Here is a 71707-nt window from a genome sequence, read left to right on the forward strand (position 1 = left end):
ATCGGATCATCAAGAACTTATGATGAAAAAAATAATAATAAGGTATGCACTCTGGATAAGAGCGTCTGCTAAATGACTAAAAAAAAAAAAGGAAAAAGAAAAACTTCAAGGAGAGAGGTTCAATTGTTGTGAAGAATGCTTCAGGGCGCCCAAGAAAGTCCAGCAAGCGCCAGGACTGTCTCCTAAAGTTGATTCAGCGGGATAAGGGCACCACCAGTGCAGAGCTTGCTCAGGAATGGCAGCAGGCAGGTGTGAGTGCATCTGCACGCACAGTGAGGCGAAGCCTTTTGGAGGATGGCCTGGTGTCAAGAAGGGCAGCAAAGAAGCCACTTCTCTCCAGGAAAAACATCAGGGACAGACTGATATTCTGCAAAAGGTACAGGGATTGGACTGCTGAGGACTGGGGTAAAGTAATTTTCTCTGATGAATCCCCTTTCCGATTGTTTGGGGCATCCGGAAAAAAGCTTGTCCGGAGAAGACAAGGTGAGCGCTACCATCAGTCCTGTGTCATGCCAACAGTAAAGCTTTCTGAGACCATTCATGTGTGGGGTTGCTTCTCAGCCAAGGGAGTGGGCTCACTCACAATTTTGCCTAAGAACACAGCCATGAATAAAGAATGGTACCAACACATCCTCTGAGAGCAACTTCTCCCAACCATACAAGAACAGTTTGGTGATGAACAATGCCTTTTCCAGCATGATGGAGCACCTTGCCATAAGGCAAAAGTGATAACTAAGTGGCTCGGGGAACAAAACATCGACATTTTGGGTCCATGGCCAGGAAACTCCCCAGACCTTAATCCCATTGAGAACTTGTGGTCGATCCTCAAGAGGCGGGTGGACAAACAAAAACCCACAAATTCTGACAAGCTCCAAGCATTGATTATGCAAGAATGGGCTGCCATCAGTCAGGATGTGGCCCAGAAGATAATTAACAGCATGCAAGGGCGAATTGCAGAGGTCTTGAAAAAGAAGGGTCAACACTGCAAATATTGACTCTTTGCATAAACTTCATGTAATTATCAATAAAAGCCTTTGACACTTATGGAATGCTTGTAATTATACTTCAGTATACCATAGTAACATCTGACAAAAATATCTAAAAACACTGAAGCAGCAAACTTTGTGAAGACCAATACTTGTGTCATTCTCAAAACTTTTGACCACGACTGTACATGTAGGTAGGGGTAAAGTGACTATGCATAGATAATAGATAATAAACAGCAAGTAGTAGCAGTGTAAAAAAAAAAAAGGGGGGGGGGGTCAATGCAAATAGTCTGGGTAGCCATTTGATTAGCCGTTCAGCAGTCTTATGGCTTGGGGGTAGAAGGTGTTAAGAAGCCTTTTGGACGTTGACTTGGCGCTCCGCTCAGATGTGTTGTTACTTACCCTTACCACCGGGGAGCTGCCCATCAGGAAGTCCAGGATCCAGTTGCAGAGGGAGGTGTTTAGTCCCAGGGTCCCAGGGACTAAACTCTCTCTTTCTCGGATCTCTCCCTTCATCTGAAAACAGCTCACCCTGGCCAGATAGATCCTCGAACAAACCAGTGAGTTGGTGCGTCATCTCTAATATTAAGGAAGTCTCAAGGTTTTGCTCGCCTGAGTTAGAGTACCTCATGATAAGCTGTAGATCACACTATTTTTCATCTTTCTTAGCTGTCTATTTACCACCAAAAACCGATGCTGGCACTAAGACCGCACTCAACGAGCTATATAAGGTCATAAGCAAACAAGAACATTCTCATCCAGAGGTGCGCTCCTAGTGGCCGGGGACTTTAATGCAGGAAAACTGAAATCCGTTTTTACCTCATTTCTACCAGCATGTCACATGTGCAACTAGAGGGAAAAAACTCTATATCACCTTTACTCCAATGAGACGCGTACAAAGCTCTCACTCGCCCTCCATTTGGCTAATCTGACCATAACTCTATCCTTGTGATTTCTGCTTACAAGCAAAAACTCAAACAAGAAGTACCAATGACGCGCTCAATACAGAAGTGGTCCGATGCTACGCTACAGGAGTGATTCGCTAGCACAGACTGGAATATGTTCCAGGATTCATCCGATGGCATTGAGTAGTATACCACATCATTCACCGGCTTCATTAATAATTGCATCGACGACGTTGTCCCCACGGTGACCGTACGTACATATCCCAACCAGAAGCCATGGATTACAGGCAACATCTGCACTGAGCTAAAGGCTAGAGCTGCCGCTTTCAAGGAGCGGGACAGTAATCCGGACGCTTATAAGAAATCCCGCTGCGCCCTCAGACGAACCATCAAATAGGCAAAGTGTCAATACAGGACTAAGATCGAATCCTACTCCACCGGCTATGACGCTCGTCGGATGTGGCAGGGCTTGCAAACTATCACGGCTTACAAAGGGAAACCCAGCCGCAAATTGCCCAGTGATGCGAGCCTACCAGATGAGCTAACTGCCTTCTATGCTCGCTTCGAGGCAAGCAACACTGAACCATGCATGAGAGCACCAGCTGTTCCAGACGACTGTGTGATCACGCTCTCCGTAGCCGATGTGGGTAAGACCTTTAAACAGGTTAACATTCACAAGACCGAAGGGCAAGACAGATTACCAAGACGCGTAATCAGAGCATGCGCTCACCAGCTGGCAAGTGTCTTCACTGACATTTTCAACCCCTCCCTGACCCAGTCTGTACTACCTACATGTTTCAAGCAGACCACCATAGTCCCTGTGCCCAAGAATGCCAAGGTAACCTGGCTTAATGACTACCGCCCTGTAGCACTCACATCTGTAGCCATGAAATTCTTGGAAAGGCTGGTCATGGCTCACATCAACGCCATCATCCCAGAAACCCTGGACCCACTCCAATTCGCATACTGCCCCAACAGATCCACAGATGACGCAATCTCTATTGCACTCCACACTGCCCTTTCCCACCTGGACAAAAAGAACACTTACGTGAGAATGCTGTTCATTGACTACAGCTCAGTGTTCAACACCATAGTGCTCTCCAAGCTCCCAGGTGGTGAGGGTAGGCAACAACACATCCGCCACACTGACCCTCAACACGGGGGCCCTTCATAGGTGCGTGCTTAGTCCCCTTCTGTACTCCCTGTTCACCCACGATTGACTCCAACACCATCATTAAGTTTGCCGACGACACGACGGTGGTTGACCTGATCACCAACGACAATGAGACAGCCCATAGGGAGGAGGTCAGAGACCTGGCAGTGTGGTGCCAGGACAACAACCTCTCCCTCAACGTGAGCAAGACAAAGAGCTGATCGTGGACTACAGGAAAAGGAGGGCCAAGCACGCCCCCATTCACATCGACAGGGCTATAGTGGAGCGGGGTCGAGAGCTTCAACTTCCTTAGTGTCCACATCACTAAGGACCTATCATGTTCCAAACACACCAAGACAGTCGTGAAGGGGGCACGACAATGCCTATTCCCTTTCAGGAGGCTGAAAATATTTCAGGATCCTCAAAAGGTTCTACAGCTGCACCATCGAGAGCATACTGACTGGTTGCATCACCGCTTGGTATGGCAACTGCTCGGCATCCGACCGCAAGGTGGTACAGAGGGTAGTGCGTATGGCCCAGTACATCACTGGGGCCGAGCTTCCTGACATCCAGGACGTCTATACCAGGCGGTGTCAGAGGAAGGCTCTAAAAATTGTCAAAGACTCCAGCCACCCTAGTCATAGACTGTTCTCTCTGCTACCGCACAGCAAGCGGTACCGAAGCGCCAAGTCTGGGACCAAAAAGCTCCTTAACAGCTTCTACCCCCAAGGCATAAGATAGCTGAACAGTTAATCAAATGGCTACCAGGACTAATTGCATGTTAAGATTGACTGACCTTCATGTCTTAAAGTAATGATGGACTGTCGTTTCTCTTTGCTTATTTGAGCTGTTCTTGCCATAATATGGACTTGGTCTTTTACCAAATAGGGCTATCTTCTGTATACCACCCCTACCTTGTCACAACACAACTGATTGGCTCAAACGCATTAAGAAGGAAAGAAATTCCACAAATGAACTTTTAACAAGGCACACATGAAGCTGGTTGAGAGAATGCCAAGAGTGTGCAAAGCTGTCATCAAGGCAAAGGCTGGGTACTTTGAAGAATATAAAATATAAAATGAGTAGGTGTGTCCAAACTTTTGACTGGTACTGTATGTCTGAAGGTGACTTAACTGTACAACTCTACAAATATTACATACATATAACGACTGTCCCATAGAATTAGAATGAGTAGAACAGATATTCTCATCCGAAACAGTGTTAGTTTGATTAAACAGGAAGTAGCCTCTTTTCACAGGCGATGTATCTCAGACATGTTGATTCTGCGTTGGAGACCCCCCCAAAAAGTGATCCAAAGTGATTGGATCTTCTTCGAATTTGGAGACTAAATTCTATTGAGCCTGAGAAAGCTACTCCCTCACCCCGAAGGCTGAGAAAGCTACTCCCTCACTCCCAAGGCCGAGCCCCTCCTAGCCATGATCTCAACAAAAGGAGCTGCTCTTCCTCCCGGGGAAGGCCTGCCCACTCCAAGCTCCAAGATCTCTCCATCACGGTTGACAACTCCGCTGTGGGTGAATTTCGATCTGCAAAACATAAATAATTAACTCAGATGCTGTAAAAGACTAGAAAGTACTGTAAGTACAGTAACAATACATCCTCTGTATTTAAAATAGTCATATTAGCTAATACATTGACTTGTATTGAAAAATATACCTTCTCATTATGTATCTAAACCTCAGATGATATAAAAGTTGACAATCATGTACTATGTTATAAAAGTTAACAATCATGTATTATGTTTCAATAAAAAGGAATACGCATATAAAGAAGCCTGTTTTACCTTTTACTAGCTAAATTATCCATAAACCACCTAACGGTAACGCCTCAATCACACCAACAGTGTTATTGTGCAAAATGGTACGCAGCATCATCTGGATATGTGTGCAACAAAAGTTAATCATTCACCTTCTGCTACCATTTCTGTCAAGCCGTCTATGCATACAGTTTGACACATACGTTCAATAAATCCAACGTATGCACCACGCAGAACGCATTGCAACTGCCTCTGCAATGCAATGCCGCAAGGCAAACACAGCGTTCCATTGGAAATGAATGTACTTCTGGTGTACCAAAATGCAATGACGTTGTCGGTGTGATCGAGGCGTAAGCCAGCTAATGGTAGCTGCTAAGCTAATAGCAACCCTATAGGCTTGACAGGCTAGCGTTAGCGCAGTTAGCTTAGCGTTAGCATATACAACTCTGTAACATATAACACTTGGGTGGGGAGATGTCAGGGCCTAGAACATGTAAACAGAGTAGATAATAAACCACAATATTACCTCAGAGGTGCTATAAATCAATAAGTTCAACCCAGAATATTATCTGGTGCCATTTTTTCTTATTTTATTCCATGGGCTAGCCTTGTATAGCCGCAAACCCAGTCATCTCTATGTCGCTAACAGTTTTCACTCAATCAATTTACACATTTAAATGTTACAATTTCAACATAAAAGGTAAGCATGACTCAGATAACCATTTCAACTCTAAAATTTTCTATAGATAATGTGCTTGTGTACACCACATCCCTGTTTATGAGAACAGAGAGACAAGAGAATAAACAGTTATAGTTGTTGGCGTGTGTTGCTGAGGGGAGGGGAGATGCAAAACGATGTGCAAAACGAGGTTTCAGCCTAAAATAATAGTGGATTATATACCATATACAGTCATTGATTACAACAACAATATCTAAACCATGTTTTATAAATACAATGTGATTCCATAACCTTATGGGCAGCCACAACTATAGTGTATGCAAATAAACATTCATAATTAGATAGGTTTCTGTGCGTTTTCAACATTTGTACATCACAAATTATAAACCTAAAATAGTCTACACCATCTCATCTACAGTAGATACAAGAAACAACAAAGTATATATATGGCCATATATTACTTTTCCTCTTTAGGAATCTCTCACCATCTTTGCCACCCTTCACCACACTCTTTAGCATGTAAATCTTGGTGGGGAAAAACGAAAAAACAAGTGGGATGCATGCCAGCAAAGCCACTGCACAAAACAACACAAAACAATACATTAATTGCACTATAACGGTGACAAACGGTGCCCACAAACTGTTAGGGTCGACATAAAGCTGTCCCAACAGCAGTCCCAACATCTTACCACTGCTGATCAGTCCAATCAAAGCTACTGTACATATAACGTGATTTGACGTCATTTTATCTGTGGCCAATGACCTTGAGCCTTCTTGGATGAGCACTTCTAATGTAACTCTATGGCAGCACCCATGGGGCTTGAATTCTCGAGGTCTCCCCTTAGACTTGAGGTGACATAGTGTCCCCATGAGTGACAGAACACTGAGCCAATCACGGGGCCATGCTATGTATGTTCTGTTGGCTTGCCCTACCACCACAGAAAGCACTGAGCTAGGCTGAAACACCTGCATTTTGGAGCTGCCTTCCTCAAGAAAACAAAAAAAGAGACCATGTTTGTATGCAGCTTTATTAACTCAATTATACAGTGGGGAAAAAAAGTATTTAGTCAGCCACCAATTGTGCAAGTTCTCCTACTTAAAAAGATGAGAGAGGCCTGTAATTTTCATCATAGGTACACATCAACTATGACAGACAAATTGAGAAAAGAAAATCCAGAAAATCACATTGTAGGATTTTTAATGAATTTATTTGCAAATTATGGTGGAAAATAAGTATTTGGTCACCTACAAACAAGCAAGATTTCTGGCTCTCACAGACCTGTAACTTCTTCTTTAAGAGGATCCTCTGTCCTCCACTCATTACCTGTATTAATGGCACCTGTTTGAACTTGTTATCAGTATAAAAGACACCTGTCCACAACCTCAAACAGTCACACTCCAAACTCCACTATGGCCAAGACCAAAGAGCTGTCAAAGGACACCAGAAACAAAATTGTAGACCTGCACCAGGCTGGGAAGACTGAATCTGCAATAGGTAAGCAGCTTGGTTTGAAGAAATCAACTGTGGGAGCAATTATTAGGAAATGGAAGACATACAAGACCACTGATAATCTCCCTCGATCTGGGGCTCCATGCAAGATCTCACCCCGTGGGGTCAAAATGATCACAAGAACGGTGAGCAAAAATCCCAGAACCTCACGGGGGGACCTAGTGAATGACCTGCAGAGAGCTGGGACCAAAGTAACAAAGCCTACCATCAGTAACACACTACGCCACCAGGGACTCAAATCCTTCAGTGCAAGACGTGTACCCCTGCTTAAGCCAGTACAAGTCCAGGCCCGTCTGAAGTTTGCTAGAGTGCATTTGGATGATCCAGAAGAGGATTGGGAGAATGTCATATGGTCAGATGAAACCAAAATAGAACTTTTTGGTAAAAACTCAACTCGTCGTGTTTGGAGGACAAAGAATGCTGAGTTGCATCCAAAGAACACCATACCTACTGTGAAGCATGGGGGTGGAAACATCATGCTTTGGGGCTGTTTTTCTGCAAAGGGACCAGGACGACTGATCCGTGTAAAGAAAATAATGAATGGGGCCATGTATCGTGAGATTTTGAGTGAAAACCTCCTTCCATCAGCAAGGGCATTGAAGATGAAACGTGGCTGGGTCTTTCAGCATGACAATGATCCCAAACACACCGCCCGGGCAACGAAGGAGTGGCTTCGTAAGAAGCATTTCAAGGTCCTGGAGTGGCCTAGCCAGTCTCCAGATCTCAACCCCATAGAAAATCTTTGGAGGGAGTTGAAAGTCCGTGTTGCCCAGCGACAGCCCCAAAACATCACTGCTCTAGAGGAGATCTGCATGGAGGAATGGGCCAAAATACCAGCAACAGTGTGTGAAAACCTTGTGAAGACTTACAGAAAAAGTTTGACCTGTGTCATTGCCAACAAAGGGTATGTAACAAAGTATTGAGAAACTTTTGTTATTGACCAAATACTTATTTTCCACCATAATTTGCAAATAAATTCATTAAAAATCCTACAATGTGATTTTCTGGAAAAGAAATTCTCATTTTGTCTGTCATAGTTGACGTGTACCTATGATGAAAATTACAGGCCTCTCTCATCTTTTTAAGTGGGAGAACTTGCACAATTGGTGGCTGACTAAATACTTTTTATCCCCACTGTATATATATATTTTTTACATTGTTTACAAACTGATATGTGACATGTATTAATGCCCAAATATTTATTTTTAGCAAAAAATGTGGGGCTCAAAACGAGCAAAAAATGAATTACCAGTAGGCATGACTCCCGAGTGGCGCAGTGGTCTAGCTGTGCCACTAGAGATCCTGGTTCGAATCCAGGCTCTGTCGTAGCCGACCGCGACCGGGAGCACAATTGGCCCAGCGTTGTCGAGGGAATGGCCGGCAGGGATGTAGCTCAGTTGCAACGCCAGGGTTGTGGGTTCGATTCACACGGGGGGCCAGTATGAAAAAATAATGTATGCACTAAGTCCAGAGCGTCTGCTAAATGACTAACATGTAAATGTCTGAGCCATGGTCACCCCCAGAGCACTTACACCTATGAAGGTTCCAAAGCATAGCCATTTCTCTCTATTTTCATTTTCAGCATTTCAGTGTTCCACCAATTGTATTTACTTGATTGTGCCAATCTTCTGATTGACGCTGTCACACATCTGGGAGAGACTGGGCAGGAGCTTAGGGTCCTCTCCAGCTTCCTGCTGGTCAGCTGATCAGAGAGAGCAGGAAGGATTGGAAGAGCATCACTGTAGCAACCATCAGCTGAAAAAAAAAATGCATTGATTTATTTTAGAAAGCGAAACAGAACATTGTGATCCTGTATTGATGAACAAAGCTTGTTTGGTCGTGGGCGTCTGTGTCAAGAGTGGATTCAACGAAAACAGCAGGTATCGTTAGCATTAGCTTGCTGGCTAGCTAACATTACAGCTGTGTGTTTTCTGTGTGGCTATGATATGAACGTCGTCGCCAGCGGCCTGTCGGCATATTCATCTTAATGAATGGTAGACATAACCGAATATTTTAGATTGGATTGAAAGCTAAATTATGTAAACATCGTATTTGTTTAATTCAAATAGTCCTGATAGTGTTAGCTTGCTAGTTAGCCAATTAACCAACTGGCTAGCTAAACCAGCTCAGCTGGCTGTCATTTCTGATAGCTGACATACATTTACCATTCACAGAAGACAATGTCGGTCTGGCTTTCTCGATATTTCAGATTTAGTTAGCTAGGTGGCATGACTGTAAGATGATATGGCTCACTCTAGTATTCTTGATGACTAATTGCTGAGGATAGCTGCTGTAACTAGCTAACGTTAGCTGGCTGGCTGGTGTTACACAATCAGTGTTGTTGATGTCAAAGGATTAATGTTACTGGTTCTGTCATCTAATCAGAGATGTGTCAGTGTGTCAACTGGATTTTATTTAGAGTGCTAGCTAGATAGATGTAATCCATTGAAGACTGTGAGCATCAAATACCATGGTAAACTGCAGCACAGCTGTGCAGCAGGGCCTAGCATTGCCTAATACATCACTGCCATACCAGCTTTCTGGTATACAGACTGAAATAAAGCACTTCAAAAACTTGTATGTGACTATGTTGTCCAAGGGACAGCATATAGGAACTTCTGGGCTAGGCCTTGCATGTCTTAATGCTAGTCTGTTACTGCTTTAGGCAACTCCTGTATCATACACTATGCATACGCTATGTGAAGTGTGAACTATGCTCTCAGATAAACAGAATATCAGAGTTTCACTTCCTTCAGATAAACCTTTGATCATGGCTGCCTAAACCGGTTGTTTACTTTCTTACCAGATATGAGGCTGTCTGTCATTTCATCGTTCCCCTTGTAGCTGATGACCATCCGCCATTTAGATACTAGGCATAGGCTACATCTTCTCAGCTGATTCCTGCTTTTTCCTCATTTGATTTTTAAAGGCACAATCTGTAGTGTCACTGTCCCCTGTGGCATTGGGACAAAGTCCATACACTCAAGGGTGAAACTAAACACACAAAAACACTCCCCTCTCCATCTCCCTCTTCCATCCATCCCTCTTTTCTACATAGATTTTTGGATAACCAAAACAGCTTACCACAACATGATGTTACAGATTGTGCCTTTAAAGTGCTTTTTTCAAAGCTGCATACTTACATATCTGCAACCCAGATCTGATAGACTTGGCTTTTCTCTTCTTTCTGTGCATCTCTCTCTCTTCTCTGTAGTTGCGTGAGATAGAGCCCTGTCCCCTGCCACTATCTCCTCCTCTGTTTACCAGAACGTTCCACTCTGCTCCTGGCCACGGAACGGCCCTTTTCCAACTGCACTGCCAGAAGGAGACGCTGAGAAAAGCAGAGTCTGAGCTGGATTCAATGGTACCAGAGGGACTGGATGAACTTGGATGGAGAGGCTGGGGCAGGAGAGATAGTCTTGGGGTGGAAGCTGTGAGGACAGGAGAGGCGGGATGTGTTTAGACATATAGTTCAATTCAATAAATCTTTATTGTCCCCAATTCATGTGCAGCATAAAAGTATGAAAAGGCGATGGGTTTTGGATGGGAAAAGGAAGTATATCCTCTTCCATGAGGCGGGCCCCCCTGCCTCGCGCTGTCTCTCCTGGCCTAAATGCATTTGACTTCAGTTTCAGTGGGACAATTTGATGTTTGGTTGTACAACTCAGGGGCTGCACAGGAGGCCTTTGTTCCACTGAGCAGCAGGGGTTGGGTTTTATGTTCCTGGGGCTGGGTTTGATGCACTCCCAGGTACTCAACTGATCTGGGAACAGGGATGGTTGAGGCTAGCTGGAGGAACAGCATGTTTTCTACTCCGTGGTTCAGAGAAAGAGACAGGGCTGAGGGAGGAGAGCAGAGAGAGGAGGAACCAGGGAGGAGACGGAGGGAGGAGAGAAAGACACTCCATTAAGAGGTACAGTACAGGCAGCAGAGAATGGACACAGGAGCCCTCCCCTGAGGGAGCTTGTTTCCACAGCATAGCCAGCCAGAAGTGTTAAATCAAACCCTGCTCCCCAATAAAACTGCTCCCACGTACCACCCCTTAACGGGGAACAGGCAGGAGAGAGGAGCACCTCAGAATAACAATTAAGGCCACTCTGCTGAAATGGAACATAGTGTTTAAAAGCCTGTCCAACAGCACCACCCACACATAAGTAGGCCTAACTCTCCCACATCACATCCTGGCAAGCCTGACAGAATCCCTCTAGGTTAGGGGTTAGGGGAAATGGTATAACACTGGAATGGTTCTGTTACTGAATATGCTTGTTTAAAAACTCTAAATGAGTTCTATATGTTTTGAAGATTTAGGTAAAGTGTTCAGTTCTTCTCTGCTCTCATACTCAACACCTGTTATTGTTACCAGCCTGCAGCCCTCACACACACAAACCCCACTCCTCTCTTGACTGCTCTGTCTGCTGTTACACTTAAATATTTGTTTGACATAACATGACCAGTGTTCCCATATACACTGAGTGTACAAAACATTAGGAACATCTGCTCTTTCCATGATATAGACTGACCGAGTGAATCCAGGTGAAAGCTATGATCATGTATTGATGTCACCTGTTAAATCCACTTCAGTCAGTGTAGATGAAGGAGAGGAGACTGGTTAAAGAAGGATTTTAAAGCCTAGAGACAATCGAGACATGGATTGTGTATGTGTGCCATTCAGAGGGTGAATGGGCAAGACAAAAAATGTAAGTGCCTTTGAACGGGGTATGGTAGTAGGTGCCAGGCGCACCGGTTTGTTTCAAGAACTGCAACGCTGCTGGGTTTTTCACACTCAACAGTTCCCTGTGTGTATCAATAATGGTCCCCCACGACTACAGACACTGGGGACACGCCTGACACAGCTCTGAGAGGCTACACCGAACACAAACACTCAGCCGGGCCGGTGCGTAGAAAGGAACAGCCGGCGACCTGCTACTGATAACCGACCAGACATCACCCGCCCCCCTGCGCTTCTCTCTCGCTCTCACGTTCAACGAGAGACAGACAACAACGCAGTTGTGCGGGGTGCTGGTGGGGGCGTCCGCGGCCATGGAGGGAAATGTTTTATCCTTTGGACTGTCCGCGTGCAGCAGTGAAAACTCATTTGAATCTGCTGGGGACTCGCAAGCTATTCAATGTATAATATGCGACATGTTCGTTGTTGTCACGGGGAAAGGTCCGATGGATACCTTCATTTGTGAAAAATGTATTGAACTTGATGCAGCTAAAGAAAGGATTATTACTCTTCATGAAAAAATAAAACATTTGACCAAGCGCCTTGAACTGAATAAGGATTCTATGAGAATATCGGCATCTTTAAATGCTTCCTATCAAAACATCCAAGAGGATCATAATGGGACCTTCCTGGACTATGATCAATTTCTGCCACTGCAGCCCTCTACTAGCTTGAACCAGAAAATGGCTGCTCACTGTTCGACTCCAGGTGAGCGTAAATGGATGCGTGTCGGAACCAGAAAGAAGGAGAATAATTGTTCTCGGCGTGCCTGCCTTCTTCCCCTGCGTCTGGGCTTAAGACCTTTCAAATCTCTTTGAGCCCCTGTACCAGCTGTCCTCTGTCGGGGGCTTGGGTGTTCCCTCCATGGCTGCGGATGACCCTCCAGCTACCTCTCCCTGTCCTAGTCAATCAACTGCCTGGGCACAGCCTGGACCACCGCGGCCCCCCTCCGCTGGGCCGTACTCTCTGTATCAGAGCTCTGTCCCTTTGGTGGTTGTGGCCTGCATGCAGCCGGCGTCTCAGCAGCCCTCTTGTCAGGTGAGTTCTGTGGCTCCGGCCTCGCAATCTGCTTCGAGACACGGCAGAGGCCGGATCATTCCGGCGATTGTGATAGGGAGTTCGATGGTGAGGCATATATCTGTACCTGGGGCAAATACTTTGTGTTTTCCTTGGGCAAAAGTTCAGGATATCACCAGGTTGCTTCCCGAGGCTGTGAGTCAGTCACCGGGGGCTGATACTGTCATGGTTCATGTGGGGTCAAATGACATTATGAAGGGCAGCTCAGAACAGCTGAAGATGGATTTTAAAGAACTGATTGGGTCTCTGCTTGACACCAACAAATGCCTCATAATATCTGGCCCTCTGCCCTCCCTAAATCGTGGCATTGAACAGTTCAGCAGACTTTTAGCCCTCCAAACTGGCTACGAGACTATTGCAGCTCTGTGGGTGTAACATTTATTGACAATTTTCATACCTTCTGGAAACAAAGCTCGTATTATAAGGAGGATGGGATCCACCCAAATCATTTGGGTTCCTGGATCCTTTCACAGCATTATAAGGCTGCATTGAGACAATGACTTATCAATGACCCAAGTCCAGCTCATTTAATCCCTACCATTGTGTCGCTGAGTTGTCATAATGATTCAGCAAATGTACATTATCCTAGGGGCGTTGGAAGACACAATCTAAATAACCTAATTTATGTCCCTCTTACTGCCCGGAATGCCTCTGCTGATCCTACAGCTATTGTATGCAGTAATCATATGCCTATGAACCAGAGTAAAACTGTTAGCACTGAGGTGGTGTTCCCTAGTAGGAAGTCCACCGTGTGCAGCTAACCCTGCACTAATAAAAATAATCTGAGTATGTCTACCTCTGCTAAACTTCCCAGTAAAGCAAGAAAAATAATCAAGTATCCCAGAAAAGTGTTAAAAATAGCCCACGTTAACATATGTAGCTTAAGAAACAAGGTTCATGAAATCAATAATTTGCTAGTAACAGATGACATTCATATTCTGACAATCTATGAAACTCACTTAGATAATACCTTTGATGATACAGTGGTAGCAATACAAGGTTATAACATTTACAGAAAATACGGAAAAATGGGGGCGGTGTTGCGCTCTATATTCAGAAACACATTCCTGTAAAGCTTAGAGAGGATCTCATGTTAAATACTGTTGAAGTAATATGGCTACAGGTTCACCTGCCTCACCTAAAGCCCATTCTGGTGGGAAGCTGCTATAGACCACCAAGTGCTAACAGTCAGTATCTGGATAACGTGTAAAATGCTTGATAATATATGTGATATCAATGGAAAGGTATACTTTCTGGGTGATGTAAATATTGACTGGTTTTCATCAGGCTGGCCACTCAAGAGAAAGCTTCAGACTGTAACTAGTTCCTGCAACCTGGTTCAGGTTATCAATCAACGGGTACAGGAATGAAATCATCAACATGTAATGATCATATCTTTACTAATGCTGCAGACATTTGTTTGAAAGCAGTATCCAAATCCATCGGATGTAGTGATCACAATATAGTAGCCATGTCTAGGAAAACCAAAGTTCCAAGAGAGTTTATAAGAGGTCATACAAGAGGTTCTATAGTGATTCCTATGTTGTTGATGTGAATAATATTTGTTGGTCAGTGGTGTGTAATGATGAGCAACCAGACGCTGCCCTTGACACATTTATGAAATTGCTTATCCCAGTTACTAATAAGCATGCACCCATTAAGAAAATGACTGTAAAAACTGTTAAATCCCTGTGGATTGATGATGAATTGAAAAATGGTATGGTTGAGAGGGATGAGGCAAAAGAGATGGCAAATAGGTCTGGCTGTACAAACGATTGGCAAACATACTGCAAATTGAGAAATCATGTGACTAAACTGAATAGAAAGAAGAAGAAACTACACTATGAAACAAAGATAAATTACATAAAGAATGATAGGAAAAAGCTTTGGCGCACCTTAAATGAAATATTGGGCAAAAAGGCAAACTCCGCTCCATCATTCATTGAATCAGATAGCTCATTCATCACAAAACCCACTGATATTGCCAACTACTTTAATGATTTTTTCATTGGCAAGATTAGTAAACGTAGGCATGACATGCCAGCAACAAACGCTGACACTACACATCCAAGTATATCTGACCAAATTATGAAAGATAAGCATTGTAATTTTGAAATCCGTAAAGTAAGTGTGGAAGAGGTGAAAAAGTATTATTGTCGATCAAAAATGACAAGCCACCGGGGTCTGACAACTTGGATGGAAAATTACTGAGGATAATAGCGGACGATATTGGCACTACTATTTGCCATATCTTCAATTTAAGCCTACTAGAAAGTGTGTGCTCTCAGGCCTGGAGGGAAGGAAAAGTTATTCCCCTACCTAAGAACAGTAAAGCCCCCTTAACTGGCTCAAATAGCCGACCAATCAGCCTGTTACCGACCCTTAGTAAAGTTTAGGAAAAAATGGTGTTCGACCAGATAAAATGCTATTTCACAGTAAACAAATTGACAACAGACTTTCAGCACGCTTTTAGGGAAGGACATTCAACAAGCACAGCACTTACACAATGACTGATGATTTGCTGAGAGAAATTAATGCGGCAGGTAGCTTAGTGGTTAAGAGCGTTGTGCCAGTAACCGAATTGTCGCTGGTTCTAATCCCCGAGCCGACTAGGTGAAAAATCTGTCGGTGCCCTTGAGCAAGGCACTTAACCCTAATTGCTCCTGTAAGTCGCTCTGAATAAGAGTGTCTGCTAAATGACTAAAAAATAAAAATAATTTAAAATATTGTGGAGGCTGTTTTGTTAGACTTCAGTGCGGCTTTTGACATTATCGATCATAGTCTGTTGCTGGAAAAACGTATGTGTTCCCCAGGGCAGCTGTCTAGGCACCTTACTTTTTTCAATCTTTACTAACGACATGCCACTGGCTTTGAGTAAAGTATGTCTATGTATGCGGATGACTCAACACTATACACGTCAGCTACCACAGCGACTGAAATGACAGCAACACTTAACAAAGAGCTGCAGTTAGTTTCAGAATGGGTGGCAAGGAATAAGTTAGTCCTAAATATTTCAAAAACTAAAAGCATTGTATTTGGGACAAATCATTTACTATACTGTTCAGTCGTGTGGTCAGGTGCTACAAAGAGGAACTTAGAAAAATTGCAATTGACTCAGAACAGGGCAGCACGGCTGGCCCTTGGATGTACCAGAGAGCTAACATTAATAATGGCTCAAAGTGGAGGAGAGATTGACTCAATATTAGGAAGGTGTTCCTAATGTTTGGCATACTCAGTTTGTGGATTTAGCAGTGGCGTAAAGACTCAGGGAACCTTGAGAGGAACCAGACTCAATCGTTACTCTGAACATAAGAGGTTGTGTTGGACTTAGAAGTGTGTAAAGACTCAAGCAGGCATGCCAACTGTGTCACACTATATATGTGATGTGATAACCATCTGGACAGAACCATCTGGACAGTAAGCTGGTGTTGAGTATGTGCTGGGCATATTTGGTATTTGTCTGGCGCTGGTATGATGACTGTAGCAGCAGTGGTCACCTGGAGGACTCTCTACACTTTGCAGGCTTTTGTTTCCAGCCCAGCACTTGCACACCTGATTCTACTTATCAAGAATGATCTATGATTGGTTGATTATTGGAAACAGATGTGTTAGTGCTGGCTGGAGCAAAAGCCTGCTCCCCCAGTACGACCAGTGTTGCTACTGTACTGTAGCAGACAGTATTGTGTGTGTGTGTGTGAGTTCTCTGACGGGTGTGTTTCTCCTCCTGTCCTACAGAGGGAACCAGAGCGGGAGGAGCAGCCTGAAGACGCCAACATGCCTCCCAAGTTTAAACGACACCTCAACGATGAAGAGGTCACCGGATCCATACGCAGCGAGAGGGTGAGACCCAGGTGGAGGGAGTCAGGTTCAATGGTTTCTATTAGTCACGTTTACAAAAACATTTGTTTCCCCAGTGCATTTAAGACCTGAAATGAAAAACAAGGGGAGAGAGATGTTAACATTTTACATTTACATTTTAGTCATTTAGCAGATGCTCTTATCCAGAGCGACTTACAGGAGCAATTAGGGTTAAGTGCCTTGCTCAAGAGCACATCGACAGATTTTTCACCTAGTCAGCTCGGAGATTAGAACCAGCAACCTTTCGGTTACTGGCACAACGCTCTTAACCACTAAGCTACCTGCCGCCCCGTTAAGAGAGGGACATTGCAGGGAGACGGGAACCCTTCCCTGAGGTTCAGAGAGGACACCTTCCTCCTCTGTCTCAGCATTGTGTTATTGTGTTCAGCTGAGATCAAAGAGAAACACACACACACACACACCCCTCTCCATCCTCCTTTCTCCATCCCCTCTTCTCTGATAATAGCTCCCAGTCCTCTCCTGGCTCCTGGGCCCAAACATCCAGGAGTTGGACAGAGCAGAGCAGTGACATGCAGTCAGATGGCTAGGATGGAACATGGGTAGTGGAGAGGCAGAAAGGGCATTTGAACCACTCCTCAGATAAAGGCTTAAGTCATTATTATCATATGGATTACATTCCTCCAGTTACCTGAGATATATTTATATGCAGTAAGAAATATATTTATATAATTAAATAAATGCAGCCGTTTTTATCTCGATATCAAATCATTTCTGGGTAACAATTAAGTGCTTTACTGTGATCATTTTCAATTAAAATGGTCAAAAGAAACAAAAATAGCTTCTTAGCTAAATGCAATTTCTCTTAACAAGAATTTAGCTAGGACTGTTTGAGGAGTGGTCTGAGAGAGGGGCTAAATTGGAGGAGCCTAATGGGAGGGATGTGTCTGATTCTTAACCTCTGACCTCTCACAGAGGAACCTGTTGGAGGAAGACTCTGATGAAGAGGAGGACTTCTTCCTGTGAGTAATAATCCCATATACATTGTTTGTGTCTGAAATGACTACCTATTTCTGCCTTCGAACAGAGCCCACATTGGGATGTAAGGCTGTGTATGTGGAGCCAACAGATTATCTGTATGCTTGTCTTTCAGGAGGGGACCAACTGGACCCAGATTTGGAGCCGGAAATGACAAAATCAGACAGTAAGTTTGTGTGTGTGTGCGTGAGTGTGTGTGTGTGTGTGTTTGGTGTGTGTCTGTGTGTGTGTGTGTGTGTGTGTGTGTGTTTGGGAGGGGTGCTTGAGTCATATTAGAAATTATAAACAAAATACGTAATTCCCTTGTTTCTTAATATTGAATTTCCTGCACCATTAACAAATATGACTGAAAATATTTTTTTATGAGTTCTTTGGATTAATTATACACTGCTCAAAAAAATAAAGGGAACACTAAAATAACACATCCTAGATCTGAATGAATGAAATAATCTTATTAAATACTTTTTTCTTTACATAGTTGAATGTGCTGACAACAAAATCACACAAAAATTATCAATGGAAATCAAATTTATCAACCCATGGAGGTCTGGAGTTGGAGTCACCCTCAAAATTAATGTGGATAACCACAATACAGGCTGATCCAACTTTGATGTAATGTCCTTAAAACAAGTCAAAATGAGGCTCAGTAGTGTGTGTGGCCTCCACGTGCCTGTATGACCTCCCTACAACGCCTGGGCATGCTCCTGATGAGGTGGCGGATGGTCTCCTGAGGGATCTCCTCCCAGACCTGGACTAAAGCATCCGCCAACTCCTGGACAGTCTGTGGTGCAACGTGGCGTTGGTGGATGGAGCGAGACATGATGCCCCAGATGTGCTCAATTGGATTCAGGTCTGGGGAACGGGCGGGCCAGTCCATAGCATCAATGCCTTCCTCTTGCAGGAACTGCTGACACACTCCAGCCACATGAGGTCTAGCATTGTCTTGCATTAGGAGGAACCCAGGGCCAACCGCACCAGCATATGGTCTCACAAGGGGTCTGAGGATCTCATCTCGGTACCTAATGGCAGTCAGGCTACCTCTGGCGAGCACATGGAGGGCTGTGCGGGCCCCCAAAGAAATGCCACCCCACACCATGACTGACCCACCGCCAAACTGGTCATGCTGGAGGATGTTGCAGGCAGCAGAACGTTCTCCACGGCGTCTCCAGACTCTGTCACGTCTGTCACATGTGCTCAGTGTGAACCTGCTTTCATCTGTGAAGAGCACAGGGCGCCAGTGGCGAACTTGCCAATCTTGGTGTTCTCTGGCAAATGCCAAACGTCCTGCACGGTGTTGGGCTGTAAGCACAACCCCCACCTGTGGACGTCGGGCCCTCATACCACCCTCATGGAGTCTGTTTCTGACCGTTTGAGCAGACACATGCACATTTGTGGCCTGCTGGAGGTCATTTTGCAGGGCTCTGGCAGTGCTCCTCCTGCTCCTCCTTGCACAAAGGCGGAGGTAGCAGTCCTGCTGCTGGGTTGTTGCCCTCCTACGGCCCCCTCCACGTCTCCTGATGTACTGGCCTGTCTCCTGGTAGCGCCTCCATGCTCTGGACACTATGCTGACAGACACAGCAAACCTTCTTGCCACAGCTCGCATTGATGTGCCATCCTGGATGAGCTTGGATAACTTGGCTATATACACGGTGTACCAGTACTGAGTCGATGTGCAGGGGTACGAGGTAATTGAGGTAGATATGTACATATAGGTAGGTGTAAAGTGACTAGGCAACAGGATAGATAAACAGTAGCAGCAGCCTATGTGATGAGTCAAAAGAGTTAGTGCAAAAAGGGTCAATGCAGATAGTCCGGTTAGCTATTTGGTTAACTATTTAGCAGTCTAATGGCTTGGGGGTAGAAGCTGTTCAGGGTCCTGTTGGTTCCAGACTTGGTGCATCGGTACCGCTTGCCGTGCGGTAGCAGAGAGAACAGTCTGTGACTTGGGTGGCTGGAGTCTTTGACAATTTTTAGGGCCTTCCTCTGACACCGCCTCGTATAGAGGTCCTGGATGGCAGGGAGCTCGACCCCAGTGATGCACTGGGCCGTACGCACTACACTCTGTAGCGCCTTTCAGTTGGATGCCAAGCAGTTGGCAAACCAGTCAAGATGCTCTCAGTGGTGCAGCTGTATAACTCTTTAAGGTCTGTGGCCCTTGCTAAATCTTTTCAGCCTCCTGAGGGGGAAGAGGCATTGTCGTGCCTTCTTCACGACTGTGTTGGTGTGTGTGGACCATGTTCATTCTTTAGTGATGTGGACACCGAGGAACTTGAAGCTCTTGACCCGCTCCACTACAGCCCTGTCGATTTGGATGGGGGCGTGCTTGGCCTTTCGTTTTCTGTAGTCCACGATCAGCTCCTTTGTCTTGCTGACATTGAGGGAGAGATTGTTGTCCTGGCACCACACATGCCAGGTCACTGACCTCCTCCCTATAGGCTGTCTCTTTGTCGTCGGCGATTAGGCCTACCAACGTTGTGTCGTCAGCAAACTTAATGATGGTATTGGAGTCGTGCGAGGCCACACGGTCGTGGGTGAACAGGGAGTACAGGAGGGGACTAAGCATGCATGTGTTGAGGGTCAGCGTGGCAGATGTGTTGTTTCCTACCCTCACCATCAGGGTTTGGCTGTCAGGAAATCCAGGATCCAGTTGCAGAGGGAGCTGTTCAGTCCCAGGATCCTGAGCTTAGTGATGAGTGATGACTCTCAGCTGTGGGAGGGGCTACTCCTACAATTTAGCGCTAATTTTCTTAATTTTAGGCTCAAAAGAAGCGTGTCGTCCTCTTAAATGCCACTAGCCGGTCTGGGGACACGCACCACAGGTCTGGTGCGAGGAGCAGGAACGGGCCGGGCCGGACTGGGGACAAGCACCACAGGTCTGGTGCGAGGAGCAGGAACGGGCCGGGCCGGACTGGGGACACGCACCACTGGTCTGGTGCGAGGAGCAGGAACAGGCCGGGCCGGACTGGGAACACGCACCACTGGCCTGGTGCGGGGAGCAGGTACGGGGCGTACCGGGCTGGCAACACGCACCACTGGTTTGGTGCAGTGAGCAGGCACGAGCCGTGCCGGACTGGAGACATGCACCACTGGTTTGGTGCGGGGAGCCGGTACGGGCCGTACCGGACTGGGAACACGCACCACTGGCTTGGTGCGAGGAGCAGGCACGGACCTTACCGGACTGGGAGCACGCACCACTGCCTTGGTGCGAGGAGCAGGCACGGATCTTACCGGACTAGGAGCACGCACCACTGGCTTGGTGCGAGAAGCAGGCACGAGGCTACACGGTCTGGGAACTGGCGCTGGAGGTCTACAACTGTACCAGTCCTTTACTCTCTGCGCCCAATCCTCCTCCAGTGAGGACTCCTCCAGGGAGCCCCCACGAGTTAGGGAACAGAAACTCGTCGTCATCCTCTGACTCCTCAATGTAAAACTGTTCCCATTCCTGTTCCCATGGTCGTAGGGACTCAAACTGGAACCCCACCGGGTGCAGTGGTCGGGGCTCTTCTCTCTCGATCCCCGACCACTCCTTTAGCCCGCCATTTTTTTCTTTTCTTGGGGCTGCCTCTCGGGCTTCCTCCTCGGCCGGCGCCATCGGTGTCGCCGTTGCTCCTCTCTAACCCGGGCTTCCTCTGTCTGTTCCCAAGGACGGCGATCCATCCCAGCCTGGATCTCCTCCCATGTCCAAGATCCCTTACCATCCAGGATCTCCTCCCATGTCCAGGATGTCTGCTCCTGGCCACGCTGCTTGGTCCTCGTTTGGTGGGATCTTCTGTCACGATCGTTAAGAGACGGGTCGGACCAAGGTGCAGCGTGAAAAGCGTACATGTTTATTATATAGAATAAACATACAAAACAATGTGACATGAAAGTCCTATGGGCTATACAACAACCAGCCTACACGGAACAAGATCCCACAAACAAGGACTGCAACCAGGCTACTTAAGTATGATCCCCAATCAGAGACAACGAGTGACAGCTGCCTCTGATTGGGAATCATACCCGGCCAAACATAGAAGTATAACAACTAGAATCTAAACATAGATATACAACAACATAGAACTAAACATGCACACCCTGACCAAACTAACTAGAGTTCTAGAGGTCAGGGCGTGACAGTAAGCGTTTGTAGGCCAATTTTGAATCTGTAAATTGACTACATTAGCCATAATGAACATTGACTGGACATTTCAAATTACCATGGCTATTATCCATCACAATAGTAATATTAATTAATGGAACATGCAGCAATCCACGGTATAGAAGGGATAGTATCAACTGCACTGCTGTACTTATACTATATGATGGCCGTGTGTATTTTTTTTTGGCAGATCTCATGACCCGCTGCTCTTTTTTCCCTAACTCAAACTAACCCTCAAATCCTTTCAAATAATGCTGTCAAATAAAGCAATGTATATAATGAGTCAAATAGGCACTAGGCCTAAAACATAGGCAACAAACGTGAGCTGGTAGATTAGTCAGCCCACACTGCAGAGGTTAAAATGACACTCCCAGTTTGGATGTTTGAGGTGCGCAGCAGACATTCAGGACTAGGGTTGAATATTTTCCAGGTATTTTACAAATGTCCCATCCCAAGAATAAATCACGTTTCTCCTGGGTAACCCGGTATTTCCCGCCAAAACCGGAAGTGTCATTCAAAAGCATTATAAAGCATATAAATATGTCTGGATTTGATTAGAGCTTTGATCAGCATGAAAATTCTAACTTGATGCTACCTGAGCCTGATGAGCCCTACATTAATGACATTTAAACAGCCCAAATGATTGTGCCGTTATCCAATACATATATGATATAAGCTACTGCACATTACGCGACAGAAAAACATAAAAGCCCATAGATGTACAGTTGAAGTCGGAAGTTTACATACACTTAGGTTGGAGTCATTAAAACTCATTTTTCAACCACTCCACAAATTTCTTGTTAACAAACTATAGTTTTGGCAAGTTGGTTAGGACATCTACTTTGTCCATGACACAAGTAATTTTTCCAACAATTGTTTACAGACAGATTATTTCACTTATAATTCACTGTATCACAATTACAGTGGGTCAGAAGTTTACATACACTAAGTTGACTGTGCCTTTAAACAGCTTGGAAAATTCCAGAAAATGATGTCATGGCTTTAGAAGCTTCGGATAGGCTAATTGACATCATTTGAGTCAATTGGAGGTGTACCTGTGGATGTATTTCAAGGCCTACCTTCAAACTCAGTGCCTCTTTCCTTGACATCATGGGAAAATCAAAAGATATCATCCAAGACCTCAGAAAAATATTTGTAGACCTCCACAAGTCTGGTTCATCCTTGGGAGAAATTTCCAAACGCCTGAAGGTACCACGTTCATCTGTACAAACAATAGTACGCAAGTATAAACACCATGGGACCACGCAGCCGTCATACCGCTCAGGAAGGAGACACGTTCTGTCTGCTAGAGATGAACATACTTTGGTGCGAAAAGTGCAAATCAATCCCAGAACAACAGCAAAGGACCTTGTGAAGATGCTGGAGGAAACAGGTACAAGAGTATCTATATCCACAGTAAAACGAGTCCTATATCGACATAACCTGAATGGCCGCTCAGCAAGGAAAAAGCCACTGCTCCAAAACCGCCATAAAAAAGCTAGACTACGGTTTGCAACTGCACATGGGGACAAAGATCACACTTTTTGGAGAAATGTCCTCTGGTCTGATGAAACAAAAATAGAACTGTTTGGCTATAATGACCATCGTTATGTTTGGAGGAAAAAGGGGGTTGCTTGCAAGCCGAGGAACACCATCCCAACCGTGAAGCACGGGGGTGGCAGCATCATGCTGTGGGGGTGCTTTGCTGCACGAGGGACTGGTGCACTTCACAAAATAGATGGCATCATGAGGAAGGAAAATGATGTGGATATATTAAAGCAACAACTCAAGACATCAGTCAGGAAGTTAAAGCTTGGTCGCAAATGGGTCTTCCAAATGGACAATGACCCCAAGCATACTTCCAAAGTTGTGGCAAAATGGCTTAAGGACAACAAAGTCAAGGTATTGGAGTGGCCATCACAAAGCCCTGACCTCAATCCTATAGAAAATGTGTGGGCAGAACTGAAAAAGCGTGTGCGAGCAAGGAGGCCTACAAACCTCACTCAGTTACACCAGCTCTGTCAGGAGGAATGGGCCAAAATTCACTCAACTTATTGTGGGAAGCTTGTGGAAGGCTACCCGAAATGTTTGACCCAAGTTAAACAATTTAAAGGCAATGCTACCAAATACTAATTGAGTGTATGTAAACTTCTGACCCACTGGGAATGTGATGAAAGAAGTAAAAGCTGAAATAAATCATTCTCTCTGCTATTATTCTGACATTTCACATTCTTAAAATAAAGTGGTGATCCTAACTGACCTAAGACAGGGAATTGTTACAACGATTAAATGTGAGGAATTGTGAAAAACTGAGTTTAAATGTATTTGGCTAAGGTGTATGTAAACTTCCGACTTCAACTGTACCTGTGTTGAACTGCTTTCCCTCATCTCATATTTAAACAGTACGTTTCCTTGAGAGGAAACGTATTACTCTACCCAATGAAATCATATAACACATCACTTGTGCGTGTGTGTGTGTGTGTGTGTGCTCCCCATACACCCCAGAGTTCCGAAAAAGAGCCCAGCCCACAGACTGTCTTGGTATTATGTAACAGTCTAATATGTAATGTGAGGATCATACATAATCATCAACCTGGTTTTTGATTTTCACTTTTTTCCAAAAGAGAGCAGAGAATGGTTTTTATATAAATGGAGGTTTTATTAGAGTAGACAGATGTTTTCAGAGCCATTGTTTGACTTGGTTCCAATCGCTGGCAGAGAAGAATACATGACTGCATTCCTCTGCACAGCAACACAGACCCTCTTTCTCTCTCCCCCACTCTCTCTCTCTCTCCTCCCTCTCTTCTTTCTCCTTCTGTCTGTGCCAGTTGTCTGTGTGAGGTGTGTGTCAGGGCATGCCATGCCAGGCTCAGTTGGGCCCAGATGAGGGGTGTGGTCCAGTACAGGTGTGGTCCAGAACCAGGTGTGTGTGGGAGAAAAGACAGGTGTTGGCAGCCAGGTGAGGGCTACAGCCAGGTGTGATGGAGAGATTACCTGGGCAGGTCACTCTCAGGACAAACAAAACATCTGATTAGTCCTTGCCTGCTCTGCTGGATACCATGTATCAGTCCAGAGAATAGGGGGTGTGTGTACTAAGTTGAAAAAAGCTGTGTGTGTTTGTGGGCTTGTGAATGTACACCAGTACCAGCCAACGAACTGCCCCACCTTCAACAGTGTTCACATTCTGTTTGTGTGTTGACCTTCACTTGTTTTTTTTCCCCTCTTCCCTCCCTCAGAGTTCAGTCGCAGGTTGATGAGGTCATTGATGTGATGCAGGAGAACATCTCCAAGGTGATCGACAGGGGAGAGAGACTGGAGGACCTGCAGGACAAGTCAGGTGAGACTCAAGTCCTTTTCAGATCTATATATTAATATCTACAGAACTAAGTGGCCTTGTGGTTAGTGTCTGCCCTGAGATTGGAAGGTTGGGAGTAAAAATGGGACCTTTGCTTGACACTCAGCATTAAGGAGATAGTTTGGGGTTAAAGCCCTGCGATAGACATCCTCTACAGGCGCTCAAATCCCGCTGGTAATTCCACTCAGTAACTCTGGAATGGGAATAGGGGAGATAAGACAAGGCTAACTCTCATTCCTGACTGCTCTTCTCTGGTTATCATGGATCGGAGCCAAATGTGGCGATGACATGCAGAACACACACACCAAATGCAGGGTTCAGATGGGCAGGTGTGGCAACTATAAAGGAAGTAAATGGAGTCTAGTCTGTACTGTAGTAATAGTGATTATGATTAGAGCTGTATTTAGTAAGGATGTTTTTCATCTGGGGCATTAAGGAGGTGTTAGATGATGTGCCCTGGCAAGATCGCTCAAGAGTGACTTCGAAATTGGATGTCTATCCATGTCCTGAGTAGGGCTGTGGCAGTCACGAAATTTAGTCAGCCGGTGATTGTCAAGCAAATAACTGTCGGTCTCACGGTAATTTACATTAATTAACATAAACACAATCCATGTAATATAGCCTACACCTTCACAATAAATCCATTATTTATTTTAGACAGGTCTAAAGAAGCATGATATGAAGAAAATGTAGTCTATTTCAGAAGAACAGAATAGCATACCATTTGGCTATGCCAAATGGCTGTGGGCTACACTAGTTCATTTAGCAGACAAGATTTGCTTAGAATTCCATGGCATTATTTTATATTATTTTATAGTATAAATAATACAATTGAACAAAGCTGAATAAAATAGAAAGGATATTTTCTCCAAACGATTTGGGGAAGTACGCGGCTATTCTGTGTTGAGCGGTTAACAAAGAAATATATATTCCTACAGTGCCTTGCAAAAGTATTCATCCCCCTTGGCGTTTTTTCTATTTTGTTGCATTACAACCTGTAATTTAAATGGATTTTTATTTGGATTTCATGTAATGGACATACACAAAATAGTACAAATTGGTGAAGTGAAATGAAAAAAATTATTTGTTTCAAAAAATTCTAAAAAATAAATAATGGAAAAGTGGTGCATGCATATGTATTCCCCCCTTTGCTATGAAGCCCCTAAATAAGATATGGTGCAACCAATTACCTTCAGAAGTCACATAATTAGTTAATAACGTCCACCTGTGTGCAATCTAAGTGTCATATGATCTCAGTACATATACACCTGTTCTGAAAGGCCCCAGAGTTTGCAACACCACTAAGCAAGCGGCGCTCTCCAAACAGGTCAGGGACACAGTTGTGGAGAAGTACAGATCAGGGTTGGGTTATAAAAAAATATCAGAAACTTTGAACATCCCACGGAGCACCATTAAATCCATTCTAAAACAAATTGAAAGAATATGGCGCCAAACCTGCCAAGAGAGGGCCGCCCACCAAAACTCACGGACCAGGCAAGAAGGGCATTAATCAGAGGCAACAAAGAGACCAAAGATAACCCTGAAGGAGCTGCAAAGCTCCACAGCAGAGATTGGAGTATCTGTCCATAGGACCACTTTAAGCTGTACACTCCACAGAGCTGGGCTTTACGGAAGAGTGGCCAGAAAAAAGCCATTGCTTAAAAAAAAAAATAAGCAAACACGTTTGGTGTTCGCCCAAAGCCATGTGGGAGACTCCCCAAATATATGGAAGAAGGTACTCTGGTCAGTTAAGACTAAAATTGAGCTTTTTGGCCATCAAGGAAAACACTATATCTGGCGCAAACCCAACACCTCTCATCACCCCGAGAACACCATCCCCACAGTGAAGCATGGTGGTGGCAGCATCATGCTGTGGGGATGTTTTTCATCGGCAGGGACTGGGAAACTGGTCAGATTTGAAGGAATGATGAATGGCGCTAAATACAGGGAAATCTGTTTCAGTCTTCCAGAGATTTGAGACTGGGACGGAGGTTCACCTTCCAGCAGGACAATGACCCTAAGCATATTGCTAAAGCAACACTCAAGTGGTTTAAGGGGAAACATTTAAATGTCTTGGAATGGCCTAGTCAAAGCCCAGACCTCAATCCAATTGAGAATATGTGGTATGACTTACATTTACATTACATTTTAGTCATTTAGCAGACGCTCTTATCCAGAGCGACTTACATGAGCAATTAGGGTTAAGTGCCTTGCTTAAGGGCACATCGACAGATTTTTCACCTAGTCGGCTCGGGGATTAGAACCAGCGACCTTTCGGTTACTGGCACAACGCTCTTACCCACTAAGCTACCTGCCGCCCTGTTTGCTGTACACCAGCAGAACCCATCCAACTTGAAGGAGCTGGAGCAGTTTTGCCTTGAAGAATGGGCAAAAATCCCAGTAGCTAGATGTGCCAAGCTTATAGAGACATACCCCAAGAGACTTGCAGCTGTAATTGCTGCAAAAGGTTTCTGTTTTTTTGTCTTATTTCTTGTTTGTTTCACAATAACAAATATTTTGCATCTTCAAAGTGGTAGGCATGTTGTGTAAATGAAATGATACAAACCCCCAAAATTCCATTTTAATTCCAGGATGTAAGGCAACAAAATAGGAAAAATGCTAGGGGGGTGAATACTTTCGCAAGCTACTGTATATGCGTAATTTAGAGTTATTCATGTAACTTTAGTTGTTCTACAAACGTTAGGCTATATGTTTAGATGTTTAATACATTGTAAGGCTGCATGATGCGACTAATGATGATTTGAAAAAAGTTGCTTGAAAGGCATGAGCTCTGCTTAGTTTTTTTGCGCAGGCTGTACACACCACATCAGTCCCTCATTCACAATTTGTCAAGCACTTTGATAATGCCTTGATTTTCACAGTGGCATACCCTTTGTGTGGCCGTAATGCACCCTAAAAAAATCCATGCCTTTTGTGGCCGTTGTGCCCTACTCCCTGAGTGCTGCGCGCTCCATCACGTGATCGGGTCTTTCTCACAGGCTACAAGTGAAGACAGACACATCGGAGACGCAACTGCGCGCATCCTTATCCAATTCTGAGGTGCATATTGAAGATATTGGAAGAACTCCACATTTACTTTTCATCAGCCAACAAGATGAGTAGGCATAACGAACAGCAAAAGCACTAGCCTATGTCAATCTACTATCCCCCATAGTACAAAAGTCGACCTATTCTATTCTGTGTGAGAAATAAATATTCCAAACATAGTCTGGGCCAGTTGTGGGATGCGATAGATCCCAAATTAATACAACCACTAGCATCAAAAAAATGTTTTTACGCAATGTGGCTGACGCAACAGATCAGAACGTTTAGCTTTAAAATGTTGATAAACTATTAGGCTATTTCTTCACATTATAAGCGCAGCAATGCACACATGGTAGTACAATATAATCGCGAATGTTCCATTAGCAGGAAAACACGTTATCAAAAGTGAATGCAAATGTGATTATGCATGTAATGCTTTTTATTATAAAGGTGCATTTTTATGGTGAAAATTATCTTCCCCAAACGTGAAACTCATGCGCTGTTTATGTATGCCAGTTAGGCTCTACACCCCTTGTAAAGCGGATTAATTTACTTAATTTTAAGAAGTTATTTGGCCACTTTAGTTGTGATACAAACCTTATTAAAACATATAGGGCCATGGGCTAGTCTACATGAGGTGTGTGACTATGATTCGAAAGTCGCTAAAAAAAGGCATTGTTTCTTATGCTGGGCATCCTTCTCAAGTGATAATATATAATTCACAAGTGATAGGCTAATATTGTCACCCATCAGACTATTCTTGATTTCATCTTGTCTTTACATACAGTGGGGGAAAAAAGTATTTAGTCAGCCACCAATTGCGCAAGTTCTCCCACTTAAAAAGATGAGAGAGGCCTGTAATTTTCATCATAGGTACACGTCAACTATGACAGACAAATTTAGAAAACAAAATCCAGAAAATCACATTGTAGGATTTTTTATGAATTTATTTGCAAATTATGGTGGAAAATAAGTATTTGGTCACCTACAAACAAGCAAGATTTCTGGCTCTCACAGACCTGTAACTTCTTCTTTAAGAGGCTCCTCTGTCCTCCACTCGTTACCTGTATTAATGGCACCTGTTTGAACTTGTTATCAGTATAAAAGACACCTGTCCACAACCTCAAACAGTCACACTCCAAACTCCACTATGGCCAAGACCAAAGAGCTGTCAAAGGACACCAGAAACAAAATTGTAGACCTGCAACAGGCTGGGAAGACTGAATCTGCAATAGGTAAGCAGCTTGGTTTGAAGAAATAAACTGTGGGAGCAATTATTAGGAAATGGAAGACATACAAGTCCACTGATAATCTCCCTCGATCTGAGGCTCCACGCAAGATCTCACCCCGTGGGGTCAAAATGATCACAAGAACGGTGAGCAAAAATCCCAGAACCACACGGGGGACCTAGTGAATGACCTGCAGAGAGCTGGGACCAAAGTAACAAAGCCTACCATCAGTAACACACTACGCCGCCAGGGACTCAAATCCTGCTGCGCCAGACGTGTCCCCCTGCTTAAGCCAGTACATGTCCAGGCCCGTCTGAAGTGTGCTAGAGTGCATTTGGATGATCCAGAAGAGGATTGGGAGAATGTCATATGGTCAGATGAAACCAAAATAGAACTTTTTGGTAAAAACTCAACTCGTCGTGTTTGGAGGACAAAGAATGCTGAGTTGCATCCAAAGAACACCATACCTACTGTGAAGCATGGGGGTGGAAACATCATGCTTTGGGGCTGTTTTTCTGCAAAGGGACCAGGGCGACTGATCCGTGTAAAGGAAAGAATGAATGGGGCCATGTATCGTGAATTTTTAAGTGAAAACCTCCTTCCATCAGCAAGGGCATTGAAGATGAAACGTGGCTGGGTCTTTCAGCATGACAATGATCCCAAACACACCGCCCGGGCAACGAAGGAGTGGCTTCGTAAGAAGCATTTCAAGGTCCTGGAGTGGCCTAGCCAGTCTCCAGATCTCAACCCCATAGAAAATCTTTGGAGGGAGTTGAAAGTCTGTGTTGCCCAGCGACAGCCCCAAAACATCACTGCTCTAGAGGAGATCTGCATGGAGGAATGGGCCAAAATTGGGCCAGCAACAGTGTGTGAAAACCTTGTGAAGACTTACAGAAAACGTTTGACCTGTGTCATTGCCAACAAAGGGTATATAACAAAGTATTGAGAAACTTTTGTTATTGACCAAATACTTATTTTCCACCATAATTTGCAAATAAATTCATTAAAAATCCTACTATGTGATTTACTGGATTATTTTTTCTCATTTTGTCTGTCATAGTTGACGTGTACCTATGATGAAAATTACAGGCCTCTCTCATCTTTTTAAGTGGGAGAACTTGCACAATTGGTGGCTGACTAAATACTTTTTTCCCCCACTGTATACAAAATAATTTTAGAATGGACCATTATCATGCACCTGTATCGAAACAGGGGCAGCGGGAATAAATACATGTAATCTATGCACTTAAATAGCAAATGGAGGACGCTTTTCACCGTGGTTTATTTTCATGCCAGCCAGGTAGGCTATACTCCTGTTGTAAATATAAGCAATGTGCTTAATATTAGGAAAGTTGAGAAATAAATATAGTAGGCCTAGCCTATAGAAAGCTGATGGGATCCTCCTCTTTTTAGTAGAGGCCATCACTCTATCACTCTGTTTTCTCACACAATTGCATAGCCTATTGAAATGTTGTGCAACGAGTTCATGGGCTCTCATTAAGTGTTTGATTAGATTTTCGAATACATTTGCATTGATGTCAGAGTGATTAGAGGGACAATAGAATGCTGAGTACCAGGCAATTAGCAAGTTTGGTAGGCTACTAATGACCATCAGAGCTTGGAGAAGCCTAATTACTGTGACTATTAATTAATTAATTAATTTTTTTAATTAATTGGTCATTTAGCAGACGCTCTTATCCAGAGCGACTTACAGGAGCAATTAGGGTTAAGTGCCTTGCTCAAGGGCACATCGACAGATTTTTCACCTAGTCGGCTTGGGGATTAGAACCAGCGACCTTTCGGTTACTGGCACAACGCTCTTAACCACTAAGCTACCTGCCGCCCGACTAAACGGTCATGTGGAATTTGCCTGCCTTCATGACTCGTGACCGCCGGTGTGGCGGTAATACGGTCACCGTAACAGCCCTAACCGGTACCCCCTGTATATAGCCTCATTATTGTTATTTTAATGTGTTACTTTTTTTAAACTTTAGTTTATTTACTTAACATTTGATTTGATTATAATAAGAGCCTCTACTCTTCTGGGAAGTCATTCCACTAGATGTTGGAACATTGCTGCGGGGACTTGCTTCCATTCAGCCACAAGAGCGTTAGTGAGGTCGGGCACTGATGTTGGGTGATTAGGCCTGGCTCGCAGTCTGTGTTCCAATTCATCCCAAAGGTGTTCGTTGGGGTTGAGGTCAGGGCTCTGTGCAGGCCAGTCAAGTTCATCCACACCGATCTCGACAAACCATTTCTGTATGGACCTCGCTTTTTGCACACGGGCATTGTCATGCTGAAACAGGAAAGGGCCTTCCCCAAACTGTTGCCACAAAGTTGGAAGCACAGAATCGTCTAGAATGTAATTATATGCTGTAGCGTTAATATTTCCATTCACTGGAACTAAGGGTCCTAGTCAGAACCATGAAAAACAGCCCAAGACCATTATTCCTCCTCCACCAAACTTTACAGTTGGCATTATGCATTGGGGCCGTTAGCGTTCTCCTGGCATCCACCAAACCCAGATTTGTTTGTCAGACTGCCAGATGGTGAAGCGTGATTCATCACTCCAGAGAACGCGTTTCCACTGGCGGCGAGCTTTACACCACTCCAGCCGACGCTTGGCGTTGCACATTGGTGATCATAGGCTTGTGTGCGGCTGCTCGGCCATGGAAACCCATTTCATGAAGCTCCCGACGAACAGTTCTTGTGCTGACGTTGCTTCCAGAGGCAGTTTGGAACTCGGTAGTGAGTGTTGCAACCGAGGACAGGCGATTTTTACATCAATCAATCAATCAATTTTATTTTATATAGCCCTTCTTACATCAGCTAATATCTCGAAGTGCTGTACAGAAACCCAGCCTAAAACCCCAAACAGCTAGTAATGCAGGTGTAGAAGCACGGTGGCTAGGAAAAACTCCCTAGAAAGGCGAAAACCTAGGAAGAAACCTAGAGAGGAACCAGGCTATGAGGGGTGGCCAGTCCTCTTCTGGCTGTGCCGGGTGGAGATTATAACAGAACCATGCCAAGATGTTCAAAAATTTTCATAAGTGACAAGCATGGTCAAATAATAATCAGGAATAAATCTCAGTTGGCTTTTCATAGCCGATCATTAAGAGTTGAAAACAGCAGGTCTGGGACAGGTAGGGGTTCCATAACCGCAGGCAGAACAGTTGAAACTGGAATAGCAGCAAGGCCAGGCGGACTGGGGACAGCAAGGAGTCACCACGGCCGGTAGTCCCGACGTATGGTCCTAGGGCTCAGGTCTCTCAGTTGGCTTTTCATAGCCGATCATTAAGAGTTGAAAACAGCAGGTCTGGGACAGGTAGGGGTTTCGTAGCCGCAGGCAGAACAGTTGAAACTGGAATAGCAGCAAGGCCAGGCGGACTGGGGACAGCAAGGTGTCATCATGCCCGGTAGTCCTGACGTATGGTCCTAGGGCTCAGGTTCTCAGAGAGAAAGAGAGAACGAGAGAATTAGAGAGAGCATACTTAAATTCACACAGGACACTGGATAAGACAGGAGAAGTACTCCAGGTATAACCAACTAACCCCAGCCCCCCGACACATAAACTACTGCAGCATAAATACTGGAGGCTGAGACAGGAGCGGTCCGGAGACACTGTGGCCCCATCCGAAGAAACCCCCGGACAGGGCCAAACAGGAAGGATATAACCCCACCCACTCCGCCAAAGCACAGCCCCCGCACCACTAGAGGGATATCCCCAACCACCAACTTACAATCCTGAGACAAGGCCGAGTATAGCCCACAGAGGTCTCCACCACAGCACAAACCAAGGGGGGGGCGCCAACCCAGACAGGAAGATCACGTCAGTAACTCAACCCACTCAAGTGACGCACCCCTCCCAGGGACGGCATGAAAGAGCACCAGCAAGCCAGTGACTCAGCCCCTGCAACAGGGTTAGAGGCAGAGAACCCCAGTGGAGAGGGGAACCGGCCCGGCAGAGACAGCAAGGGCTGTTCGTTGCTCCAGCCTTTCCGTTCACCTTCACACTCCTGGGCCAGACTACACTCAATCATATGACCTACTGAAGAGATAAGTCTTCAGTAAAGACTTAAAGGTTGAGACCGAGTCTGCGTCTCTCACATGGGTAGGCAGACTGTTCCATAAAAATGGAGATCTATAGGAGAAAGCCCTGCCTCCCGCTGTTTGCTTAGAAATTCTAGGGACAATTAGGAGGCCTGCGTCTTGTGACCGTAGCGTACGTATTGGTATGTACGGCAGGACCAACTCGGAAAGATAGGTAGGAGCAAGCCCATGTAACGCTTTATAGGTTAACAGTAAAACCTTGAAATCAGCCCTTGCCTTAACAGGAAGCCAGTGTAGGGAAGCTAGCACTGGAGTAATATGATCAAATTTCTTGGTTCTAGTCAGGATTCTAGCAGCCGTATTTAGCACTAACTGAAGTTTATTTAGTGCTTTATCCGGGTAGCCGGAAAATAGAGCATTGCAGTAGTCTAACCTAGAAGTAACAAATGCATGGATTAATTTTTCTGCATCATTTTTGGACAGAAAATTTCTGATTTTTGCAATGTTACGTAGATGGAAAAAAGCTGTCCTTGAAACAGTCTTGATATGTTCGTCAAAAGAGAGATCAGGGTCAAGAGTAACGCCGAGGTCCTTCACAGTTTTATTTGAGACGACTTTACAACCATCAAGATGAATTGTCAGATTTAACAGAAGATCTCTTTGTTTCTTGGGACCTAGAACAAGCATCTCTGTTTTGTCCGAGTTTAAAAGTAAAAAGTTTTCAGCCATCCACTTCCTTATGTCTGAAACACAGGCTTCTAGCGAGGGCAATTTTGGGGCTTCACCATGTTTCATTGAAATGTACAGCTGTGTGTCATCCGCATAGCAGTGAAAGTTAACATTATGTTTTCGAATAACATCCCCAAGAGGTAAAATATATAGTGAAAACAATAGTGGTCCTAAAACGGAACCTTGAGGAACACCGAAATGTACAGTTGATTTGTCGGAGGACAGACCATTCACAGAGACAAACTGATATCTTTCCGACAGGTAGGATCTAAACCAGGCCAGAACTTGTCCGTGTAGACCAATTTGGGTTTCCAGTCTCTCCAAAAGAATGTGGTGATCGATGGTGTCAAAGGCAGCACTAAGGTCTAGTAGCACGAGGACAGATGCAGAGCCTCGGTCTGACGCCATTAAAAGGTCATTTACCACCTTCACAAGTGCAGTCTCAGTGCTATGATGGGGTCTAAAACCAGACTGAAGCATTTCGTATACATTGTTTGTCTTCAGAAAGGCAGTGAGTTGCTGCGCAACAGCTTTTTCTAAAATTTTTGAGAGGAATGGAAGATTCGATATAGGCCGATAGTTTTTTATATTTTCCGGGTCAAGGTTTGGCTTTTTCAAGAGAGGCTTTATCACTGCCACTTTTAGTGAGTTTGGTACACATCCGGTGGATAGAGAGCTGTTTATTATGTTCAACATAGGAGGGCCAAGCACAGGAAGCAGCTCCTTCAGCAGTTTAGTAGGAATAGGATCCAGTATGCAGCTTGAAGGTTTAGAGGCCATTATTATTTTCATCATTGTGTCAAGAGATATAGTACTAAAACACTTAAGTGTCTCTCCCGATCCCAGGCCCTCGCAGAGCTGTGCAGATCCAGGACAGCTAAGCCCTGGAGGAATACGCAGATTCAAAGAGGAGTCCGTAATTTGCTTTCTAATGGTCATGATCTTTTCCTCCAGGGAGGAAAAGGCATCCTATACATGCTACACACTTCAGCACTCGGAGGTCCGGTTCTGTGAACTTGTGTGGCCTACCACTTTGTGGCTGAGCCGTTGTTGCTCCTAGACGTTTCCACTTCACAATAACAGCAGGGCATAATTTTTTTTAACGAACTGATTTGTTGGAAAGGTGGCATCCTATGACGGTGCCACTTTGAAAGTCACTGTGCTCTTCAGTAAGGCCATTCTACCGCCAATGTTTGTCTATGGAGATTGCATGGCTGTGTGCTCGATTTTATACACTTGTCAGCAACGGGTGTGGCTGAAATAGCCTAATCCACAAATTTGAAGGGGTGTCCACATACTTTTGTATATATAGTGTATATCCAAATAAGTGTTAAATTAGTTCTATATGTAATTATATGGCCACATGTAGGTAGCCTTTGCCTTGTGGTGTAGGACTAGCTGGTACAGGATTACAATGTTCTTATTAGCCGTCTATACGTAGTTAGCTAGTTATTGGCTGGAGCAGGTTCAGGTTCATTAACAACCACATAACAACAAGTTTCAAGCTTTTATTGTCACCTGCACAAGTACAGTGAAATGCCTTTCTTGCATTAGAGGAGAGGGGTTCGCCACGAGAAAAGGAGCTCTCTGCACGCTCAGCTCAGCAACTTTCATGTCCCTGCCAACACACAGAATGTCAAACAACTGTCTGACTCCAAACAGAAAGAGAGAGATTAAATAAAACTTCATTTATATATATATATAGACATGGAGAGGCAGAAGGAACGAGTTTGTGTTTAGTGTTTTGCTTTGGCAACATTAGGTTGTCCCTGTTATACCAAAGTTTGTTTTGAATCTGAGTGAGTGAGGTTTGAGTTTATTTGATTTGATTTATTTTACCATTTTAAAACACAATACAACCACACATGGATACAGTACAATGCCATTAAAATCATAGAGGATGACACAAAAAAGTCTTAAAACATATTTCCATTGTGGTCCTCATGAAAATACATGAAAACAAAATACATCTCAAATACATCTCATCAATAAGGAGGAAACCGTAAAAGGAATAAAATATGTTACCATGTAACGTTCATTGAAAACAATTATACTTTCTTTAAGCCTGTGCAGTTTTAAAGCATTTTGCCCATAAACCATTTCTTTAGATGTATCTTAAATCTCCTTAGCGTAGGGATGGATTTTATATGGTTTGGTACCCCATTCCATTCCTCTGCACCCATGTTAAGGAATAGCTTTTTCCAGCCATGCTCCTATATCGCAACGGTCTGATATTGGCAACACTGGCTCCTGTCTCATGGCAATGAGAGTCTCTAATGAAATTAAAATAACCAGGAAGGTAACTGGGGGCAAGGTCATGTATAATTTAAAAAACCGTCAACAGTTTGATCTGCATCACCCGGAGATCAACTGGATGCCAGTTCAGTTCCCCGAAATTATTAGGACAAATGTGCATCCTAGGACTGAGCTTGAGTATAATTCGCATTAGTTTGTTTTGGGCCGTTTGAAGTTTGTACTTCAGATTTTTTGTTATGCCACTGAACCATGAGATACAAACATAGTGGCACTGTGTCAGAGATGTTGCAAGGGTCCTCATAGTCTCTGTATCCAGGAACTTCACTACCCTTGCCAGGAACTTTGTCCTGGAGTGAACCTTCCCAATGACCTTCAGAGCCATGAGTTTACCTGTCATGTTGGTCCAGTTCAGATCCCAAGTATGTAACAGAGCATTTTTCATTCACCGCTACACCATTACATTTGACAGAGAAGTTGTAAGAGTTTCTCACTTTGCGTTTGGAACCAAACAGGATACATTATGTATTGCCTAAATGTTGTTGTCGGATAACCACTTACTGACTTTAGTCAGTTTGCTGCTTAGGGTCTTTTCAACGGTCTCCTGATTCTTATGTGAAACCAAGAGGGCAGAATAATCCGCATACAGGAACAGAGAGCATGAACAGGCAGAATCCATGTCATTTATGTAGAGCAAAAAAGGCCCCAAAATGCTCCCCTGGAGGACACCACATTTAATATCCTTAGCATCAGACAGTGTCCCGCACACATCCACCCTTTGTACACTATCAGTTAGGTATGACTTCAACCATAATAAGGAGTTGGTGCAAAAACCAATTACTTTCAGTTTGTACAACAAAATATCATGGTTCACAGTATCAAATGCTTTTTGTAGGTCAAGCATGACCATACCACAGAAGTTGCCCTTGTCAATTTCTTACTTGATAAAGTATAGTAAACAAGTGTCGGTAGAATAGGATTGTCTAAAACCGGACTGAAGGTCATTATGAAATGTCATGGTCATCAATGTACTTTATGATCTGTTAATGGAGTGCTTTTTCTAAAAACCTTTGACAACACACTCAAGATTGACACTGGTCTGTAGTTCCCTTGTTCAACTTTGCTTCCTTTCTTGTATAAACGAGCAACTCTTGTGGTACCTTTCCATGTTGAATGGAAAGGTTGATGATGTGTGTTACATAAGGTCCGATACGATCAGCAGCATCACTCAGGAATCTAGCTGGGATGTTATCCAGTCCTGTGGCTTTCTGTTTGTCTAGATCTTTAAGCATCTTTGTAACATCTGAAGTTGAAACCTGGGAAAATGCAAACTGTCCTTCGGAGATGCCGTTGGCTGAATAATAGATTTGAATATGATGGTTTCCTAAGGTGCCAGAGCATTCTGAGAGTTGGTCAACAAGGTTGCTGGCAATGGTGGTGAAAAACTCATTAAAATTATCAGCCACTTGTGCTCCGTCAAAGGTTACAGTACCATTGATGTTCAGTCCGATGCTGGTTGACTTTGTTTTTGGCTTGTTGCTAGTGCCTAGGTTCTTGAAAGTCTTCCAGAGCTCCCTGCGGTTGTTTTTATTGTCCTGCTCTTATAGAAGGACCGTTTCGCTTCATCAACCAGCCTTTGAACTGTATTCCTTAGGTGATTGTAATAAGTGAAGGAATCTGGCAGTTTTTACCTCTTAAAGTCTTTTAGAGCATTGTTTCTCATGGTGATGGAATGAAGGATTTCCCTGCTGATCCAGGGTTCTGTCCTTTGTTTCATCCTCATCACTTTTAGGGGTGCCAGCTTGTCCACAGTACTGAGAAATCTACCTTGGAAGAGTTCCCATGCTCTATCAACATCCTCACTTTCCATAACATCAGACCAGTCTACCTGTCCTAGCAGTTCATTCAATTGTTCTTTGTCATCGTTTTTGAGGGATCTGGTCCTGATGGTATTGTGACAATTTTACCAGGTTTTTGTTCACTTTCCTAGTGCAGTGTATATAAAAATGGTCACTCATTCCATATGCAATTACACCACTTTGGGATATCTTGTGATTATCTGATACCATAATGAGATAAATGGCAGTCTGACTGGTGTCACATATTCTTGTGGGCTCATTTATCAACTGAGTCAAACAGAAAGTTTTGCCAAAGTTAGACAAGGCCTTATACAGGGGGCAGCTCATGTTTAGTACATCAGTATTTACATCACCCAGTAGAATCACTTCAGAGTTTAGAAAGTCACAGTAGGCAGTACACACATTTTCAAGGATTTCATAAAAGTCACTCTGGTCTGGTGGTCTATACAGAGCCCCTACCAAGATTGGTTTGCTCTTAGGTAATATAGGTAGTTCTTAAGGCTGGTTTACAGTTGGTCTTTTGACATGTCTGGGGCGGTAGGTAGCTTAGTGGGTAAGAGCGTTGTGCCAGTAACCGAAAGGTCGCTGGTTCTAATCCCCGAGCCGACTAGGTGAAAAATCTGTTGATGTGCCCTTAAGCAAGGCACTTAACCCTAATTGCTCCTGTAAGTCGCTCTGGATAAGAGCGTCTGCTAAATGACTCAAATGTAAAATGTACTGTCTGTATGCAGTTGTCGCAGTGACCTCAAGGAACATTCTATTGTCATCCGACATCAAACTTGACAGCCTCTGCATGACATCAGCAACCCGGTGCTCCAAATAGCATACTTGCTCTATTTGAACACCAATAAACCCATCTGTTTAAAAATGAATTTAGTACATTTCAACCTAGCAAGCTAGGGAACTAAAAGCAACTTTCTAAACAATGTTTTGGTTCGTTGCTAGCTTGTTAGCCAGTTCAAATCATGACCAGAGTATAGGGAAAGGGGGAGACCTAATCAGTTGTACAACTGAATGCATTCAACTGAAATGTGTCTTCCGCATTTAACCCAAACCCTCTGAATCAGAGAGGTGCGGGGGGCTGCCTTAATCGACGTCCACGTCATCGGCGCCCGGGGAACAGTGGGTTAACTACCTTGCTCAGGGGCAGAACGACAGATTTTTACCTTGTCAGTTTGGGGATTCGATCCAGCAACCTTTCTGTGACTGGCCCAATGCTCCTACCCACCAGGCTATAGCTAACAACGTCTAAACTTTAGCTACTTTTTATTCATTATTACAGGACAATAAACCCACCACAACAACCTCATTATTTACAAGGTAATAATGGCGAGCTTACTGAAAATAGCTTACGGCTGTGAGTGTGACGAAATAAAAGTAGGTCATGAATGTTTTAACACCTGCACCGTCTTGTCACAGATGGATTTGGTCTTGTTGCTGTAGCAGCCCAGTAACCACGACAACGGACATTGCGACAGTTGCATAGACATGAACTTTTTTCTTGTCTGTGCAAAAAGGAAACCGACAAATCTACAGACATTCCACCAGAGTATAAATTAAATGTCGTTTTGATCAGCGACACTTGTCACATTCTATTTGTCTACAGACGTGTCGTTACACCAAGTATAAACCGCCCTTAAGTCATAGAAACAGAGGATACAACACACAGACAGCTCCTATCACATGCTGTTTACACGTTTTCTCCTGTTTTCTTCTCTGTGTCTCCCTGTCCCTGTCTCCCTGTCCCCCTCTTTCCTGTCTCCCTGTCCCTGTCTCCCTGTCCCCCTCTTTCCTGTCTCCCTGTCCCTGTCTCCCTGTCCCCCTCTTTCCTGTCTCCCTGTCTCCCTCTTCCCTGTCTGTCCCCACATCCCTTCATCTTGTCTCCCTGCACATGTGTGTATCCTGTGGTCATATGACCTTCCAGAGAGCCTATCAGACAACGCCTCAGCCTTCAGCAGCCGAGCCAAGCAGCTGCACCGGAGGATGTGGTGGAGAGATATGAAGGTGAGTCAACGTGTGTGTGTGTGCGTGCGTGTGCGTGCGTCAGTGTCTGTATCCATGACTTTGTGTAATGCTTGTTTCTGTCTTCCACAGATGAAGGCCATCATAGCTCTGGTGGTGGTCGTTCTGTTGCTTATCATCATCAGTGAGTATCAGCCTGAACAACACATTATTGTATTGGTCAAGAATATGACCACACTGATTCAACTCATAGCACTAAACAAGCAAATCTCTGTCTCTCCCTCTCTCTTTCTCTCAGTTCCAGTGATCTTGCGGTATCGCTAGTGTCTCGCCAGGATGAGGAAGAATCTCTCTCAATCCTTCTCCTCCTCCTCTTCCTCCCATTCTCCTGCACAAAGCCCTCCACATCAGCTAGGGGACACAACCCGCGCCAGCCTGCGTGGCTCTGGGTAGAAGTTGCCCCTAACCACAGATCTAGGATCAGCTCACTCTCTCCCAATGCTAACCTTTACCATTAGGATGGAAAACACAAAACTGACCTAAGATCAGTGTCTACTAGGGACCACTTCATCCTACTCTGTGAGTCAGGGCCAAGGGTGACACAGGAAGCATTACGTTGGTGTTACGTAAGGGTTGGGATTGCATCCCAAATTATACCTTATTTAGGGAATAGGGAATGCTGCCTGTGTCTCAGACGCCTAATCAAACTAAAGGAGAACTCCATTCAGTACATAGTACATATCAGCTAGTCATTAAGGTTACATTTCATATCATGTAGTCAGACTGATTCTAATGATAGTGAGACTTTCAGTCAATCTGTCTGCTCCAGTCAGTCAGTCCATCAGCAGCTTAGAAACAGGTTATACAGGACTTGTAGCACACCAAAATATTTGAAGACTATAAGAATGTAACCCCTACTACCACCACCACCTCCCATCTCACATGTTTAGAATGCTTTCAAGGTTAAACTGAAAATGAGGCAATGGCTAAATCTCAATACTCTACAGTGGCCTCCTCAACTTGTCTCCTTTCCTTCTTTTATTTTCTTCACCCAGTTTGATCTGACACTAGCAGGACTGGTTCTAGCCAGTGAGAGGAAGCCACTGTGGAATATTGGGACACAGTGTGTCCTACTGACATGTGTTACTGCTTGGCCACTGCTGATCTCATTTCCTGTTAGTAACGCTAGGCTAGCTGTCTCTCCAGATGGTTGAATTTTATTGTTATTGTTTCTGTGATGTTATTGAGTTCTGTTGGAAGATCAATGTGAAGCTTATGAATGTCTGCTGCTATTCCCATTACCCCTGAGGAGCTAAGGGACAGACACTGTTCATTCCACTGCAACTGCTGGAGGCTGGAGCTGTCTGGTACCACTGGTTTATTGTGTGCCTGCATGGGTGATTTTCCCAGTCTGCCCTTTATGCCGATTGCGTGCGCCCGGTATCCAAACATGCATGGCTTGTGATGCGGGTCACTGGTCGAGTGTGTGTAGCAAGCTACCTAGTTTAAATGTCAACAGTACTGCCACACCACAGTAGCATAACATTTGAATAACACTTGATAATACTTGATTTAGATCATCAATATTCGGTCTCGTTGGCTGACGTGCAGCAGCACTTTTATCATTTTTTTTTATTTATAGAATCATAGCCTTGGGAAGGGTGCTGGAGGTGCTGCAGCACCACTGATACATTGAAATAAATGTGCCAGAGTTATAGAATTACAGCTGTCTGTTCAGAAAGAAATGTAATAATTCAGAATAGTCTACTACACCATGAGTAGGCCTATAATTTAGCCACAGAGGATCAATAGCTTCTTTTTTATATTTTTTTAATATCCTAGCTGTGGATTGTAGCCCAATAACAAGGCATAGGCTACAGCCGGGAACGCGCTGCAAATCTGCCAGGGAACAGCATGCAGACAAAACAGGCCTTTCGTAATATTTCAAATACAATCGTAGGAAAACACAGGTTGGAAAGCAAATGGCTCCTGCTGAAAAAAGAACACTAATCTGTCTGCTGTAGGATACCAAAATATTTTATCAACTTCCAAAAAAGGCAATTAAGCGAACATTGTTTACAAGAGAGAGATAGGCTTTTGGCATGAGCGCATCGGCCATCGCGGCGAGTGAGCTGCGCATCATTGCTCATTGGGTAAGTCAGTGAAACTGGAAACTTTTTTAAAGACTAATTTCCTCCTCATATTGTACAATATGTGTGTCTACACACACCTAGGCCTAGGCTACTGATGGATTCAAGACGAGGTCGTTTTTAATGATCTCAGTTTGTCAGTGTCAAGGTAGCCTGTCATTTCGATCATTTGTGCGGTATTTAAAAAAAGATTCTGCCAAAGTCTGCAGTCGTGTAGAATTGCATGAAATGCGTTTATAAAATGCCCAATTTTTCTTGCTTACAATTTGTGACGAGTGTGTTGTTGCAGAAATAAATAAGCCTATGCTCAAAACATTGTTTTATCGCAAATGAGGCAGTTAGTGTGTTTTTTTTCTTCATTTTGAGTACCTGCCCCCTGAAAGGTCTGTGCAAGGCCCCGGGTGTAACACTGCCTAATGTGAGAACAGCACAGTGTCTAGCATAGCAGTATATACAATAACCCCTACATCATCATTCCTTTTTTAAATCTTTTTTTAAAATGTAATTTATTTTAGGTGTAAATATTGATCTATAATGATGTATTATACTCTGTCATTACATTGGCAAACTGTGAAATACTGTAATGTTTCTCTAACGTAATAAAATGATTTTAAAGAGTATCTGCATTGATCTGGATTTGACTGGAATGGACTAGTTTGGTCTTGTTGATGTGACATGGTTTAGTGGGGATGAGAGGAGAGGAATGGATAAAGTGATGGGTGGATAGGGGAGGAGGAGAGGGGGGTGATTGTTGGGGCAAAAGAGTGGTTTGTGTGCCATTTTACCCCTCTGGGCTGGCATGTCAGAGATGTGTGTGTGTAGAAGGTATGTGCCACCATATGGGTGCCTGGTTTTCCGCTCAGCGAGCCAATAAGGCCTGCTGGTATTACTCTCTCACATCTCATTATCTGCCCTTTTTATTGGTGGCTTTCAAAGCCCTCTGATTTAATGGGCAGAACTAAGTCCCTGGTCTTAACCCAGAGTTATAATACTGTCCCTGCTGCTCCTCTCATCTCACTGCTACTATAACTGTTTACTACAGTACCTGGCACGCACTTATAAAGGTAGAGACAATGACTGAGTGGAAAGTTGTACAGTCATTGTATAGTTCAGGGGTTTTCAACCCCCCTATTATGTTAGCAAAAAAAAAAAAAAAAACGCGTCTTATCAGGTGAATGATAATGGCAAGTAGAAGTAATCAATATTTAAAAAATGAATACATTTGGTAGACAGTTTCATTATTCTTGACTTCCCCACAGTTAATTGGAAGAGGAAGTGTAAACTCTAACATGTAAAGGTTCTGTATTTTGGCGGCGTAGAGAAAATGTTGCAGTTTCAAAGGTAATTTCCATCAATTCTATGTATTTTGCCATGTCTAATGCGGTGTGTTCACCTGCTAAAACATTATAACAAAATCAATGGGCATGTGCCCTGAGTGCTAATTTTTACGACATTTTGATTCTCCCTGACTCTAGCTTTTATTTGATTGTTAATTCTCAACAAATATTGTCAAATATTTCAGGCTTTTGTTTAACTTTATAATACACCAAATCTAATTTTCTTTCTAAGTCGTTGTTTTTCTGCTGTAGTATTTTCTAATTCTTTATGGGTCTTCTTTTACTTATGTGAAGAGTAAGACATGATACAACCATACAGTGCATTCGGAAAGTATTCAGACCCCTTCACTTTTTCCACATTTGGTTACGTTACAGCATTATTCTAAAATGTATTAAATAAAAAAAATTCCTCATCAATTTACACACAATACCCCAAAATGACGAAGCGAAAAAACAGGTTTTTAGAAAGTTTTGCATATGTATTAAAAATAAAAAACAGAAATACCTTATTTAGATAAGTATTCAGACCCTTTGCTATGAGACTCAGGTGCATTCTGTTTCCATTGATCATCCTTGATGAGGGAAAAAAAAAGTCAAGGGTTCAGAACACTTACCGAATGCACTGTATTCATTCAGAAAGTATTCAGACCCCTTGACTTTTTCCACATTTTGTTACATTACATCCTTATTCTAAAATGGATTAAATAAATATAAATCCTCATCAATCTACACACAATACCCCATAATGACAAAGCGATAACAGGTTTTTAGACATTTTTGCAAATCTATTAAACATAAAAACAGAAATACCTTATTTACATAAGTATTCAGACCCTTTGCTATGAGACTCGGAGTTGAGCTCAGGTGCATCCTGTTTCCATTGATCATCCATGAGATGTTTCTACAACTTGATTGGATTCCACCTGTGGTAAATTCAATTGATTGGACATTATTTGGAAAGGCACACACCTGTCTATATAAGGTCCCACAATTGACAGTGCATGTCAGAGCAAAAACCAAGCTATGAGGTCGAAGGAATTGTCCGTAGAGCTCAGAGACAGGATTGTGTCAAGGCACAAATCTGGGGAAGGGTACCAAAAAATGTCTGCAGCATTAAAGGTCCCCAAGAACACAGTGGCCTCCATCATTCTTAAATTGAAGAAGTCTGAAACCACCAAGACTCTTCCTAGAGCTGGCCGCCCGGCCAAACTGAGCAATCGGGGGAGAAGGGCCTTGTTCAGGGAGGTGACCAAGAACCCGATGACAGAGCTCAAGAGTTCCTCTGTGGAGATGGGAGAACCTTCCAGAAGGACAACCATCTCTGCAGCACTCCACCAATCAGGCCTTTATGGTAGGGTGGCCAGACAGAAGCACTTCTCAGTAAAAGGCACATGACAGCCTGCTTGAAGTTTGCCAAAAGGCACCTAAAGACTCTCAAACCATGAGAAACAAGATTCTCTGGTCTGATGAAACCAAGATTAAACTCTTTGGCCTGAATGCCATGCGTCACGTCTGGAGGCAACCTGGCACCATCCCTACGGTGAAGCATGGTGGTGACAGCATCAGGCTGTGGGGATGTTTTTCAGCAGCAGGGACTGGGAGACTAGTCAGGATTGAGTGAAAGATGAACAGAGCAAAGTACAGAGAGATCCTTAATGAAAACCTGCTCTAGAGCGCTCAGGACCTCAGACTGGGGCGACGGTTCACCATCCAACAGGACAACAACCCTAAGCACACAGCCAAGAGAACGCAGGAGTGGCTTCGGGATAAGTCTCTGAATGTCCTTGAGTGGCCCAGCCAGAGCCCGGACTTGAACCCGATCGAACATCTCTGGAGAGACCTGAAAATAGCTGTGCAGCGACACTCCCCATCCAACCTGACAGAGCTTGAGAGGATCTGCAGAGAAGAATGGGAGAAACTACCCAAATACAGGTGTGCCAAGCTTGTAGCGTCATACCCAAAAAGACTTGAGGCTGTAATCGCTGCCAAAGGGTGAATGGGCAAGACAAAAGATTTAAGTGCCATTGAACGGGGTATGGTAGTAGGTGCATGGCGCACCGGTTTGAGTGTGTCAAGAACTGCAACACTGCTGGGTTTTTCACATTCAACAGTTTCCCATGTATATCGAGAATGGTCCACGACCCAAAGGGCATCCAACCAACTTGACACAACTGTGGGAAGCATTGGAGTCAACATGGGCCAGCATCCCTGTGGAATGCTTTCAACACCTTGTAGAGTCCATGCCCAGATGAATTGAGGCTGTTCATTGGCTTGTGAAACTACCTCTAACTTCCTTCATACTGGATGTAGAGACATAAAAATGGTATCCACGTTATTCATAAAATATTATACCCTTGCAGGCTCTTCATCTTCTTCATCCTTAATCTTCATCACTTCCCCGGGTGAGAGAGATTCTTGTACTTTAGTAGGTTACCAACACACACACACGCCTTGCCAGGACAGTGTGTTTTTGGTCCAATTAGGGATGGATGATGTCAGACTCCTGTTTTTCACTACAGGACACATGAGCCTATTGAAGGACTGGGGAATCAGACATACACACTGCCAGATACAGAAGGGGGCAGACAGTGGGAGGATGGGGGAGGTGGATGTGGCTACCTGGAGGAAGTAGTAGAGAATAAATAAGCATCACAACAACCCAGTCTACTCTGTACTCGATATTCACCACTCATACTGTTGGCTAAAGCAGTAGCACTACGTACATATTCAGCAGGGTGACAACATGGAGGAAACACCAGCCAAGACTTACACAGACAAACAACAGAACTGTTTGTGGTTTAACTACTCCCTCCATTCCTTATCCTCTCGACCTCATCTCTCTCCTCCCCTTATTCCCTTGCCCCTTTTTAATGGATTCCCTAAAGACGTGCCCAGGCTAATAATACTGATCCCAAATCACTAGTTTCCTTAATCAGACACATACCGCACCAATCTCCTGACCAATCAGTGGTTGTGTTACTGCCAAGTACCTCTGTCCTCTAATCAGAGGTGTTGTTGAAGCTGTGCCAGCTACCAAAAATCTTGCCATTGGAAACAGAGCTGGCCTGTACCAACCCCCTCGGCCCTCCATTTGCGTATTCATACGCACCTCTTCCATTTGCACAAGTGTTCCAAAGCTGAGGGAGTGTAAACTATCGAGGGTGTAGGGGCTAATTAGACCCTCAGATAGCCACTTCGACTGAGCTAGCAAGGCTGCAGGCGAAGTGCTATCCCAACAGGCACTGCGATATGTTTGGAGTATGCGCAACAAAAGAATGGAGAGGCGTGCCTAATTTTATGCCACCTGCATTTGTTGAAGTCTGATTTCAAGACTTGACACATGTAACAGATGAAATACCTCCCAAATTAAGTGTTTAACTGTTACTGAGGTTTATATATTGTAAAACGACAGGGGATTTGTTCATTTAAATGTCATGCTTGTTTTATTATTTAAAAGTGGAACATGAATTGCATCATTCAAGTCAGGAGTGTGTCCCGAAGTTGATTGGTTTATTGATCCCATCACCACTCTCTGGAAGTCACCCTCAGAGTTTTGTCATCAACACGGAGGGCCCTCCGAGCTAGTTGGTAGGGGCGAAGGGGTGGTTTTGGATTCACAGAGAGAGATTCGGAGAGAGGGAGGGAGAGAGAGCTTTGTGGAGGACAGTATTTAGATGCCAGCCTTCTTGACTGATGTACCAATTGAGTTTTATGTCCCGTGACCCCATTTCTCAGACTCCTCCAGGGCGTGGGTGTGTGCGGGTGTGTGTTCTAGTCTTGTGAGCTAGCTCAATGTGTTGACCTCCCACCCTTTGCCGTTCTTAACTTCTCTCACCACTCTAACCTTTGACCCCACATCTCTCACACTCCCCTACTCTTTCCCTCTCTCCCCCACTTCCTCCCCCGTCCTCTCTCCCCTCTCTCCCCTTCGACTCCCTGGGCTCTGGGCTCTGTTTCAGAGAGCTAACATGCTATCTTTCATCCCTCTCTGGAAATAAACAAGGGATCATAAAACTATGCAACTCATGAGAATGAGAGTTAGGAGAGAGAGAGAGTTCCGTCTGGTGGGCAGTGGCTGTGTGTGCCTGTTATTGTGTGAAAGACAGAGGGATTGAGAGAGTGTTTCTTTCACTTTTGTATATCCATTTCACTTGCTTTGGCAATGTAAACATATGTTTCCCATGACAATAAAGCCCCTTGAATTGAACTTAATTGAAATTGAGAGTATATGAGTGAGAGAGAGGGATAAAAGGGTAAAGCCATGCGACGGCGCACAATTGGCCCAGCGTCGTCCAGGGTAGGGGAGGGAATGGCCGGCAGGGATGTAGCTCAGTTGGTAGAGCATGGCGTTTGCAACGCCAGGGTTGTGGGTTCGATTCCCACGGGGGGCCAGTATGAAAAAAATATATTAAAAAAATAATGAATGCACTCACTAACTGTAAGTCGCTCTGGATAAGAGCGTCTGCTAAATGACTAAAATGTCAATGTAAAGCAGGTGTGGTTTTCTGGTGTGTGACTCATGATATTAAACTAGAGATTTAAACCTCAGTGGCTGAGTGGAAAATCACCTGGTGAACACACACATATACACTCATGCACATGCACATACATGCACACACACACTCACAAGTAATCCAGCTATTGATTGACTCATACCTCCAGCCCTTCCTACTGGCGGTTGGAATCTGGACAGCATAGATCAGGTGTTCTGTAAGCGATCTGTCTTTCTCATTACGAACCGATCGTCTTCTTGCGCCATAAGGGAACACCCTGCCACCCCGGAGCTCTCCGTCTCTGGGGTTGGGTAACTCAATCCCCCAAGGCCCACCTACCCCTCCCATCCCTGGGGAAACTCCCCTGCCAAGCCCCCCTATCCCCCTGAATCAAACACCACACATAGCTACAGATAGCCCAGCCCTGTGGTTGCTGGCAGAGAGGGCTACTGGATATAGAAACATCAAGAGATTTCAAAAGGATGAGGGCAAAGGAAACTGAGAGCCACCCTCTCCTTGCTTACCCTCTTTGCACATGCACACGCACACACACCCATGCATGCATGCACACATCAGCAAGCACGTGCAAACACAAATACATACAAACACTCCTAGGGCGCTGGAATGTTTTTGTTGTTGAGACAATCCCCAAAACACACAGTATCTAACCCCTCCCATCTCTCCTGCCATTTCTTCCTCCCTTTTTCTCTTTCCTCTCCTCCCTCCCTCCCTGGCCCCCTCTCACCTCTCCTCTCTTTTCTCTCCTCGCTCCCTCCCTCCCTCCCTCCCTGGCCCCCTCTCACCTCTCCTCTCTTTCCTCTCCTCGCTCCCTCCCTCCCTTCCTCCCTGGCCCCCTTTCACCTCTCCTCTCTTTCCTCTACCTCCTTCCCTCCCTCCCAAATGGTATAAATATCCCTGAGCTGTTAGAGGGACTCAGAGACCTGAGGACCCTGACCTGAGAAACAAACAAACCAGAACAGAGAGAAGAGAGAGAGTTACAGACAGGCAGACAGCAAGACAACAGACAGACTAATCCGAGAATAAGAACAAGAATCTGCAGTAACACGTTAGGGAAATAAAGTAAGATAAAGAACAATAAGAAATAAGGAGAAAGAGGAAAATTGGGCCAGAACTAAGTGAAGTGATAGAAGGGCAATTACAACAGCAAGACAGAGAAAGAAGAGCTGAAACACAGAGTGAAATAGGAGAGACATTGACGAGACAGAGTGCGACAGACCAGAAGAACCGTGTCTAGTCTACATCCGTGTGTAGCCCACTTGTGTGGTTGTGTTTGTATCCACCATGTGGCTGCTGCTTAATGTTTGTGTGTTCTGTCTGCTGCAATGTGGTGAGGGGCAGGACCGTGCCACTCTCTGGAGGGGAAACGACCGTAGCGGGCATTGCCAGTACACCTTCACCGTGCCCAGCCCCAGCGAGACCAGCTGCCCCCCTACAGCCTCCGGAGGACCAGAGATGGAGGGGCTCAAGGCTAGACTCAGCCTGCTGGAGGTATTGGTGGCCAGGCTGACTGGAGGGAAGACAGGGGGTCCTGGGCTTGGGGCTGGGGCTGGGTCCCAGGCTGGTCTGAAAGAGGCTCTGACTCAGGCCATGGGAGAGAGGAGCCTGCTGCAGGGAGAGAAGGAGCGTCTGGAGAGAGATGTGGAGGGGCTTCAGAGGAGGGTGGAGGAGATGAAGAGAGAGACGGAGAGACTGAAGAGCAGACCCTGCTACCCGCAACCCCCTTTGGTGCCACCCAGCGTCCCACTACAGGACAGTGGTCTGCGACCTGCCGGAGGTGAGTAACAACATCTCTGTCTGTTCTCTCCTACTGGGGACAGAAAGTTCATGTGATTCCTGATTGAGACGTACACCACTTATAGACAGACTGTGTTGTAAATGGCATGTGGAAGTGTTCTCCAGTCCCGCTCGGAGACATACACTACCGGTCAAAAGTTTTAGAACACCTACTCATTCAAGGGTTTTTCTTTATTTTTACTATTTTCTACATTGTAGAATAATAGTGAAGACATCAAAACGATGAAATAACACATATTTAATCATGTAGTAACCAAAAAAGTGTTAAACAAATCAAAGTATATTTCATATTTGAGATTCTTCAAATAGCCACCCTTTGCCTTGATGACAGCTTTGCACACTCTTGGCATTCTCTCAACCAGCTTCACCTGGAATGTTCTCACATATGCTGAGCACTTGTTGGCTGCTTTTCCTTCACTCTGTGGTCCGACTCATCCCAAACCATTTCAATTTGGTTGAGGTCGGGGGATTGTGGAGGCCAGGTCATCTGATGCAGCACTCCGTCACTCTCCTTCTTGGTCAAATAGCCCTTACACAGCCTGGAGGTGTGTTGGGTCATTGTCCTGTTGAAAAACAAATGATAGTCCCACTAAGCCCAAACCAGATGGGATGGCGTATCGCTGCAGAATGCTGTGGTAGCCATGCTGGTTAAGTATGCCTTGAATTCTAAATAAACCACTGACAGTGTCACCAACAATGCACCCCCACACCATAACACCTCCTCCTCCATGCTTTATGGTGGGAAATACACATGCGGAGATCATCCGTTCACCCACACCGCGTCTCACAAAGACACGGCGGTTTGAACCAAAAATCTCCAATTTGGACTCCAGACCAAAGGACAAATTTCCACCGGTCTAATGTCCATTGCTCATGTTTCTTGGCCCAAGCAAGTCTCTTCTTCTTATTGGTGTCCTTTAGTAGTGGTTTCTTTGCAGCAATTCGACCATGATGGCCTGATTCACGCAGTCTCCTCTGAACAGTTGATGTTGAGATGTGTCTGTTACTTGAACTCTGTGAAGCATTTATTTGGGCTGCAATTTATAAGGCTGGTAACTCTAAGGAACTTATCCTCTGCAGCAGAGGTAACTCTGGGTCTTCCATTCCAGTGGTGGTCCTCATGAGAGCCAGTTTCATCATAGCGCTTGATGGTTTATGCGACTGCACTTGAAGAAACTTTCAAAGTTCTTGAAATGTTCCGTATTGACTGACCTTCATGTCTTAAAGTAATGATGGACTGTCATTTCTCTTTGCTTATTTGAGCTGTTCTTGCCATAATATGGACTTGGTCTTTTACCAAATAGGGCTATCTTCTGTATACCCCCCCCACCTTGTCACAACACAACTGATAGGCTCAAACGCATTAAGAAGGAAAGATATTCCACAAATTAACTTTTAACAAAGAACACCTGTTAATTGAAATGCATTCCAGGTGACTACCTCATGAAGCTGGTTGAGAGAATGCCAAGAGAGTGCAAAGGTGTCATCAAGGCAAAGGGTGGCTATTTGAAGAATCTCAAGTATAAAATATATTTTGATTTGTTTAACACTTTTTTGTTTACTACATGTTTCCATATGTGTTATTTAATAGTTTTGATGTCTTCACTATTATTCTACAATGTAGAAAATAGTAAAAATAAAGAAAAACCCTTGAATGAGTAGGTGTTCTAAAACTTTTGACCAGTAGTGTATGTTTGCTGTACATCAAGTGTCTTGTGGTTTTGTAGGAGAGTCAGGAGATTCTGAGTTAACTGTAAGTGCTGAGTAAAAATGTGACACACACACTCAACGATGAGGCTCTTTCCTGTAACATAGAGGATTCCACAGAACTGTTTGTGTGCATATGGGTGGGTGGGTGTGTTCGTGTGCATGTCTGTGTTTGGGCAACACAAGGAGGCCGAAGTAGTGTCAGGTTTCTCAGCTATCTGTTTGTTTTAAGGAGCGGAGGGAGGGAGAAGGTTCTAGAGAAGAGACAAGCGAGATGTTAGAGTCCCACATCCATCTTACCTTAGGGCTTTGATGACGTTTGACTCAGACCATCAAGGGTGTTTGTGTGGGGAGGGGAGGTGGAGGGGAGGGGGGATTTATGTTGTCTCGTAAAGCTGACGTTGCCCACCACCACCACCGTAAATCCTCCTTCCCCAACTCCCCATCCACTACCTCCCTATCCCATTATCCCCTATCCCCTATCCCATTATTCCAGTGCTGCCCTTCTACACTCTAAACCTAAAAAGAAGTTCATTATTTCCCTGCATGGCTCTGTGGCATCTGGTTTGATCCTCATGTTAGCATTTGCAGGCTAAAACATAGAGAGGATTGTTCCACCTCAAAAAGCACAAGAACAAGGATTTCGACACCCACCATTTTAGATTGTTAAGAAATTATCTCTGATTTGGACCAAACTTCTTCCTACAAATGAGTAAGACATGAGGAATCCCAACAAAATGGTCAAAAGCCACCCACGGAACCCCCCACCACATGCCAATTCCACCCCAACAACCAGTATACAGTATCAGTTTTCTATGTTTGAGTATGGAGCTGTGGCTTGGAGTATTGCTTCTCCATACTTAGTCATGTATTCACTTTGAAATAGGTGATTTTTTCCCCCCCTGTTTTATTTACTATAAATTAGCGTGAAAGTACCAGGTTTTCACCACTAGATACCTCTGTGCTTGCTATACCACCACACTCTTTTATCAAATTTGCTGGTCTCTTTAAATAGATCACATTCAGAGAGGAGGAAACACATGAAAAAGGGAAGTAAAACCGTGTGTGTATGTGTGTGTGCGCATGGTCGTGTGTGTTTGTGTGTGTGTGGGTGTGCGGTCGCGTGTGTGTGTGCTCACACGAGTGTGGTGAGGCTTGGTAAAGGGGTCCTTTGCGGGTGGGTTCCTGGTTTTAACAGCCAAACGCTTAACAAACACACTATAAATCCCCTCTTGTCCTCAGCAGATAGAGCTCAGGTTTACTAGACCAGTTCAAATACGGTTGGCTCTGTACTGCGTAACATCAAAACAGGCCATGTTAATACAGGCCATGCTTTAATGTCTCCCTTTATTGTTTAACTCAATGGAACTTCCTGGTTAAACAGTGGTTAGAAAGGGCTGGTAGGTCAGAATCAGGCATCTAGAAGATGAGGTTGTTTCTGATGGTCAACCATGTGAACATTGTGCCTCCACAATGACGTTGGTTTGATGCCACTCATATTGTTTCTGGAAACCTCTGTATTTAGTGTTTATTAGGTTCCCCAACTAGCTGCCAAGGCAGCAGCTACTCTTCCTGGGGTCCAAACAGGAAACAACATAACAAATAAAACACATAATGTACATAAATATACATAGCACTAAATTTACATTACAATTTAGCCATTCAGTAGACTCTCCCATCCAGAGCGATCCACAGCTAGTGTATTCTTCTTAAGATAGCCAGGCGAGACAACCACATATCACAGGTGTATCCCAACCACGTATCACATACATAATATAATTCAATGCAAAATACAATACAAAATGCATAAAAATGTCTGTGTCTCTCTTCACAGTCCCCGTCATGCAATAAGGTGTTCTTTTATCTGGTTTTTGAATCTGGTTTTATTGCTGGCTTGAGTTACCTTGGGTGGCAGAGAGTTCCATTTAGTCATGGCTCTATTTAATACTGTGTGTTTCCCAGCCTTTGTTCTTGACCTGGGGACTGTGAAGAGACCTCTGGTTGCATGTCTTGTGTGATACCGATGAGTGTCTGAACTAAGTGCCAACTGCTTGAACAGACAGTTCGGTAACTTCAACACCTTGCACAAAGACCAATAGTGATGCAGTCAATCTCTCCTCAACTTTGAGCCAGGAGAGATTGACATGCATGTCATTGACATTCGCCCTCAGTGTACATCTAAGTGCAATACATGCTGCTCTGTTTTGGACCAACTGCAATTTGCCTATGTCCTTCTTTGCCGCACCTGACCACACAACTGGACAGTAGTCCAGGTGCGACAAAACTAGGGCCTGTAAGACATGTCTGGTTGACTGAGATATCAAGACAGCACAGCAAAGCCTTATCATGTACAGACCTCTTCCCATTTTCGTAACCATTGAGTCTATAGGTTTTGACCATGAAATGCTTGCTATCTAGGGTGACACCCAGCAGTTTAGTCTCTTCAACTTGCTCAATAACCACATTATTCAATAATAGATCAATATGAGGTTTAGGGTTGAGTGAGTGACTCATCCAAAAAATGATACTTTTCGTTTTTATATATTTAGCACCAGCCTATTGCTAGTTACCCATTCTAAAACTGATTGGAGTTCTATGTTAAGGGTGTCAGTTATTTATTTTACTGTTGTATCCGACGTGTATACTGTTGAGTCGTCAGCGTGCATGGACACACAGGCTTTATTCAAGGTCAGGTCATTAGTAAACACAGAAAACAATAATGGTCCAAGCCGGCTACCCTGCGGTATACCACATTGAACATTCAACTTCCATTAAAGAAAACCCTCTGTGTTCTATTGGATAGGTAACTGTCCATCCATGATAAGGCAGAGGATGTTAATCCATACACCTATGTTTTTTCAGTAATATGTTATGATCAATGATGTCAAAGGCTGCACTGAAGTCTAACAAAACAGCTCCCACAATCTCCTTATTATCAATTTCTTTCATCCAATCATCAGTCATTTGTGTCAGTGCCGAGCATGTTGTGTGCCCTTCCCTATAAGCATGCTGAAAGTCTGTTGTTAATTTGTTTTCTGTAAAATAACATTGTATTTGGACTAACACATTTTTTTCCAAAAGTTTGCTAAGCACCGGTAACAGGCTGATTGGTCTGCTGTTTGAACTATTAAAGGGTGCTTTGCTATTTTTGGGCAGCGGAATGACATTTGCCTCCCTTCAGGCCTGAGGGTACACTCCGTCTTCTAGGCCTAGATTGAAGATGTGGCAAATAGGAGTCGCAATGTATTCCGCTACCAACCTCAGTAATTTACCATCCAGGTTGTCGGTTCCAGGTGGTTTTTATAGATAGTAGTTAATTTTTCACCTCTTCCACACTAACTTTGCAGAATTCAAAGCTACAGTGTGTGTCTTTCATTATTTGGTCTGTTATGAATGAATATGAAGGCTCAGCATTTGTTGTTTGCATGTCATGCCTAAATTTGCTAATCTTGTCAACAAAAAAGTTATTAAAGTGGTTGGCAATATCAAAGGGTTTTGTTATGAATGAGCCATCAACCTCAATGAACGATGGAGCTGAGTTAGCTTTTCTGCCTAGAATTTCATTTAAGGTACTCCAGAGCTTTTTACTATCATTCTTTATATCATTTATCTTTGTTCCATAGTATAGTTTCTTCTTTTTGTTTAGTTTAGTTACGTTTAGTTACTGACTCATTCCCACCTAGATATATTATGTTACGTAAGTTTTCTAATGGCTTATGAAAAGGCACTGTTGTTGTAGAATAAATGCTATCAACAGCAGCCAAGCCAAGAGACCCATGGTGAGTATGACTGCATCCAAGAACAACAGCTCTGCTACACAGCAACATGAAGGTGGACTGTGCTGAGAGATTGAGACTGAGTGAGACCTTCAGCCAAATATGAGCCTTTTATCTCCTCTCAGCTCTAATAACTCTAATAGCACAGGGTTAGAAGGCTTGATTGGGCCATGCTCAGGGAGCATGGGTATGAGTGTTCATATGTTTTGGTGTTTCAGTCTGGAAGGACTTGCTGGGGTCTTGATGTTCTGCCGGATTTGCCCTTATATCCATCTCACTCACTCACACACTCACACTCACACTCACACTCACACTCACACTCACACTCACACACACACACACACACACACACACACACACACACACACACACACACACACACACACACACACACACACACACACACACACACACACACACACACACAGAGAGAGAGAAAAACTGCTTCTATTTCAAGGCCATTCACTTGCACATTAGAGTCTGCTGCCTACATACATAGATTAGAAATCACTGGCCACTTTATTAAATGGAACACTAGTCACTTTAATAATGTTTACATATCTTGCATTACTCATCTCATATGTATATACTGTATTCTATACTATTCTACTGTCTACTGTATCTATGCCACTCTGACATTGCTCGTCCATATATTTATATATTCTTAATTCCATTGCTTTACTTAGATTTGTGTGTATTGGGTATATGTTGTAAGATATTACTTGTTAGATATACTAGAAACAGAAGCATTTCGCTACACCCGCAATAACATCTGCTAAACACGTGTATGTGACCAATACGATTTGATTTGATTTGACACACATAAACAATTTGCACTTGTTTATCTGAGATAATTAATGACCTTGCCCCCTGGGAACACTTTTGTAATTCAGGGAAGCGAGACTCTTCCCCTCACCCTCCCTCACCCCTCCTCACCCCACCACCCTCCTCTCCCCATACCCTTCCACCCAGAAAGCATCCATTGACCCAGGTCATACAAAACATGAACAGAAGCAAACGAAAATGACCATTCTTATTGTGCACGTTCAGGCAGTACTTCCTCCATTTCAAAACTCCTTTCTTCCATTTTATGCCTGTTAAACTTGACTCTGGTATCCCACCCTTCACACCCCACACCTCTCCTCCTCCTTCTCCCCCAGCTTTACCCCAAACTCACCCCTTCTCCCCACATGAAAAAATACTACTATAGAATACTAAAATACTTACTATAGAATTCTATAGTAAACTGTAGTATACTGTAGAATACTGTACTACACACTGTAGTATCCCTCGGTCATGTGTAGTACTTACTATAGAATGTTGTAGTATACTGTAGAACAGGGTTTCCCAAACTCGGGTGCACGTTTTGGTTTTTGCCCTAGCACTACACAGCTGATTCAAATAATCAAAGCTTGATGATGAGTTGGTTAAAACCCAAAACGGGAAACCCTGCTGTAGAATACTATAGTAAATACTAAAGTATTATCCACAAAAAAACACTACAGTCCGCAAAAACACGCCACTTTTTAAAGTATAGTAAATACTACTTCATTAAATGTGCATGTACTCTTCCATGCCCCTCCCACATTTCGCAATTTGTGCCACCCATAAGTGAGAAACCTACATGACAAGTATAGACCATACATGGTGTTCCCTACAGGTTATAGAAAACAGCAGAAGCTCTGAACTATCCGTTCAGACCCCAGTCTTACCTACCTACAGGTTTTGGAAAATGTGCAGTAGTTTTGTATTTCTCCTGTAGGTTTCCTGAAGGAGAAAGCCTCCACTTCTGTGTCAAAGATAATCAAACAAAAACACTATAGTAAATACTACAATAATGTCCGCAAAGACACTACAGTAAATATTACATTATACTACAGTCTGCAAAAACAGTACAGTAACTACTACAGTATACTACAATCCGCAAAAACACTACATTCATTATTATAGTATAATCTACAGTTTTCTTTTAATATGGTATTTATACTTAACTGTAAATACTACAGTATACTACAGTGAAAACTACAGTAAAGTCTGCAAAAACGAATACTATAGAATATATACCATAGTATACTATAGTATTTTTTCATGTGGGTCTTCATCAAAAGAGGAAATCAACATTAGTTTCCAGATGCTAAGATTAACATGTTCTGCGTCATTATGGCTCATTAGGAGCCTGTAAACTCTTCACACACACGCATTGCATAATTATGAGGCTGTAAACACGTTAACACGTTAGCATCCTTCACTGTTATAGACCGAGTCACTGCTGCTGTTTATCAACACTCTCAACTGTAATGGTTCTCTGGGGGGCTGAAGGGAGGGGGTAGGGTATGGAGCAGAGGGGAGGGGGAGTGAGGGGTGAGGCTTGGGGGAATTGTTGAGGTTGTTCCAGTTGAACTAAACTGGTATGAGGAATGGCTAACTGTGGTAGCAAGGCAGGTCGGGGGCTTCAAGACTAAAGGTCGCGTGTGTGTGTGTGTGTGTGTTCAACAGTCCGGCAGACTCCACAGCAGCTGGGAATCCACTCTGGAGTGTTTGTTTCCTCCTCTTACATTCCCTGCTGTCAGTAGTGCTGCCAGAGACCCCCTCACACACACAGATACCCCATGGCTTGCTGGTGTAGGCTGCTCTTGGCTCGATGGTCACTGCATGGTCAGGAATGGTGCTGTCAGTCAGTGTGTCCATTGTACTGTGATGTTAAAAAGTGTGCGTGATACTAAATCCATTATGTGTTTGCAGGTGCTGGTGTTCTCTCTCACCTGGTATCCAGACCTGGAAGACAAGGGGACACTGGCAGTTTGAGAGGTAAGCTTGTAATATGTAATGTAATATGCCATTTAGCAGACGCTTTTAACCAAAGCGACTTACAGTCATGCGTGCATACATTTTTACGTATGGGTGGTCCCGGGGATCGAACCCACTACCCTGGCATTACAAGCGCCATGCTCTACCAGCTGAGCTACAGAGGACCACAGCTTCTGTGGTACCACTGAGTATGTGTTTGCATGTGTGTGTACAAATCTTATTTCAAAAGAATGAATAAAGTGAACCAATAATTCAGAATAAAAACTTTATTCACAAAGATCCCAGTTTTACAACAAAATGAGTATAATAAAAAAATAGGCCATAAAATAGATTTAAAATAAAAGTAGACCAGTTAGGCCATGAAGTCATTTCAACATCTAGTTTTGGTTGAGTTGTCAACAAATGTGAATTCAACGTGAAATCAACAAAAAATGTCACCATGTTATTAGATTTAGGTTAAAAGTTGGGTGAAAAAAATACGAAATTCCCTTACGTTGATGACTTTTTGCAAATCCAATCACTTTTCCTCATTGATTCAACGTCACCACGTATAGTTATTTTGTTGAAATGACGTGGAAACAACGTTGATTCAACCAGTTTTTGTCCAGTGGGCAGTATCCAGTCCAGTGTCATGGACGGATGTGCAAGGAAGTGTTCAGTCTGCTCATGAGGGTTGTTGTGTTGCAGTCATCACACCTGCAGCTGGAATGTGTAGGCATTGCGTCACAGGTAATCCATTAGGGGTAGATTGTGGTAGTCCTCCACAAGCCGCTTTACCTTCTCCAAGCTACTGCAGACTCTCTGGTGGTGGTAGGTTGCCAGCGAGGTACTGCTCCAGTTGAGGTTCAGTCAGAGCCTGTTGCTGTCGCAGGGCATCGATGAACTCCAAAACCGTGGGGTGTGTGGCACCAGCAAATGGCCCGAAGGCCCGACGCCAGTCCGTCACTTCCTTATTGACCTCCACAAAGTCTTGCTGCTTGACAGCATCGTAGTAGTTCCACATTTCGGAAATAAACAAATGCCGGTGCTCTTTTGGTGAAGATTGCTCAAAATGATCTCCAGTGCCCAATGTATGTCCCTCAAAGTGGCTCACAATTTTGCGCAGCTCCCGGTCCTCAGAGGATGTGGGGAATATCAGCTCCTCCAGATCTTCATAGCATCTCTCTACATCAGAGGGTGGGATGAACGCGAGTGCAGGGAGCATCTTGAGGTGGAGAGGGAAATTGGTGTCGCTGCGGTACCTTGATGCCAGCTGGCTTGGCACAAATTCGTATTCAATATACTGTCAACATTTCTGGCTCAGATGGAAGAAGGAACACTGAATGTGGACCTCTAGAAACACTGACTTCAAGGCATTCACAGCTACTGGCTTGAAGTCAGTCAAGATGGAGTCTGGTTTCATCTCAGGCCTCGGCCTCCTCAGTGCCTCCAACCAGTGTGGGGGAGTAGTGAACTACTTGTAATTCAACTAGTAATTGAACTACATTGTGCAGTGGCTGGGTGGTAGTTGACCTAATTTTAAATCTTGGTGGTGCTTTCAGTAGCTCATTTCTTTGCAAAAATTAAATTAAATATGTGTGAAGTAGGCAAGAATTTCCTTTATCTTTCTGCATCAGACCTGCCTAATTCTCACTTGAAACTTAGTTTCAGATTAATTGCATGTTCAACTCGACATTGCTGTCATTTTGAAAATGAACCCTTAATACAACATCAGTAGTATACTAATTGTTGATGCTTACCCCAGACAAAAATATAGGCTACTGGAATCACAGTCGACTGTCACAACCCCGAAAATGGTGTACAACTGCCGTAACAAAGGTGGGGCCGCATTGAACGATCCATCTACACTGACCTACAAAGGCAAAGTGCAGTAAATACGAATTTGGTCAAAAATCGTTGATTTAATATTATAATAAGGTATATTATCTGATTAATGTGGTATTTCGTTTTCTGACACAAGAACAAGCCAGTCGATTAGAATATATAATGAATCACCAGAAATTGCTGTTTGTCTAGATATTTTGCATTTTTTTACGTACAGTAGTTACTGCACTTTGCCTTTGTAGGGCAGTACACACCAGGACACAGACTGGCACAGGAAATCCAGGTTTCGTGTCGTTGTGAAGATGAGAAACCTGTCTTGTCCTGGTCCTCTGTCATGCTGGAGGAATAGCTCTCCACCCACCGTACCATGGTAGCTCTCAGGGATGAGCAGGTTGTAGAGGGTCGGTACAGGGGCACCTGGTTGTTCAGTAGGTCCTCCTGTTCTAAAGGGCTTACTCAGGCAACAAAATAATAATCACAACCACCGAATGGACATTCACACGTCTGGGTCTCCAGTCCCTCCTTCATCACCAGCCAATCTTCCACAATCTCCAATCCATCCATGGCATGGTTGTGTTGTCCCGCTATCTTTGTGACGCGCCCAGCAGTGAGGATGATGCAACCTTTAGACTTGTACAGATCATAACCAGTCAGTGCTCTTCCAGAACTGCTTATTTGCGGTAAAGCCATCCTCTCTGTAAATGTAGCCATTATGCACCAGGACAATGTTCCATGGCTTGTTGGGGCCAGCATCAGCAATATCGTAGTTCCATTGTAGCTCCTTCTTGGTGACCTCCTCAAAAATAAATGAATGTTGAGGGAGGGCACAGTGCTCTATTTCGACAGAATCCTGGGATTATTAGCATACCAACAATCTGCAAATTAAACTGATGGATTAGGCCCCCCCAAATTGTTGGCAGTTTCTGCAGTTCCTGTGTCCTGGCACAATCAAAGAGGGTCATTATTGGAGAATCGTTTAGCAGCAGATATTTTTTCATTCAACTGTTTAGTGCCCGATCAGATGCGCCCGAGCCCATTCAGTTGGCATTATGTGCCCATACCGGTGGATATATAGCTTGGTCACATAATGAAAACAGAATTAGCATGTGCAAACTATTAGGTACAGCTCATTTGCATGTACTGATCATCTGCACACACACAGTTACAGTTGCATAGTTCCTTTAATCATGACTGTATTGTTTTTTTACAATCACTTGCAATGAGTATACTTTTTTCATGAGCAACGACCAAACTAGGCTGGTTGTTTGAGATGTAAGTCAAGTTAGTCTTCTAATGAAAATCACAAAATGTAGGCATACGCCTATCTTTCTAATCATAGTCTTGATAATCATGAGAAAAACACATTCAGAATGTGTAGCCTAATACAAAGACATAAAAAAAAACACATCCACTCACAATCTCTACATTGTGTTGGGGCGATGTGTGTTAGTGCTGGACTGGAACTAAAGCCTGCACAGTTCCCACTCTGAAGCTCTCTCTAGGTCCAGGGTTGGAGAGCACTGCAATTGACGATTGATTAATTGATGGAGGCAGAACTCGACACCTCAAAGCCCGTGTCTCAATCAGAGCTTCTCAACATTGTATCACTGGTTGTTTTCTGACTTCTCTCTTTCTCTCTCTCCCTCAATCAATCTTTCTCTTTCTTTCTCTCTTTCTCTCTCTCTCTCTCTCTCTCTCTCGCTCTCGCTCTCGCTCTCGCTCTCGCTCTCGCTCTCGCTCTGGCTCTGGCTCTGTCACTCTCTCTCCTCCCCCTTCTAGACCCAGCATGGCAGTACGGTGGTAATGCAGGGTTCCAGGAGTTGAAGGCTGAGGTGACTGAGGTTCCTGCTCCTAGTACTGAGGACCAAGAGGACAGCACAGGTGAGACACACACCTGGACATATCAAATAGTTAATTAACCTGATGCGGTCCCAACAGTCCCAATACTATTACACAGTAACCCCCTCTCCACCCCTGCACAGCTAATCATGCAAACACAACACTTCCCCTGCTGACAGCCCCAAAACAAATACTGCTATTAATACACAGGCAAGTCAGGCAAGAATAACACTGAATACCAGATCAATGCCAGGGCAAATACCAACACCAGAACATGAGGGACTGCATGTGTTTGTATATGTTTAGTGCCTGACAGGGAGAGATCCACTGAAGCTCTACTGAAGATACTGAGTGGCATAACATTACCTCCATCATACATGTTTACCTCTGCACATTTCCGTTGCAGTTTCTGTCACACCTAGAAAAACCCTGAAACATTGACAAAAGAAACATGCTGAGATTGTTTGTGCTGGAGTTATTCATATCATTGAGGACTGTGCCTGTATATAATTATATAACCCCCCCACCCTTACACACACCCCTCTGTCGTGAATATCCTAAAGGTATTTTAGGAAGAGGTAAATATACAGCAGCCTGATCATTTTCCCAGTGAGAGGCTTGAAGTGGTGGAGGATTCCTTCCTGTATCTGATGACTCTCAGCTCAGATGCTCTTCTACTAACTCGGTACCACACACACTCTCATAGGGCTTGTTAATTAGCAGAGATGTCAAACCGTTGTAGACCTGCTATCTGTCTCCATTATGAGAAATGATCATCTCTCAGATCTTTCAGCAGCCATGACCTCTTCCCTCCATACCCCTATCCAAAAACATGATTTACTACAGATCTCTACACACACCTCTCTCCTCTGTCTATCTCTCTTCCAGGGTGCATCTCAATAGTATAAAATAGCATCTTCACCCCTGACATCTAACAACCCTGTCCCTATAACTACCCACACCCTCTCTATCCATCTCTCTTTTCATCTCTCTAACTGCCCTCTCTCTCTCTCTCCCCCCCCCCCCCCCCCCCCTCCTCTCTCCCAGGCTGTGGGGAGTTGATATCAATAGGTGAGCCAGTGTCCCATCGTAAGGCTGACAGTATAGCTGGTAAGTATGGGGTGTGGATGCAGGACCCGGAGGCTGTGGTGCCCTACGGAGGGAAGATGGTGTGGCGCATCAATACAGTGGGGTCAGAGGTCAGACAGCTGTTTGGTTACGAGGACATGGACCAGCTCTCTAAAGGCTTCCCCTCAAAGGTGGGTGACTGGACTGACTGGTATGGGATAGACCTATAGGCTAACCTTAACCATAGATCTAGGATCAGATTGCCTTACCCCTAACCAACCCACCTTAACCATTAAAGGATGATAACATATTGTTGTATAATGTAAAGTGTGACCATTGACCAGACTGAATTATTATTATTTATTACAAGGTGTTGCTGTTGCCAGAGCCAGTGGAGAGTACAGGAGCGACTCTGTACCGCGGCTCTCTGTACTACCAGCGCCGCCGCAGCCGCACCCTGCTGAGGTACGACCTGGCGTCTGAGAGCATCGCCGCCCGCCGAGACCTTCCCCACGCCGGCTTCCACGGCCAGTTCCCCTACTCCTGGGGCGGCTACACCGACGTGGATCTGGGGGTGGACGAACAGGGCCTGTGGGCCATCTACAGCACCAACAAGGCTAAAGGAGCCATTGTGGTGTCCCAGCTGGACCCACACAGCCTGGAGGTGAAGAGGAGCTGGGAGACCAGGATCAGGAAGAACAGCGTGGCTAACGCCTTCGTCATCTGTGGCCGTCTCTACACAGTTGCCAGCTACACGGCTCCTAACACCACCATCAACTTTATGTTCGACACAGCTACTGGCCAGGGGAAGCAGGTGGCGCTACCCTTCAGGAATAAGTACCGCTACAACAGCATGGTGGACTACAACCCTGCCCAAAGGAAGCTGCACGCCTGGGACAACTTCCACATTGTCTCCTACGACGTCAGGCTGGGCCACCAGTAGAGGAACTCACCACAAAAAAATGACTTTCTCTTGTCTGTCCTACAAGGACTGACAGCTTTAGAGCAGTTAGTGTGGTAGTCAGTGGTTAGAATGCTATTATTCACCACCTTCATCAATGCGTAGGTCTAGTAGTTACCAAAACTGGCCACAGCAGTGATTGAGATGAAGCTTTTTCAAGCAAATTGTGTTATGAATGAAACCCCCTGCAGGTATCTTGTTTCAGTGGGAAGGCTTTTGCTGTGGCACGGTCCACAAACATGTTTATAGAGGAATTATTTTTCTACTGTTTGGTCGTCAGAGTTCTGCTTTTATTGTGTTTTGATGTGGTGTTGAAAGGGAGGTGGGGGGCAAAGGATAAATAATAAAGTCTACTTCTTGCATACTGTATCATTGGTCATCATACAAACTGTAGTGTGTATAAAACTCATTCTGACCTGTGCATTGTACACCATTATTACATTATGTACAAATTCATACAAAGGTCTAATAAAGGTTATCTATTCTAAATAACAATGACTTGTTCGTTTTTGTGTAAAATCAATGACTTCTAGTAGGCACGCATGACATTAAGTCGCTTTGGATAAAAGTGTCTGCTAAATGGCATATATATATATATATATATATATATATATATATATATATATATATATATATATATATATATATATATATATATACAGTCAAAAGTTTGGACACACCTACTCATTCAAGGGTTTTTCTTTATTTTTACATTGTAGAATAATAGTGAAGACATCACAACTATGAAATAACACATATAGAATCATGTAGTAACCAAAAAAGTGTTAAACAAATCAAAATATATTTGATATTTGATATTCTTCAAATAGCCACCCTTTGTCTTGATGACAGCTTTGCACACTCTTGACATTCTCTCAACCAGCTTCACCTGGAATGCTTTTTCAACAGTCTTGAAGGAGTTCCCACATATGCTGAGCACTTGTTGGTTGCTTTTCCTTCACTCTGCGGTCTGACTCATCCCAAACCATCTCAATTGAGTTGAGGTCAGGGGACTGTGGAGGCCAGGTCATCTGATGCAGCACTCCATCACTCTCCTTCTTGGTAAAATAACCCTTAGACAGCCTGGAGGTGTGTTGGGTCATTGTCCTGTTGAAAAACAAATGATAGTCCCACTAAGCCCAAACCAGATGGGATGGCGTATAGGTGCAGAATGCTGTGGTAGCCATGCTGGTTAAGTGTGCCTTGAATTCTAAATAAATCACAGACAGTGTCACCAGCAAAGCACCCCCACACCATAACACCTCCTCTTCCATGCTTTACGGTGGGAACTACACATGCAGAGATAATCCGTTCACCCACACCGCGTCTCACAAAGACAGCGGTTTGAACCAAAAATCTCATATTTGGACTCCAGACCAAAGGACAGATTTCCACCAGTCTAATGTCCATTGCTCGTGTTTCTTGGCCCAGTCAAGTCTCTTCTTATTGGTGTCCTTTAGTAGTGGTTTCTTTGCAGCAATTCGACCATGATGGCCTGATTCACGCAGTCTCCTCTGAACAGTTGATGTTGAGATGTGTCTGTTACTTGAACTCTGTGAAGCATTTATTTTGGCTGCAATTTATGAGGCTGGTAACTCTAATGAACTTATCCTCTGCAGCAGAAGTAACTCTGGGTCTTCCTTTTCTGTGGCGGTCCTCATGAGTGCCAGTTTCATCATAGCGCTTGATGGTTTTTGCGACTGCACTTGAAGAAACGTTCAAAGTTATTGACATTTTCCGTATTGACTGACATTCATGTCTTCAAGTAATGATGGACTGTCGTTTCTCTTTGCTTATTTGAGCTGTTCTTGCCATGATATGGACTTGGTCTTTTACCAAATAGGGCTATCTTCTGTATACCCCCCCTACCTTGTCACAAAACAACTGATTGGCTCAAACGCATTAAGAAGGAAATAAATTCCACAAATTCACTTTTAAGAAGGCACACCTGTTAATTTAAATGCATTCCAGGTGACTATTTCATGAAGCTGGTTGAGAGAATGCCAAGAGTGTACAAACCTGTCATCAAGGCAAAGGGTGGCTATTTGAAGAATCTCAAATATAAAATATATTTTGATTTGTTTAACACATTTTTGGTTACTACACGATTCCATATGGGTTATTTAATAGTTTTGATGTTTTCACTATTATTCTACAATGTAAAAATAAAGAAAAACCCTTGAATGAGTAGGTGTGTCCAAACTTTTGACTGTATATATATATATATATATATATATATATATATATATGCCATTTAGCAGACACTTTTATCCAAAGCGACTTAATGTCATGCGTGCCTACTAGAAGTCATTGATTTTACACAAAAACGAACAAGTCATTGTTATTTAGAATAGATAACCTTTATTAGACCTTTGTATGAATTTGTACATAGACTGACATTGACTGATTTTAATGGAGGTGCAGGTTGACTTGTTAGTTTAGTTGTTTTCGCCATCAGCTGCATTCATGAGTGTTTGTCCAGACATCCACTCCTGAGACCTTTGCTGGAGAGGGGGGAGTGGGGGGTATGTGATAAGGGCAAAAGACTAAGAGAGGGGGAGTGAAAATGTGACAAACAGGAGAGAAAACATTGAGTTACTACTTTAAAAAGAGATCAAACTCAGAAAGACAGAATATTTATGCTTTATTATGCACTCCTCTTGGGGCACTACACACACTCACAGAACCCGCCTCTAACAAATCACAAATACAGCAGTCTTGGTTTGGGGACTACAGTTTAGAAAGCAGAAAGTCTTGAACTAGAACCACATTTTGGTGCATAAAACCCACATAATCCTGATTTGATGAGCTCTTTCAGTTTGAGAAAAGCAGATTCAATGTTCAACACAAGCGACTTGACTCTGAACAAAGAATCAACCAAATCCTTATTTTTTGAGAAGGTACAATTTTTTTTTCTTTAAGACAAATGATGGAGGACGGAGTGTGGTCTAAATCATTGGCAGATGAGGTTCGAACTTGCTGACCAGTGTGGAACTGTCTAATCTGCACAAGTTTGTCCCTGAGTTTGTCCCTGTCTGATTGGTTAGCTCAGTCTCAACTGTTTGTTGAGCGATTGGTCAGAGTAGGTAGAAGTTGCCCCTAACCACTGATAAAGAGTCAGATAGGTTTTGTATCCCCCTGATGGTTAAGGTTAAGAATGGGGGTAGGGTGAACTGACCCTAGATCAGTGGTTAGTCGTTGTGTTTCTTCTTCTTGGCGTCTGGTGTGCCTTTGTCATTGGCCTGAGAGGATAAGTGTTCGGACATGGCTGCCAGGGCTCGGTACCGATGGGAAATTGTGTTCTTCACCTCCTTAGGTAGCTCAGCATAACTACAGGGACCAGGGAGAGAATGAGAGAAGCAACAATCAATGAGCTGGCAATAATCACTTTCATTGGTTTTCTTCATACTGATGTTGTCAATACATAAAATAGACATCTACTGCCCCCTAGAGGTATAGTAGGAGAGTAATAAAGTGTGATACATAAACACAGACTCCTGCTCGTAAAATAAAAGTCCTGCTTACGTTTTGTCAAATCCGTCTGGCTGGAAACAGGGGTCCCATCCAAAGTCTCTTGGGCCTCTAGGCTCTACAATGTGCCCCTAAACAGTTAGGGAAAAAATATATGTTTATCAAAGCAAGCATGCAGAGTGAGTGTGGCTCAGTTGTAAAGCATGGTGCTTGTAATGTAGTGGTGGGATCGATTCCCACAGGGACCAGTACAAATAATTACGAAAAAGTATGCAGTCACTACTGTAAGTCACTCTGGGTAACGTCAGTAAGACCAATGAGCTGATCGTGGACTGATTCCCCCTCAAGGAAGTTGAAATGGTTTGGCATGGGCTCTCAAATCCTCAAAAAAAGTATACAACTGCACCATTAAGAGCATCCTGACTGGCTGCATCACTGCTTGGTATGGCAACAGCACCGCCCACGATCACATGGTGCTACAGAGGGTGGTGCGGACAGCCCAGTACATCCGAGCTCCCTGCCATCCAGGACCTCTATATCAGGCGGTGAGAAAGGAAGGGTCGGAAAATTGTTGAAGACTCCAGCCACCCAATCCATAGACTGTTCTCTCTGCTTCCGCATGGCAAGTGGTACCGGTGCATCAAGTCTGGCACCAACAGACTCCTGAACAGCGTCTAGCCATAAGACTGCTGAATAGCTAACAGAGTGGCTACACAGACTATCTGAGTTGACCTTTGTATTTTATTTTTACACTCTCTATGCACACTCACAGGACTCTACACACTCACGCACACTGACACTCCAACACACACATAACATGCACACACATTTATACTGACGCTACATACACACACTCGCATACAATCATAATTTACACTGCTGCTACTCTGTTTATCATATATCCTGATGCCTAGTCACCTTACCCCTATACTGCCCTACAAAAGGCAAAACGCAGTAACTACGAATTTGGTCAAAAATCTTTCATCTGTTGTAATGGCAAGGTATATTATCATTTAATGTGGTATTTAGTTTTCCTGACACAAGAACAAGCCAGTTGATCAGAATATACCATAGAGTATCAGAAATTGCTGTCTGTCTAGACAGAAAAATACTTTGAAGTCAGATTTTGGAGTAAAATAAATGACGTAGTTACTGCGTTTTGCCTTTGTAGGGCAGTGTACATATCTACCTCTATCACTCCAGTATCCCCGCACATTGTAAGTATGGTATTGGAACTGACTCGGTATATAGCTTCTTACTTTCTTCTTATTTCTATTTATCGTTTTTTTTTTTTGTGCTACATTGATATTGATTACTGCATTGTTGGGTTTGGAGCTTGCAAGAAAGGCATTTCACTGTACTTGTGCACGTTACATTAAAACTAAATTTGAAACTATATTCTGACCTCAGTTATCCCTCTGAAGAGTTGTACAGGCTCCTCTTTCCCTGGACAGAAGGCAAAGGTACACAGAGCCCAGGCTGACTTATCTTCAAACCCAGCCAACATCTTATACAGACCTGGAAAGCAGGAGAGAGGGTTACACACACTCAATCACAGGAGGTTGGTGGCACCTTAATTGGGGAGGACAGGCTCGTGGTCATAGCTGGAATGGTATCAAATACATCAAACACATGGTTTGATGCCATTCCATTAGCTTCGTTCCAGCCATTTTTATGAGCCGTCCTCCCCTCAGAACCCTCCACTGCACTCAAACATTACATTTAAGTAACTGTACTCATTAATTCATAGATGAGTCATCATTTACCTTCAGGCCTAAGTTTATCCAGGAACCATTTTCTACACACACACAAAAAAAAGGACACATTTTCAATAAATGATTTGTCATATTAGAGCATCCGATCACAGGCTCTACAGAGAGGTTATAGAGGCCTACTCACATGTAGGGTCCTGGTAGACCTCCCAATGCTCTGAAACACAGGCAGGTGTCCTCCACTATGACTGGCCCATCAACCTGAGAGAATAGACACAGACAGACCAGGTCAGATGAGCATTTATACACATATCACTTATCCAGACCTTTTTACAACAGCACACAGAAAAGAACAGTCCACAATGACACACCTGTTTTGCTGCTTCCTTACACTTCTGTATAGAGATCTCGTCTGGTTCCCCCTGGTATTCAGGCACTGAGAAAGATGGACAGTAATTTAGTCCCACATGAAGACATAACAGAGATGTATTGATTAGGTATACATCTATCTCGTCATTCCATTGAGAAAGTTAACTCACAGTCAATCTTCTTGGACACTAGTTTGTAGGGAAACTTGTCCCCCAAGATCTGAATCACCTGGTTAGACAAAGAACAGCAGTCTTTTATGATGGCATGAACTTGTGAGTTGGTCTGCAGTGTTATGTATAAAGCAGGGATGGGCAACTGGCGGGCCCGCTGCCCCCCGCAGATCAATTCCCCCCTTCAAAAAGTTTTTTTTTTTTATGAACCCAGTTGGGGTCTCAACTTACTGCTTAGAGTTAGAATAGTGCAATCTAAAAATGTGATTGTGCATCAGCAGTTTTACTCTTGTTATGTCAGTCACTCAATTAGCCCATGTCCGTGAAAATATTTTAGATTGGTAAGTTAGTTTAGCAGCCAGCTATCTAAACTTGTAGTAATCATGGTCGAATTACAGACCCAGGGGCCTTCATTGATTTTGTTAGTCACTTTCACTCAGATATCATATTAAAAAACATTTTAGTCATTTAGCAGACGCTCTTATCCAGAGCGACTTACAGTTAGTGAGTGCATACATTTTTCATACTGCCCCCCCATGGGAATCGAACCCACAACCCTGGCGTTGCAAGTGCCATGCTCTACCAACTGAGCTACAGGAGGCCTGCAAAAAATTTTTTTTTAATATATATTTTTTAAATATTAAAAACGGCTAACATTTATATCCACCCTATGGCAGAATGTGTACAATTGCGGGAAATTAGCTGTAAAACTGCACATTTTTCTCTCCGTCCCATGGCGAAATGAGTAGAATTGCAGGAGACATGCTTTAAAACTGCTACATTTTCTCTAGGCCCAGTGGAAAAATGTGTAGAATTGCAGGAAATTAACGGTAAAATAACGCTAAATTGTTTTGCTCGCAAAGTGGGGATGGGTGCCCCCCAACAACATTTTGCGTTGGGCCCCCAAAAGGCTAGGGCTTGGATGTGGGTACGCAGACCCGCAAGCCATGAGGAGTTCAGGTTTTTTTGTGGCCCCCATTCCCATCAAAGTTGCCCATCCCTGGTGTAAGGCTTGTATGCCACCTGCTGGTATGGTGCTTTACTGTTAAACATGCAAGACTCCTGTAACCCAGTTCATGTGCACAAGCCATTGACATAGCGATTAATGATATATCAAAACATTTGATCTCTGCAGGTGTAATCTAAAATTTGGCCACCACCGCATTTCCCGCTGTCAGACATTCCATTCCTTCAGGAGTCGGCTGGAGCCTCTAATAAACGGCTCACTTTGGAACGTTTAAATGTTAATCCAGGTTCATTTCTACAGAGGATAATACATTTTCTGAAGCATTTCCCACCTCTTCTAGTTTCTTTGCGTTTCCAGTCACGAAGACAACAGATCTCCCCGCTGGGACAGCCATGCTGAAGCCTCTTGATGTCTGGAAGATAATAACTGACAAACCAGAACTCAAAGACATCCGAAAATTGCATCAGCCAATGACAGGCCACTGCCAAGAATCTCAGCAAATCAGCGTAAGGCTAAGAACTCCGCCTATTCAGCGCTATCCAATCGGAATGTTGTTGTGTAGAGCTGGGAATAATGTCCGGGTGAACAAACCATGTGGGGAAGAAGGGGATTTAAAATGCAACCATTTCTAGCTAGAGAACGGCATTTTTTTGACAAATTGACAATACAACAATTGCTATCTATGCACTGTAACTTAGTAGGTTACCACTTATGATATCCTGCAAGTGACTGAATCTTAGCTAGCTTGTTCAAAGCTATTCGGAAGTTGCCTTACATATCAGTTTGTATACAAGTAGCCTACAGATATACACCAGGATACACCTAGCTAGCTAGTGAAGATTAGTGTTCTAACTCGCACTGCCGAGGAGTTCAGCTCTGCTGAGTACTTGGAACGCTTCTTCAAGAAGAGAAGGCTGGGGGTGTGAGGATGTGGAGTAGCTAGACAGCCCTGCACA

The 71707-nt window shown here is 43.9% G+C and overlaps 3 protein-coding genes and 1 long non-coding RNA gene across 8 annotated transcripts; 2 read left to right on the plus strand and 2 right to left on the minus strand.

Moving 5' to 3' along the window:
* Nucleotides 1-1341: 1341 nt before the first annotated feature.
* On the minus strand, nucleotides 1342-9938 carry LOC311148809. The gene is made up of 3 exons (XR_014614952.1): nucleotides 9811-9938; nucleotides 8257-8762; nucleotides 1342-4588 (listed from the first exon to the last, which is right to left on the minus strand). It is a non-coding gene; the product is annotated as an uncharacterized lncRNA (long non-coding RNA).
* Nucleotides 8760-43052, plus strand: LOC311148808 (vesicle-associated membrane protein 4-like). 4 transcript variants are annotated; one of them, XM_084185793.1, is made up of 8 exons: nucleotides 8760-8887; nucleotides 16546-16650; nucleotides 17602-17648; nucleotides 17780-17830; nucleotides 25039-25139; nucleotides 40247-40326; nucleotides 40417-40468; nucleotides 40583-43052. In XM_084185793.1, exons 2-8 carry the CDS (start codon nucleotides 16585-16587, stop codon nucleotides 40606-40608), a joined length of 423 nt encoding a protein of 140 aa, XP_084041919.1. In that variant the 5' UTR covers nucleotides 8760-8887; nucleotides 16546-16584; the 3' UTR covers nucleotides 40609-43052. The 4 variants fall into 4 exon arrangements, with proteins under 4 accessions (XP_084041919.1, XP_084041918.1, XP_084041917.1 ...); XM_084185792.1 differs by lacking the exon at nucleotides 8760-8887 and adding an exon at nucleotides 8905-9001; XM_084185791.1 differs by lacking the exon at nucleotides 8760-8887 and adding an exon at nucleotides 10227-10371.
* Nucleotides 43053-49199: 6147 nt separating this feature from the next.
* On the plus strand, nucleotides 49200-64548 carry LOC311148519 (myocilin-like). Its single transcript, XM_084185500.1, has 5 exons — nucleotides 49200-50059; nucleotides 58305-58370; nucleotides 61974-62075; nucleotides 63081-63292; nucleotides 63472-64548. Exons 1-5 carry the CDS (start codon nucleotides 49567-49569, stop codon nucleotides 64042-64044), a joined length of 1446 nt encoding a protein of 481 aa, XP_084041626.1. The 5' UTR covers nucleotides 49200-49566; the 3' UTR covers nucleotides 64045-64548.
* Nucleotides 64549-66409: 1861 nt separating this feature from the next.
* LOC311148539 (inosine triphosphate pyrophosphatase) lies at nucleotides 66410-71181 on the minus strand. Of its 2 annotated transcripts, XM_084185521.1 has the most exons (9): nucleotides 71083-71181; nucleotides 69785-69842; nucleotides 69617-69681; nucleotides 69433-69506; nucleotides 69300-69331; nucleotides 68939-69051; nucleotides 67588-67664; nucleotides 67241-67392; nucleotides 66410-66608 (listed from the first exon to the last, which is right to left on the minus strand). In XM_084185521.1, exons 1-8 carry the CDS (start codon nucleotides 71143-71145, stop codon nucleotides 67254-67256), a joined length of 621 nt encoding a protein of 206 aa, XP_084041647.1. In that variant the 5' UTR covers nucleotides 71146-71181; the 3' UTR covers nucleotides 66410-66608; nucleotides 67241-67253. The 2 variants fall into 2 exon arrangements, with proteins under 2 accessions (XP_084041647.1, XP_084041648.1); XM_084185522.1 differs by lacking the exon at nucleotides 66410-66608 and having other exon boundaries at nucleotides 66690-67392.
* Between the last annotated feature and the right edge of the window lie 526 nt (nucleotides 71182-71707).

This window comes from Coregonus lavaretus (genome assembly GCF_964263955.1).
Source record: "Coregonus lavaretus genome assembly, chromosome: 21".
NCBI classification, from domain to species: Eukaryota; Metazoa; Chordata; class Actinopteri; order Salmoniformes; family Salmonidae; genus Coregonus; species Coregonus lavaretus.

Excerpts from the sequence above, each read along its gene's own strand:
- LOC311148808 (XM_084185790.1), top strand. The coding sequence starts at position 12,739 with ATGCAGCCGGCGTCTCAGCAGCCCTCTTGTCAG. Across the intron at positions 17,649-17,779 it reads GAAGAGGAGGACTTCTTCCT|GAGGGGACCAACTGGACCCA; the intron begins GTGAGTAATAAT and ends CTTGTCTTTCAG. Across the intron at positions 40,327-40,416 it reads TGTGGTGGAGAGATATGAAG|ATGAAGGCCATCATAGCTCT; the intron begins GTGAGTCAACGT and ends TGTCTTCCACAG.
- LOC311148539 (XM_084185521.1), bottom strand. The coding sequence starts at position 71,145 with ATGGCTGTCCCAGCGGGGAGATCTGTTGTCTTCGTGACTGGAAACGCA. Across the intron at positions 69,332-69,432 it reads GGTCTACCAGGACCCTACAT|AAAATGGTTCCTGGATAAAC; the intron begins GTGAGTAGGCCT and ends GTGTGTGTGTAG. Across the intron at positions 67,393-67,587 it reads CCAGACGGATTTGACAAAAC|TTATGCTGAGCTACCTAAGG; the intron begins GTAAGCAGGACT and ends TGGTCCCTGTAG.
- LOC311148519 (XM_084185500.1), top strand. The coding sequence starts at position 49,567 with ATGTGGCTGCTGCTTAATGTTTGTGTGTTCTGTCTGCTGCAATGTGGT. Across the intron at positions 50,060-58,304 it reads TGGTCTGCGACCTGCCGGAG|GTGCTGGTGTTCTCTCTCAC; the intron begins GTGAGTAACAAC and ends ATGTGTTTGCAG. Across the intron at positions 58,371-61,973 it reads GGACACTGGCAGTTTGAGAG|ACCCAGCATGGCAGTACGGT; the intron begins GTAAGCTTGTAA and ends TCCCCCTTCTAG.